Source organism: Trichechus manatus, unplaced genomic scaffold, assembly GCF_000243295.1.
Source record: "Trichechus manatus latirostris isolate Lorelei unplaced genomic scaffold, TriManLat1.0 scaffold00004, whole genome shotgun sequence".
Taxonomy (NCBI): Eukaryota; Metazoa; Chordata; class Mammalia; order Sirenia; family Trichechidae; genus Trichechus; species Trichechus manatus.
This window is the reverse complement of record NW_004443940.1, coordinates 24,112,426-24,184,514: the sequence shown is the minus strand read 5'-3', so window position 1 is coordinate 24,184,514 and position 72,089 is coordinate 24,112,426. Positions and strand designations below refer to the sequence as shown.

Genomic DNA, 72,089 nt, shown 5'->3' with positions numbered 1-72,089 from the left:
TTTAAGTGATAATATTCCACAAGCCTCAAGGCAATACGGATTTTACAGAAATTAAAAGGGGTTCTTTCCCAAAAAGTGAAGAATTCTTGCCTGGACCAAATATATTAAGGGATAAATTAGTCTTAAATGTAAGTGGTTTACAAACATTACCAAATAGTATTGGTGGGAATAGTACCTGCTGAGGGTTTTTCCCAGAATCTTGTTATAAAAATGATCAAAGACACTCATACGTTGGAAGAACCATAGAGTGGAAACATATATTCTCATTATCTATATTCTGTAATGTTCTTTTTGACGATCAATGTGGTGCCATTCCTCTTCAATTTGTCATTCCCTGCAGAGTAGACCGTATGATTGTCTGATTCAAAATGGCCAATACTAGTCCATTTTAGCTCACTAATGCATACAATATTGATCTTCAAGTGTTCCATTTCATTTTTGACAACTTCCAATCTTCCTGGATTCATACTTTGTACATTCCATGTTCTGATTAATGGATGTTTGCAACTGTTTCTTCTCATTTTGAGTCATGCCACATAAGCAAATGAAGGTCCTGAAAGCTTGATTCCTTCTACGTCATTAATTATGTAATTCATTCCCACTCCTGCCACCAGCCACAGAAGAACAACCCAACTGTTCATAAACTGGTGAATGAATAAAGACTATGTGATATAACTACATAATGAAATACTACTCAGCAATATACGGCAACAAACTACTGATACTACAACATGGATTAACTTCAAAAATGATTATTATCGGTGAAAGCAGACAGACTCAAGAGACCACATATTGTGTCATTTCATACAACACCAAATCTAAATGTATAGAAAATATTTCAAATACAACATAAAATATAACGCAGATTCATTTTCTATATTTCAAGTATCACCAGTGACGATTTAAGAAATGGTTGACAGTGCTAAAGAGTTTAGAGCAGTAAAGTCAGTAAGAGATTATAGATACCAAGAACAGAGAGAGGAAGCAAACTCTAAGGTAAAATTTAAAAAAAAAAAAAAAACTTACAAATTACTATTATTCCAATGGTGGCAATCACGTTTTTATAAAATAAATTTTTATTTTAGAATAGTTTTAGATTTACAGAAAATCTATGGATAGGTAATACAGAGAGTTTGCATATATCCCATACCCATTTCCTCTAATTTTTAATATCTTACATTGGTATGGTACATTTTGTCAAAATCAATGAATACATTACTATCAGCTAAAATCCATACTTTATTTATGTGTCCTTGGTTTTAACCTAATTTACTTTTTCTGTATCAGGAGCTTATCCAGGAGACATTACATTTAGTTGTCATGTCTCCTTAGGCTCCTCTTGACTGTGACAGTTTCTCAGACTTACCTTGTTTTTTCAAAGACTTTGACAGTTTCAATGGTACTGGTCAGGTATATTGTAGACTTTCCTTCAGTTGGGATTTGTCTGATGTTTTTTTCATGACTAGATTGGAGTTATGCTTTGTTGGGAGGAAGACCACAGAGGTAAAATGTCAATCTCTTCACATTACATCAAGAATACATATTGTCAACAGGACTTAGAACTGTTGATGTTGACCTTGATCACCTGGCTGAGATAGTGTTTTCCAGGTTTCCCCACAATAAAGTTACTGTCTCACCACCCTTCCATACTGTACTCCTTGGAAGGATGGCACTACTTGTAGCCTACCCTTAAGGAGTGAGGAGTTATGCTCTTCCTTCTTGGAGGAGAGTATCACATAACTTATTTAAAATTTAGTCCTCTTATAATTACTGCTTATATTGTAGAACTTTTTCTACCATTTTACTTTCATCATATCTGTATCTTTGAATTTAAATTTTTTCTCTTGTAGACAGCAAACAGTGAGGTTTGTTTTTTTAATTCTTTAATTCTTTCACATCTAATGTTATTATCGATATGGTTGGCTACCGACTGCAACTTTGTATGTGTGTATATATCTATAAATATGCATATATATATAGATAGATGATAGATAAATTCTTTTCGATTCCTAGATTATTCCTTTACTGCCTTCTTTTGTATTTATCCGATATTATCAAATCTACCATTTAAATTCCTTTTTTGATTTTTTGAGGGTACAATTCATGGATTTTTTAGTATATTAATAAAGTTGTGCAAGCATCACTACCTAATTCCAAAGCATTTTCATCACCACACAATGAAACCCCATACTCATTATCAACCATTCTCCCATTTCCCCTCCCCCCAGCCCCTAGAAACCATCAGTCTACATTATGTTTCTACAGATTTGCCTATTTCAGATATTTCATATTAACAGAATGATGAAATAAGTGGTTTTTTGTGTCTGGTTTCTTTCACTTAGCATAATGTTCTCAGAGTCCATCAATTTTGTTGAATATATTGGTATTTAATTCCTTTTTTTCCCTATGTGTCTATCAGTTTGTCATATTGTGGTGGCTTGCATGTTGCTGTGATGCTGGAAGCTACACCACTGGTATTTCAAATACCAGCAGGGTCACCCTTGGTGGACAGGTTTCAGCAGAGCTTCCAGACTAAGACAGACTAGGTAGAAGGACCTGTTGGTCTACTTCCTAAAAAATTGGCAAGTGAAAACCTTATGAATAGCAGCAGAACATTGTCTGGTATAGTGCAGAAAGATGAGCCCCTCAGGTTGGTAGGCACTCAAAATACTACTCAAGAAGAGATGCCTCCTCAAACTAGAGTTGACCTTAATGATGTGGGTGGAGTCAAGCTTTCGGGACCTTCATCTTCTGACGTGGCATGACTCAAAATGAGAAGATACAGCTGCAAACATCCATTAATAATTGGAACAAGGAATATATGAAGTATGAATCTAGGAAAATTGGACATTGTCAAAAATGAAACGGAACACATAAAGATCAATACTGTAGGCATCAGTGAGTTGAAATGGACTAATATTGGCCATTTTGAGTCAGACAATTACATGGCATACTATTCTGGGAATGACAAATTGAAGAGAAATAGTGACACATTCATCATCAAAAAGAACATTTCAAGATCTATCCTAATTTAAACGCCAGAAAAAATTGTCTTTAGCTTTATAGAAATAGCATGACGTTCAGTTGTATTTATCTAAGAGGCAGAAGATGATTTCACTAGTCTACTTTACACCTTTAGACATACTAGTATGAATGTAGGCAATTTCCTTACTCTTTCTTGTTCTTGGCTCTATAAAGCAGTACTAATGCACACTTATAGAGTCATTGTAGTAGTGATGTAAAATATAAAATAGATATGAAAACTTAAAATGTTATTAACCTTGATAAAATGCAATTTATTTTCACTTTTAGATCAAACAAAGTAGGAATTATCAGGACTAACTAAAGAAAAAAAATAAAACCTTCAGCTATTACACAGTAATTACCTTTAGTATGAGAAAAAACATAAATGATGTTTCATTTTCACTTAAAATAACTTCATATTTACATTAAAGTTACATCATAAGGTTATTTCAATTTTTCAAAATAACATTTGTTTTATCATTTTTATAGTAAAAATATCTACAGAAAAATTAGTAAATTATACTTGTAGGCAAAATTTGAATTGCTTGCTATATAATTCCTTAAAAAATAAAAATGTATTCAAGTTTTTCAAACTTATTAAGAATAAAGATTATTTTTTAATTAAAAAGATCTATCCTAAGCTACAGCTCTGTCAGTGACAGGATAATATCCATACGTCTACAAGGAAGACCCGTTAATATGGCTATTTTTCAAATTTACACACCAACCACTAATGCCAAAGATGAGGAATTTGAAGATTTTTACCAACTTTGGCAGTCAGAAATTGATCAAACTTGCAATTAAGATGCATTGATAATTAATGGTGGTTGAAATGTGAAAATTGGAAACAAAGAAGGAAACAAGATGCATTGATAATTACTGGTAATTGAAATATGAAAGTTGGAAACAAAAAAGAAGGGTAAGTAGTTGGAAAATATGGCCTTGGTGATGGAAATGATGCAGGAAACCCCATGATAGAATTTTGCAAGACCAACCACTTCTTCATTACAAACATTTTTTTTTTCAACAACGTAAATGGTGACTATACACATGGACCTCACCAAATGGAACACACAGGAATCAAATCGACTATATTTGTGGTAAGAGATGATGGAGAAGCTCAGTATCATCTGTCAGAAGAAGACCAGGGGCCAAGTGCAGAACATACCATCAATTGCTCATATGCAAGTTCAAGTTGAAGCCGAAGAAAATTAAAACAAGTCCACAAGAGCCAAAATATTACCTTGAGTATATCCCACCTGAATTTAGAGGCCATCTCAAGAACATATTTAATGCATTGAACACTAATTACCAAAGACCCGACAAGTTGTGGAATGACATCAAGGACATCATACATGAAAAAAGCAAAAGGTCATTAAAAAGACAGGAAAGAAAGACCAAAATGGATGCCAGAAGAGACGCTGAAACTTGCTCCTGAACATCGAGTGGCTAAAGCGAATGAAAGAAATGATGAATTAAAAGAGCTGAAGAAAAGATTTCAAAGGATGGCTTGAGAAGACAAAGTATTATAAGGAAATGTGCAAAGACCTGGAGTTAGAAAACCAAAAAGAAAGAACACGCTCAGCATTTCTCTAGATGAAAGAACGGAAGAAAAAGTTCAAGCCTCGAGTTGCAATACTGAAGGATTCTATGGGGAAAATACTGCACTATGAAGGAAGCATCAAAAGAAGATGAAAGGAACACACAGAGTCACTGTACCAAAAAGAATTGGTTGATGTTCAACCATTTCAGGAGGGAGCATATGACCAAGAACGGGTGGTATTGAAGGAAGAAGTCCAAGCTACATGAAAGGGAATGACAAAAAACAAGGCTCCAGGAATTGACGAAATATCAATTGAGACGTTTCAACAAACAGATACAGCACTGGAGGTGCTCATTCATCTATGTCAAGAAATTTGGAAGACAGCTTACTGGCCAACTGGCTGGAAGAAATCCATATTTGTGCCCATTCCAAAGAAAGGGATCCAACAGAATGCAGAAATTATCCAACAATATCATTAATATCACATGCAAGAAAAATTTGCTGAAGATCATTCAAAAGCGATTACAGCAGTACATTGACAGAAAATGCCAGATGTTCAAGCTGGATTCAGAAGAGGACGTGGAATCAGGGATATCATTGCTGATGTCAAATGGATCTTGGCTGAAAGCAGAGAATACCAGAAATATGTTTACCTGTTTTCTATTCACTATGCAAAGGCATTCAGCAGTGTGGATTATAACTAATTATGGATAACATTGCAAAGAATGGGAAATCCAGAACACTTCATTGTCCTCATGAGGAACCTGTACATACACCAAGAGGCAGTCATTCAAACAGAACAAGGCGACACTGCATGGTTCAAAGTCAGGAAAGGTGTGTGCCAGGGTTGTACCTTTTCGCCATACTTACTCAATTTGTATGCTGAGCAAATAATCTGAGAAGCTGAACTATACGAAGAACAGAACGAGGCCGGAGGAAGAACTGGAGGAAGACTCATTAACAACCTGCGATATGCAGATGACACAGCCTTACTTGCTGAAAGTGAAGAGGACTTAAAACACTTATTGATGTAGATCAAAGACTACAGCTTTCAGTACGGATTACCCTTCAACACAAAGAAAACAAAAAATCCTCACAACTGGACCAAGAAGCAATAGCATGATAAACGGACAGAAGATTGAAGTTGTCAAGGATTTCATTTTACTTGGATCCAGAAGCAACACCCATGGAAACAGCAGTCAAGAAATCAAAGGAGGCATTGCATTGGGCAAATCTGCTGCAAAAGACCTCTTTAAAGTGTTAAAAAGCAAAGATGTCACTTTAAGAATGAAGATGAGCCTGACCCAAGCCATGGTGTTTTCAATTGCCTCATACGCATTCGAAAGCTGGACAATGAATAAGGAAGACCGAAGTAGAATTGATGCCTTTGAGTTGTGGTATTGGTGAAGAATACTGAATACACCATGGACTGCCAAAAGAACGAACAAATTTGTTGTGGAAGAAGTACAGCTAGAATGCTCCTTAGAAGCAAGGATGGCAAGACTTTGTCTAACATACTTTGGACATGTTCTCAGGAGGAATCGGCCTCTGGAGAAGGATATCTTGCTTGGTAAAGGAGAGGGTCAGCGAAAAAGAGGAAGACCATCAACGAGATGGACTGACACAGTGGCTTCAACAATGGGCTTAACGGTTACAATGATCACGAGGATGGCACAGGACCGGGCAGTGTTTCATTCTATTGTACATAGGGTCTCTATGAGTTGGAACCGACTGGATGGCACCTAACAACAACAACAGCACAGGGGTTCCTGGATTCCCTCTGATTTCATTAATTTATTCAGAAATCACTGAACCCAGAGAAAAGACAGGCACAGTTTCATGTGCATGAACTCATTTACATGTTTCTTGCATCATCTTTAAAAATATATATATTATCCCCCAAACTACAATACCATAGCAGTCGTGCAGAGCCAGTTAAAATCTGAGAAACAGAATCTCCACAAGGTGCTTTACCATAAAAAAGAGTTCTGTGATTTAAAAAGTTTGGAGAACTGTACATATTATTCCCTTTTTGGTGATGTGTATCAACGTTTGAAATGATCTGAGAATCTCCTGTATTCAAAAAAAAAAAAAAAAAAGGAATTCTTATTGAACTTAGCTTCCCTCAGTGTTTCCCCAAGTATTTGGACAAATATTTATTAGCATTACTTAGAACGAGTGTTCTATGGGATACACTATGAAAAATACTCCTCTAATGAGATGAAAACAGATTTTCTTGGCAATCGATTTTAGCATATAATAAGCTGTCTTAGATTGCTAAACTGCCTCAGTATATATTCTCATACACTGCTAAAAGTCCCAGTTGGAAACTTTACGAGGTCCCCTGGATGAGTGTCATATACGCTGCGCCCAGTCCGTGCTATGAGCCTCCCAGGGGAGCGACACTGTCAGGAACATGCAAGAGCAGAAACAAATTTCCCTTGTGTTACTGTAGGCTGCATATGAGACAGTCCACCTCCTTCTTGGTTTTGTTTGCCCCCACCTCCAACGTGCAAAGTGTATAACAAACATATGACCTTTTGTCTGCCCCATCTCCAACGTGCAGAATGTCTAACAAACAGATGACCTTTTATCTGCCCCATCTCCAACGTGCAAAATGTGTAACAAACATCTGACATTTTTCTACTGCGTCTATCTACCATAAAGCACCAAGTATGCAATCAGTATAATTTCCACGGCTACATAGTGGAAAAGATCACAAAAACTTCAAGAATCTATTTCGACATTATTATCATTGGAAGACTAATGAGGAGTGGCCAAAATCAAAGTGACATAAAAGATTGAAAATAATAATTACTGAGATTTAGGAATAACCTAACCTTTCAGTTTAATTAACAACCACTCTCTTGTGTGCTCATTTGTCATCTTTTTCTTTGAAAATATTGCTAATAATATTGCCAAAAATGAACTAAAATGAGGATTTGGGAGTAAATATTCATGTGTTGCTTGAAAATAAAATCACAGAACAGTCCCTTTACCGCTGTAAGGAAACCAATAGAAATGAAAAACGCCTCAATAGCATTCCCATACAACACCTATTTTCATGACTCAAATTAAATCTGAAATATTAGTGTTACATTATGACAACGTGAAAACAAAAGGTCTCTGTGAAGCATAACCCTATGTGACAAATGTTTTCTTTCTTTTCAGTTACAGTTTGTTAGCGTTTATCCTCCATAACAAAGCACAGGAACGTGTGGTATTTATGTTGGTATTTACGCTGAATAACGAAGCAAGAGAAATGTGTGATTTGGCTTACTTGTATTTTCCTGCTAAGCATTTTTCTTTTTGTTGATCAAGTTTCCTGTGTCTAATATCTCAGCCACTCACACCAAAAATTACAAACTTCTAAGATGTTAAAATTAGGCATTTTTGGGCAGTTCCTACATCATAAAGCCAGAACGGCCTATCTGAGCACTCTTGGATGGATGCACTAGGACCCTTTTTAGCTACCCAGAGGATGCTTTCCTCTATTTCTGTCTCTTCTCATCTTGCTCCTAAAATGGGGGCTTTATCTTCCTTTTTCAGTCTCACCTCTTGAACTTGGCATTAACACTTGATTTTCTTGAATAACATTTGAATTCCCTTAAGAGTTTTTGTCCAGATTTTATTACTGGCTACTTCCTCCCAAAGTAAGTCCAAGCTAAGACAACACAAACGTGGTTTAAGTCTGGACACCTTGACTTTTTAGTAAAGGTCAAAGCCTAGGGAGTTGAAATAGAACATGGGGAATATAGTAGAGATTTCCCCTGAGCAGGGATCCCCAAAATATACTGACAGTTAAGTCACAATGCTGGGGATTTTGCTCAGAATCAGGTTATGTTTATATTTTAACATTTTCAAGATCTATGTTGAGTTCTATGAATAGCAGGATCCAGAACTGCGCTATCTCTTCTTGCCTCCCTTTAAAAAAGAGAAGAGAAGGACATGTATATGGTGGCAAGAAGCATCAGTATGGTGGTCAAAACACTTCTGCTCAGGTTCCACCTTTGGTTTGGCCCAGTAAGCTCTGATCAGAAAATGGCTTGGCCTAGTAAACTGATCAGAAAACGGTTTGACTTAGCAAGCCAATTATAAATTCTGGACCAAAAACAAACAAACAAAAACCAACCTGAAGGTTCTGGAGAATGATCAAACCAGGCAGATAGCGGAGAAAGTTGATATTTGGAAGAAGGAAGTGGCACATGGCGAGTGTTCCATTTCTTATGCTTTGAGCTTGAGGGCAGGCAGGCTCTAATTTGCATTATGCAGAGTAGTTAAAACTAAAGGAGAAAACACACAGTCTTTGTGTGTGTGTGTGTGTGTGTGTGTGTGTGTGTGTGTGTGCTTTAGGTGAAAGATTACATAGCAAATTAGTTTTTCTTTAAATGATTAATACACAAATCGTTTTGTGGCATTGGCTGACAATCTCATGATGTGTCAACACTCTCCCCTTCTCCACCCCAGATTCCCCGTTTCTATTCGTCCAGGTTTCCTGTCCCTTCCTGCCTTTTCATCTTTACTTTTGGGAAGGTGTGCCCATTTAGTCTCATATACATGGTTGAACTACCAAGCACATTCCTCACATGAGTTATAGACCATCTAATCTTTGGCTGAAGGGTGAATTTCAGATGTGACTTCAGTTCTGAGTTAAAAGGGCTTCCGGGGGCCATACACGTGGGTTTTCTCCAGACTCTGTCAGGCCGGTAAGTCTTGTCTATTTTTGTGAAGTTGAGTTTTGTTCTACGTTTTTCTCCCACTCTGTCTGGGACTCTCTATTGTGATTCCTGTCAGAGTGGTCAGTGGAAAACAGAGTTGGGACAAACAAAACCTCTGAAAAGTCAGACAGGAAGTCCTGGAGAGGAGAAAAAGGAGGAGCTCCAAATTTTGTGTAAAAACTCTGTCAAGTTCTCTAGACCATCCCCGAACCATGTATGCATGGGGCAGACTCCAAGTAGCACAGAAAATGCCAAACGAACTGAACTAAGGTTAGATCTGCCACTCTTCTCAGGGTAGACAGAGTTTGCAGGTTGAGATCTGCCATGTTAATTGCCTGCTGTAAAAAAAATTAATTATTTAATAAAGCCAAAGTCTTTGGAAAAATATACCAGAATCTAAAAGCTATCGTCCACATTGTCCAGGACACAAACTAAATTACTCAATATATGAAGCAACAGAAAAATGTGACCCATTCCCAGGAGAAAAGCTAATTAACAGAAACCAAACCGTACATGATCCAGACGCCAGAATTCAGCAGACCTGAATATTAAAGCATCTATTTCACCTACACTTGAGGACATAAGAAAAATGACGTCCATACTGAATGAAAGGATACTGAATTCAAGAGAAAATGACTAAAAAGGAGCAAATGGAACTTCTAGTACCGCAGAATACAAATATGAAGTAAAAAAAGCACTGGATGGGAGTAACGGCAGAATGGAGATGACAGAATAAAAGTCTGTGAACTTAAAGATTCATCAATAGAAATTATCCAATCTGAAAGACAGCAAGAAAAAAAGAATGAAAAATAAATAGAATTGTACAGATTTGTGGGACCAAATCAAACAGTTTAATATGTATATACTTGGAGACACAGAAAAGAGAGAGAGAGATGGGGCAGGGGGTGGATAGTTGGGAAAAAAAAAGAAATGATGCAAAATTTTCTAATACCACATACAAAAATTAATTTGCAATAGATCGTCGCACTAAACATAAAAGCTAGAATTATAAATCTTTTATAAGAAAACATTGGAGAACATTTTTTATGATTTGGGCTTAAGTAAAGATTTCTTAGAGAGGACACTGAAAATAATCATGATTTTAAAAAATTGATAAATTAGTGTCCTGATTACCTCCTATTTACCCCACTGGTGAAGGAGGAATTCTTCACCCTAAATATTATTACAAGATGGCCAAGCACACAACACCCAGCACTGAACAGATGAACTTGAGACAGCAGTTTATCAGTCACATATACTCACAAACCGAAAGGAGGAGGGTCACATGCACTCAGGAGCAAAGTGAACCAGCAGGGGCTGTGGGAGGCAGGCTTTGTAGCAAGCAGAAAGTGAGGCGAACTCTGGTTCCCACAGGAGGGGATGACTGGCTTGCTGGAATAATTTCATTGGCTGGCAGGGTGGTGAAAACCATTAGGTTGAGGTCCAAGGGACGTGTAGCTGGTTTGACTAACGGGAACTAGCTAGATGGGGAGTCGTTCCCACTGGGTAGGGGAACATATCTGCCAAGAGCAGGTGAGCTCACAGTTACATCTTTTGAGGACCCTGAGAGGCTTAAAGATATCCAGGCAGCACCTGAAATTTTAGGTCTTACAATAAAATTGTGGAAACTGGTGGCGCAGTGGTTATAGCACTCAGCTGCGCACCAAAAGGTCAGCGGTTCGGGACACAGCAGCCGCTCCACAGGAGAAGATGTGGCAGTTTGCTTCTGTAAAGATTAAAGGCTTGTCGCTATGGGCAGTTCTACTCTGTCCTGTAGGGTCGCTATGAGTCGGAATCGACTCGACAGCAACGGGTATTCTGCTTCGTAACTTCTAAGATCCTAATTTCTCTCATACATACTGCTACTAATGGCCAGACATAAAACAGAATATACTTCCTATGCTGCTATTTCCTCCAGTCACCTTGGAGCTCACCTGTAGTTGTGTGCTCAGGTCGCTGTTTAGAAAACACAAGGACTGTTAAGATCAAAGAATAATGCAAACCCAGGCTAAACAATCCTGTGGTTTGCAAACACAGCTTTGGAAATTTAAATACTGATTTTAAACATGAATGGAGGGAAGAGTTGAAGTTTTAGGCTGCCACAAATGAGTTACCTATATTTTGCATCTAAGATGCTGAATATAATATCAGCCCTCGTGAAGGAACACTAGGCTGTGTCGCAAGCACAGCATCTCTCTCTGGTTAACTGTCTTATAAATGGTGTTTTCCATCTGTCTCTCAGGGAGAGAGATGTATCTGATGTCAACAAAGTCGATGCTTTCACAACTAATGTAAATTTAAACTATGTAAAAAAAGAAAAAAAAAAAAGGATTACAGCCTTAGGAAGCCTATGGGGCAGTTCTACTCTGTCCTATAGGATCGCTATGAGTCGGAATCGACTCAATGGCAATGGATTTGTTTTTTGGTTTGTTTTGTTTTGGGGGTTTACAATACAACTAGATTTATTCAAAACTGATCATCATTAAGAAAATGATTAGACAAGCTCTCAACTGGAAGAAAACTTTCACAAAACAAACAGCTGATAAAGACTGACATCAGAATATATGAAGAATGCCTACATCTCAATAATAAAGAGACTAGTAATCCATTAAAAATAAGCAAAAAACTTTGAATAGACACTTCACGAAAGAAGACATGCTATTAACAACTCAACACATGAAAAACTGTCCAACATTATTAGCCATCAGTAAAAGGCAAATTCAATCCATAATGAGATACCTCTACATAACCACCAGAAAGCTCAAAATTAAAAGAAAAAATATATTAAAAATTATTTTAAAACAAGACTGATAACACTAAATGCTGGCAAGGTTATGAACAATTAAAATCTCATACACTGGTGGGAGTATAACATGGTACAATCACTTTCAAAAAAGACCTGGCAGTTTCTTAAAAACTAAGCACATATTTATCCTATGATCCAGAAAAGTCACTCTCAAAGTATAATTGTGTCTACAAAAAGGTTTGTTCATGGCAGCTTTATTCATAATAGTGAAAAACTGGACACCCTTCAGGTGTCCATCAATGAGAACATAGATAGCCAACTGTGGTATACTCATACCACGGAATATGACAGCAAAAAAGGAACCAATTACTCATTTACTCAATAACATGAATGAACCTCAAGAATATTATGCTGAGTACAAGTACCTACTGTATGATACCATTGATACGAAGTTCCAGAATAGCAAAATTATTCTCTTGTGTAAGAAAAATCAGAGCATCGTTTGCCTGTTAGGGACAATGGCAAAGATTGACTCAGAAGGGACATAAGGGACTTTCTGTGGTGACAGTGATGTTTTAATCTTGATCAGAGTTTAGGTACACTGGTGTTTGCATTTATCAAAACTCAGCTAATATACATTCAAGATTTGCAAGTAAATTTTACCCCAATAGAAAAAAATCTGTAAATAATTATTGAACTCTACTTAGTGATACATTTGCTGAAGTATTTAGGGAAATCATACTTATGCTATTTACTTTGAAATGCATCAAATGAATTGATGAATAGATAGATGGACAGTTAGATATGAGATAAAGAAATGTTAGTGGTAGACTCTAGGTTATGAGTATACAGGTGTTAACTTTGATACGTTTCAACTTTAATATTTGAATATTTTCGTAATAAAATGTTGGGAAATAGCTTAAAAAAAAAATCTCCTGCTACCGCCAAGAACTATAGCAAGGGTTACACAGAATGACTTTGATACCAACAATGTAGGAAAACCATTGCCCCTAAAATCAATTATTTAAACTTTTTTTTAAGTCATGCTAAAGATACGTAGCTTTGTAATTCCTATAAAGCTGTTTTAAAAATGTGAAGGTTTAGTCATCATATGCCATTTATCATAAGGACACAAGAAAAAAACTTGGCATTTGCTGGGCAATTGCATTTGACTCGAATTGGTTTGTATCCAAGTGATTAATTCTGGAGTTATTGTTATAGTCAGAACACGGGACGTCTATTCCAACGTGCTTAGATATGGGTAATAGAAACTTTCCCCATGCCATTTCTTCTCCATCTTTCTTGCCTCTTTTTTTTCCCATGTACAACTTTGCTTTCTCTTTTCATTGATTACCTTAATTATGAAAATGAATGTAAACATGAAGCTTTTAAATGAAAACCACGTACAATTTTGAGGTGGAAAAAGATCAAATTGAATGTAGAAGCACAGGATACACAAGGTTAAATGTAATTCACTCGGGAGGCGGGAGGGCTATTGTTTTACGTCTGCCACTAACTGGTTGTGTCACCTTATGTAGGTCACTTTTGCCTCTACTGAATCTCAGTCTTTTACTTTAGTTTTTGCCTAAATGATTTCTCAGGTCTTTAATTGTTTTGAGTCTCAATTTTCCTTCTGTAAAATGATAAGGCAGTTCAGTTCGACTAAGTTTTTGATTACTAGTTTTCCAGGCATAGTGCTGTGTGTTGAGTATATAAAGATGAATGGGATGTGATCCCCACCTTCAGAGTTTACTGATTAATAGAGAGACAGACATACAATATGTAGTGTAAGTGCCACAGAAGAATAGCTCCAAAGAGGGACGTGTCCCTCAATCTAGGTGTAGACAGGCATCATGAAAAATTCTCTGAGATCCATATCTGAGCTAAGTCTAAAAGAATAAATAGGTGTTAGCATCATACAAGGTGGCAAAGGTGGAGAGAGTGTCCCTGAAAAGCTACTAGATAGTGAGGACCGAGTATCAGGCAGAGATAGAAGAGACCGAGGAATAAGAGACTAGAAGTCTCTATTCTTCCTTCCAGATGTTTCTCTATGAAGGTGGATTATTGCACTACTCCCAGCCCCACCTATAAATACATAAACTGGATTTAGTTAAAAATTGGTCAAGAAGTAGATTCTAGACCTTTATCTCTGATGTGGTTCATAGAATATATGCACCACTGAGGTTATTAGCAAAATATTTCTTTTTCTATTAGGTAAAGAAACAGGCAGGGACATTTATCCACCATGCCAGTGGTGTAATTGACTGCCACCAGAGACCAACAGGCTTCAACAATGAAGCAAAGCAACAATAACAGAAGCCTCTGCAGCAGAAATTGCTCACCATAGGTTGAGCACTGATAGAAAAATAAGCATTGTGCTAAGTGTTCAGAAATATACCATCTCAATTAATCCTCACACTCCTATGAGACAGACACCAACGCTTGCACATTTCTTATTGCCATTTTACAGATAAGAAAATTAAAGCTCAAAGAAGTCAAAAAAAAAATTGCTAAATATTCATTACTAGTAAGTATGAGCTAAAGTTTTTTTTTTTTTACTTCAAAGCCCATGCTCTTTCCTCTGAAACTCAATAGCAACTCCTCAAAAAAAGTTAATCATTAGGATCACCAGGGAAGATTTGAAAGAAAAAAAACAAGCAAATCAACAGATTCCAAAGCCTTTGCCTAATAGTTACCGACTCAGAATTCTTGTCTTTGGGGCCCTCAGATCTGCAATTTCTAAAGCATTCTATGATTCTGCTGATTACCCAGGTTTGGGAACAGATGGCCAATAGTCAAATTGCAATTGAAGCTGAATGTAATCAATTAAGAAATTAGAAATGCTCAAGTTAAAATTGTATCAGAAAACTATTATGAAGGATTGATGCCTTTGAATTATGGTGTTGGCAAAGAATATTGAATATACCATGGACTTCTAGAAGAACAAACAGGTCTGTCTTGAAGAAGTACAGCCAGAGCGCTCCTTAGAAGCAAGGATGACTTCATCTCACGTACTTTGGACATGTTATCAGAGGGACGAGTCCCTGGAGAAGGGTATCATCCTTGGTAAAGTAGAGGGTCAGCAAAAGAGAGGAAGGCCCTCAGTGAGATGGATCAACACGATGGCTGAACGATGGGCTCAAGCATAGCAACGATTGTGAGGATAACACAGGACCAGGCAGCATTTTGTTCTGTTGTACATAGGGTCGCCGAGTCGGAACCGACTCAACGGCACCTGACAATAACAGCAACGGTGTGGGAGATGAGGCAGGGGGCTGGGCAAGTGCTACCTTTCCCCCCAGCAACCTTCTATACATCCTTTACAACTAAGTCCAGATCCCTCAACCAGTACTTCTCAATCTTTAACATAAACGTGAATCTTCTGGAGACCTTGTTAAATTTCAAATTCTGAATCATTAGGTCTGGGGTGGGACCCAATATTCTGCATTTCCAACAAACGCCCAGGTGATGTTGATGCTGGTGTTCAATAGATCATACTAGCAATGTCCTAGACATAGAGGTCCTGGCTTGCTGAGAACAGGGGCACTTTTACTTCATTCACTTGCACGTATACCTTGCCATGAGCAATTTCCAACACACAGTAGGTACCCACCATGTGATTGTTGACTAAATAAATCTCCAAGAAGACTGCTCCAGTTTGATTAAGGCCTTTCGTTTGTGCTTTCCCTAAAATCTGCGTCTTACAGATATGATACATCTTTCTCAGCGTTTATAATTGTGTGCTGAACTAGAGGTTAGGTTTGTTTATTCCTTCCCTCCTTTTACCGATGATAAATTGCTTGAAAGAAGGGGCCAGTTCTCTCTTTACCTCTAGTCGTGGTACTTAGGACAGTGTTCGGTACATAAAAGGCATGTAGGGAATGCATGTTTAATAAACACATGATTTAGAAATGCAAAATCTGCTTTTATTTCCCCCCAAAGCTGAAATGGATCACCTACTGATATGTAGGCCAATTTCTCTAACTCCAAGTATGATTACATATTCCCAGGAGAGTAGAGTAAGAAGTGCATATTGAAGACAAACGAGAAATGAGTGTCTGGGTGGGTATAGCCTGGAACAGAAATTCACATGCAGTGTCATCCTTAAATCAGACGCAAGAGCTCCACAGACTCAGCGAATGAGGAAATGTCTCCACAGAAGTAGACTCAATACATCAGCAGTTGTCATTTTCAACTGGTGCTTTTTGTCATGAAGGGCAGTTGTTCTGCCAAGCTAGAGCCTTTTTTGGTCACTTTCAAGGTCATTGTCCCTACCAAGATCTGGCACTAAGTTTAGATTCTGGCAAGTCTGGCTTCTTAAAGTGGATTAGATGAGCCCACAGAGAGCTGCACTCTGTGTGGCTGCACTCCCGATTCTCTTACTTTAAAAGCCCTGGTGATGCTTCCCGGAGCACATCTACCTCATTAGTCCCTCTCTGGATTCCAGTCAAGTTTCCTGAACTTAGCCCCATACGCCATTTCATACACTGACATTGTCCATGCTTGCCTTGTGACAGCCGTAAGCTTTTTGTTACACTGCCTTAAATATATTTTCGTAGGGAAGATGTAAATTAACCTGTGATCAAAGTCTAGAATCAGAAATTCAGTTACAGCTGTCAAAAACAAAAACTATGAATGAATGAGTCAATCAATCAAACTCTTTTAAAAAACATTTGAGTGGTTGTTTGAAATTCCAATTTGGCTTTTCCTCTGTCAGGTCTTTAAAAAAAAAACAAAAACCAAACCGGTTGCCCTCCAGTCGATTCCGATTTACAGCGACCCTATATATTCCTTAAATTCATAATCCTTTCGCTTAAAAAACAGGGTTATATTGAAAGGCTATCTAAGAGTCGTCCAGAAAAACAGTGGACTAATCCCGTAAGCCACACAAGACATGCAAGTCCTTAGTCCCTGTCTTAATTTCTGTTCGAACTCCATAGGTTTCTCACCTCAAACAACATGACTGTCTGCAGTTATTGTTTATGCAGAGGACAAAGAAAAGGATAAATTTGAAAGTCCGTTTCCAATTCCAGGGTGAGAAAACGGAAGACATTCTGAAACTTTACCTAGAGAGCGGTGGACAGTAGTTGAGAAGTAATCTTACTATATTAGTGTTAGTTACTAAATTTTCACTGTTTTAATAGATCAGTATGGTGAAATATGGAAATGATGGACGATGTGAAGTGTCCAGAGGGTTTCTGACTATATTGTCTCCTCTCTTTCTCTCTCATATATGATTTATACAGTCATACACCATTGTCCATTTGGGCAACGTCCATCCGTGGTCCCATAAGGTTATAATACAGTTCAGAAATCCTGGTAGAAGAACGGGACTTAACAGATACAACCGGAAGTAGCGAACACAACAGCTTCCGACACAAAACAAACGTATCTCATGTGTCTTCTATACAAAGCGATTGTGCTGCCAGGCATATAATGGTACAGTACATATATATAACTTATAATACATATATCTTGATAGTCATAATAAATGCCTGTTACTGGCTTATGTATGTACTGTACTGTACTTTCTATAGTTACTTTATCGTGAACTTTCCCTACTTACAAATAAAAATTTACTGTAATAAAGTGTATGCTTCAGACTCATAGGCAGCAGCATCCTTGAGTGTTGTCACATGTCTCTTGAGTGTTGTAGCATTATCTCTCTGTTTAATTTTCTTCTGCAAATATCACCTTGAAGTGTATCATGACTCCCAAACACAGCAAAACCAGTGCTAGTGAGAGCAGCAGCAAGAGGAAAAGGAGAAGGATCGATCTGGAAGTGAAACGAAAGGTATTAAACAACACAAATGTAAAAAATCAGTGAATGCTATTGCTCTCAGTTTAGGCATGTTGGCACAACTTCCAAATCACGGAACGTCGCATGTCACAGAACGTATCGTGGCTGTTGATCGACACAGGACAATATGTACATATTACACACACACACATAGATATATACAGAGCTATCCATATCAATTTATATTTATTTATATAGATACAGATCTCTAGATATTGGACAGATATGGTGGTGAAAACGGTTAATGCGCTTGGCTGATAAATGTAAAGTTGAAGGTTCGAGTCCACCCAGAGACACCTTGGAAGAAAGGCTTGGTGACCTACTTCCAAAAAACCAGCCACTGAGACCTTGCGGAGCATGGTTCTGCTCTGACACACACGGGGTCGCCATGAATTGGAATCCACTCTGTGGGCAACTGGTGGTTATCTGTTTATGTAGATATAGAGAAATGTACATAGATAGCTAAGTATAGACATAAATACTGATAGGTATAAGGACATATTTTAAACAAATGGAGCAATTTTTTTGTATGCCACACTTAATACTCATTTTGGTAGACAAGCAATCTAGTTGGCTTTACAAAGAAAGCTACCTTATATTATTATCCCTTTGTTGCTTTGGACTACTATTAAAGTCTTTCGTTTCAACTCTGTTTTTAAGTGGAATGGGTGAGAATTTAAAAATGACTTTCAAAGCCTTCCTGAATTGTCGTCTTCAGAAAATCCATCCCCAGGGGTAGCGGGAATCAGCCTCCACCCTGAGGCCCACAGAAGGCAGTGGGAGGCGACCTCTCCGCTGTCTGCGAGACAGACACTTAAAGAAACAATTCTGGACTACAGAGCAGGAAGACAACAGCCCAGGATCCCTCCTCTCTACTGGACTTTTAGCTGTTCCACCTGCAAATACATTTCTCTGAGACCCTCCTAGTCACCCCATTTCCTGCTTCCAACCAGAGTCCTGGGAAGTTAGAATTGGAGAATAGCTCAGGATTCACGCCCTCTTTTTCCTTAGGAGAGACGTGGAGGAGAAGGGAGTGCCCGGCATCTCTCAGGGCAACAGTGGCAGCACTGGACCAGAGTCCGGTCGCCAGTCTCCTGGTCCCTCTTTGCCTCCCCCCCGCCTCCTTTAATGGACTACCCGCGGCGGCAGAGCCCCAGCTCCTCAGGCTCCCCGTTTTCTTGGCGCCCACCACCCCCTCACACACACACACACACACACACACACACACACACCCACACCCACCACACCCTCTTCGCCCAGGGCACCGTCCCCATCACACGCTCCGGCACCACTTTGCTCTGACGTCCGCCTCTCAAGCTCTGACGATCGCCCCCGCCTGCCTCCCTTATAAAGGGGACTTTTCCTGATACTCGGATCGCCGCCTCGCTCCGCGCCCAGCGCCCTGCCCGCGGTGCCGCGCAGCCGACACCCACACCTGTCAACTCCGCCGAGCTCAGAAATTCTTGGAGACGGTGGGCAAGGATCCGCCCGAAACCTGCGGGCGCAGCGGCCGCCGGGACGGACCCCGGCCCCGGCCCCTGCCCCTGCCCCCATGCACCTCTGATCCCCCACCGCCCCGCACCCCTGCACACCCCCGCCAGGCGGTCTCCCGGGCGCCGCGGCCCCGCGAGGACCGGAGCTTCCAGAGCGCTTCCCCGCGCGCCCATCACTCCAGGTAGGAGCGGACTGAGGATCCCGAGCCCCTCGGGAACCCGCGCTCTTGGGGACACTGTGGGAACCGATCCCGGGCGTTTTTAGAGGAAAGGGATGCTTCTCTTTAGCCTCTCGGTGGGGATGCACTGGCGGGTCTGCTGCCCTGCACTCCGCTTCCTCGGGGAGTGAGCTGGAGCAGCCAGGAGGGGGAAGAAAGCCGCGGGAAAGTCTGGGCGCAGGAGATGGAGCAAAGCGGTTGAGGACTGACAGCAGGGGGCCGGGGAAGAAGCCCGACGGCGACCTGAGAATGTCTGGGTCATCAAGTAGACTGTTCACAATCCAGGGCCCACCCAGAGCCGCATGGGGTTCATTGGCTTCCCCCTGAATCCCTGGGAAGCTGGTTCTTTCACTGTACCTACCTTTCTTCCTTACCTACCTGCCTGCACAAACATCTGAGTGTTACCCGGAAATTTGTGTTGGTGAACTGGGGTGCATGAAGTAGCCATGGTCTCAAGGGGAAAATAATAACAAGAACAAAAATTCCAGAAGGTGAAGGCATTAGAACTTGACATCTGTCTCTTAAAGGTCTTGTTTTTAACGCCCTTGACTCTCTGTTATTAGGCAATTCTGTATTTTTAAATCATTTTTTTCTTCAATATATGGTAAACAGAGGGTGGAGGGAAATGAAAGGAAAGAAGGACAATGGGGAAAAAGAGTTAACCAAGAGAACAACAAAAACATCTTCAGTCATTAGAGTAACTTGAACAAGAACTTGTTGAAAAGGTGAAGGTAAGGTGTCTTTGAAGTTAATTTTCCTGAAGTTGTTTGTTTTTTTCCCCAGATGTTTGCATATCAGATTACTTTTGAAACCATTTCCTGAAACTGTTTGAAAGGATGCATAGATGAATGAATGAATGAACAAATATGTTAGATACCTCAGAGGAGTCCTTTATGATACACTTAAGACATTACTGAATAATTCTAGGCCAAATAATAACTTAGTTTCAATAAGCAAATACAGCCATACTTTTTGTGATTTCTCGGCAGGGTTACTGAGTTAAGATAATTCAAGATACGATTAATTTTAAATTAAAAGGATTTATTAAACACAAAATGATTAAGCTTATATTTATTTATTAAATAGCATTTCCAAAATTTTACTATTCTTTAAAACTAAACCATGTTAAACTGTTAACTAGAATTAGAATAATGTAGTGGACACTTGTTGGTGACTATTACTTTAACATGTCAACATGCTCTTTCTTTAAATAGTACAGGCTTTCTCCTGAGCCAGCTGGTTTTTTCCTGGCTGCCTAAGTCTGCGTAGCTCTTGGCTGACTTATAATGTATTACTTTGATTTCTTTAGAAGTCTTAATGAAGTAGCCAGCTGCAGAAGAATCGGGACCCCTAGATAAAAATGGCTTTCCATGTGGAAGGACTGATAGCTATCATTGTGTTCTACCTTCTAATATTGATGGTTGGAATATGGGCTTCCTGGAGGACCAAAAACAGCGGTAGCACAGAAGAACGCAGTGAAGCCATAATAGTTGGTGGCCGAGATATTGGTTTGCTGGTGGGTGTATTTACCATGACAGGTAAGTTTAGGTGTCTTCTATCCATGGTGCCCACTCCTTGGCTTTGCTGAATGTACAGCATGTGGCTTCAGAGTGACAAAGCAAATGTGCTCTTTGTTCTTTGTGGGTTCTTTGTGCTCACTCATTATATATTTTAAAAATAAATTTGCATTTATTTGCAATTTAGAAATGAAAATGGTTTCAATTCAGTAGTACTTGCACAAAATAATTTTATAATAAATCAGTGGACAAAATGTCAATGAAACAAATCTTGGCTATCTGGTCTGTTTAGTGGGTGGAAACAAGGAAAAACAAAGAGATGGATGACAAGACAACAGTGTCCTTGTCTTACAAGTTGTGTCACCGTTAATTGATAAAATAAAGTCAATAGTCATCATGTTCATTAACACATGCATGAAGTTATGGCTTTTAGTTGCCTCCGGTTATAATTGTCAGTGATTACTAATTAGTGATGGTTTTTAACCTGAGTAAACCATTTTGAGGTCAAAACAATTCCAAAGTAATTGATGCCCTGTTTTGAGAACTAGTTCTCCCCTCTGATTATCTTTCCTCACAGGAAGATAATCACATGTAATGAATCCATGACACTGAAAAAAAAAAAAAAAAGATTTCCAGGAACCAGGAACCTTAGTATAAAAGGGAAAAAGCTAGGGCGTGTCCCAGCATGAATTCCCCAGCCACCATTTGTAGCTCTCGCTTATCCAAGCCTTCTTTGTGCTAGAAGGGCGGATATTCTTTCCTCCTCTGCTCTGGAGGTGGTGGCTCTGTTTCATCGGTGACATGGTGATGTGGTCCCCTTCTACGTTCTCCTTGGTCATTGAAAACACTTCTGAAAAGCGACAATCTAAAATCATATCTTTAATCTTATTTGATACACAGTTACTAACAACATACATTTTATTACAGTCTTAATAGGTTTTTAAACATTAGCAACACAATCTACACTAACAAGAACTCGGAGTACCCATTGGAAAAATAGCCCATTAGAAATCATATTGAAATGATAACCCATTTCAGTCCTGAAAAGCTATTGAAAAATGACTCACCTTGTATCTCTATTACCAAACAAGTCTGTGAAGACCAAATACATGTTTTGAATGCCTTGATTTAGGCCATCTGAAACTCAGAAGGTTCTAGAAAAATTTATAGGTATAGATTTTGTCTGTCATTTATTCACATTTTATGTTTATTTAACTCTTCACCCACTATCATGGTTTCATATGATCTTTATAAGCACCATTGAAAGGGCTCTGGGGCTAAATGAGGACTTCAGTGTTACATGGTTACCCAGGACCAGACTCAGGACCAGCCCAGGTCTCCTGGCAGCCAAGCCCAGGGCGCTCTGTGATGCACCACACACAGCCCTCTAACTGGGTTCACTTTAGTTGCTTATAAAGGTGCATTGTCTGTGAAGAGTCTTTTTGCTACCCTCTGTTTCTCATTTTCTCTATATAAAACGTATCTGGAACAAATTGTACTGTGCAAAATATTTTCTAATTACATTTATCTTTCTCTAATAGTAGACATTAAATGGAATGGTATAGAAAATTAGAAAAGCACAAAAAGTATATATAATAAAATGACAATCACTGATCTACCACCTGCAGATAAGTTTATTGAAATGCTGATATAGTTCTTCCTCTGCTTTTGCTTTTATTACCCACCTATCGACCAACAGTATGCACAACTCTGTATCTTCAGTTCTCATTTTTCATTGTAGCACGAGCATTTTTTCTTGCCCTTAAAGATCCAGATGTGATTCAGATCTTTGGGAAGTGGAATTAAATCATTGTGATTATACTCCCTTCAGGTTTGTTCTATTACCAAAAAAATGAGAAAAATAGAATAAAACAACAAAATACAAAGAAAATAAAATCAACAAAAGCTGTTGATTTCACTCAAAAAAGCATTGAAAGAAATAAATGACCTGTTATAAGTGAAAGCATTTTGTTCGGTGTAAATTACTATAATATTCTGTTACCCAAGCTTAATGTTATATTTAATGTATCCCTATAGATAATATTCCAGAATTTATTTTTATCACTTAGAGTGATTTTTTTAAGCTAATAGACCACTGAAGTCTATAGAAAATATTTGAATTATGGTAACAATTCTTTTAAGATATCATGGTCTATCTCAGTTTTTAAAGCTTTTTTTTAAATTTCTCAGAGCTCAAAAAGAACCTCAGTCAGTATCATAATTATTTAAAATCTGAATCAGATGATCTAAACCTTGTCAAATCAATTGACTTTTATATATTTGATAAAAGATAGAGGTTGAAAATGTTGACTCTTAACAAATGCATATAGTTTAAAAGATTTCTTACTCCCACTCATAAATCTGACACAAAATATACAAGCAAGGAGCAAATTCTCACATAGAAGGAAGTGGATTGATATAAACTGAGGTACTTTGTTTACTCATAAGTAACCAAGTCTTCGCTTTTAAATTATAATAGTTGCAATCATTCAGGCACCAATTTTCTTTTTGGACAAGAGACAGGAGACCTACACAATGAAAAATGAACACTAATAAGCTTTGTGTTTGTATGACCATCAGACCATTACTTTGTGCAGTGAAACGTCGTTGGTGTGCTAGCAGTTTGAGTTGCCTTGCCAAGAAGATAAAGTCTCAATACTGTGCCTAAAAGAATTCATTTCCTCAGGCCCTAGTTTCACACCCACTCAAAAACCCCCTTTTTAAAGAAGGAAATGTACAGGACTTTTCAAACTCAGGATATGTATGGGATTTCAGCAGGGCTTAGAATGAGAAAAACAAGTAATAGCAATTGTTATTTGTTAACAACCTACGTAGAAGCTACTGTGAAGATGGAAGTGACATATTGCTAAATATGTATTTGTCGTCCCTTCAGAATTTTGTATATATACCTTCCATTTAAATGTACCTGAATTCCCTTGCAACAAGGTTTTTTCATGGTAATCTTTAAAAAATAGTATTTATCCCAAAACACTCTCTTTTTTTTTTTTTTGCTTGTACTGGATTGAAAGACATAAGCAGAAGTGCTTGTCTTAGGTTTTTATATGTATTATTTCTTTCACTGATTTACAGTCTAATTGTAAGATTTAAGAAAATTCTTTAGAATCAAATTTTATTCAGTCTCATGTCTAATAATTAAGCTTCTGACCAGTCAATATTCCTCATAATTTTACACAAATTTTATATAGGGATCATTTTGATTATTTTGAATATAGTTTTAAAAGGATATAAACTGCAAAGACTTAACCTTCACTTTTCAGCAAGGTTCAAATATTGTATTATCAACTCAAAGAAAATGATAAGAGCTTGTAGATTACTCTTGGCCCAATCTTGTTTAGCCAAAACGTATTTTCTTTGGTTTCTTTGTTCCTTGAGCTTCCTCTTTTCTTGCTGTTATGCTTCAGAAATTTTATATATGAAAATCTGAGGAACACATATTTTCTTATTATTCTCTATGCACTACCAAATATCCTACCAAAAGATCCATATTAGAATCAAGAATTGCAAGTGAGTACACAGTCAGCATTTTCAATGATCATGAGTGCTAGTCTAGGCCCTAAGGGTATATTGGGTAGTTGGGAAGAGAAAGGAAAAGCTAATGTAACACAGAGGGACGCCTAGGGGTCGAATTGTTATCGCTCCCCTTCCTTTCCCCTTCCAACAATTTAAGGTAGTAAGTGCAAGTTCACTGAGATGCAGACCAGATTTTCCAGAATCGTATATCTTCAAAGTTTAAGAAAAGACTCCATTGATGAAAAGCACACATACACACATATACACCCCCCACACTACTCCTGGAGGACAATAGTTATGATCAGTGTGAAGAGATCAATACAATTAAAACAAAAGGGCATTGAAATAAAGACACTTGACCGTTATGCAGGCTGGGGTAAAGATGTAGAGTTACTGGTGATGGAAGTAATCATATAATACATTGTATGATCTCAGACTTTATGATATACTATAATAATAGCATTAAAAAGGGTTGATAACTAAATGTATTTACAAAACATCTAGAGTAGCACTGTATAGTAGAATTATGTTAGCCACAGATATAACGTCAAATTTTCAACAAGCCACTTTTAAAAATGTAAAAAAAAAGGTGAGTTAATGTTAATAATATATTTTATTTAACTCAATATATTCCATTTCAACATGGAAGCAATACAAAAAAATTACTGAGATATTTTATATTAAGTTTTCCATACTAAGTCTTTAGAATATGATGTGAATGTTACACTTACAAAAAAAATCTCAATTTGGACAAGTTGTATTTCATGTGCTCAGAGCTACGTGAGGCTAGTGGCTCCTACATTGAATAGAGTGGGTCTAGGGCGTGACAGGTAACATAGTGTCACTCCCTTACTTTTTTTTTTTTTAATTGTACTTTAGGTGAAGGTTAACAGAACAAATAATTTCTCATTAGTCAGTACACATATTGTCTTATGACATTGGTTAACAACCCCACAACATGTCAACACTCTCCCTTTTCAACCTTTTTTTTTTTTTTTTTTTGGTGAAAATATACCTAGCCAAAGATAGACCATTTCAGAAATTTCTACATGCACAATTCAGTGACATCGACTACGTTCTTCCCGTTGTGCTGCTATTCTCACTTTAGATGAAAGTTTACAGATCAAAATAGTTTCTCATTAAACAGTTACTACAAATGTTGCCCTGTGACAATGGTTAAGAACCCCACTACATCTCGACACTGTCCTTACTCAACCTTGGGTTCCCTATCACTAGCTTTCCTGTCCCCTTCTACCTTCTAGTCCTTGTCCCTGGACTGCTGTGCCTCATTAGTCCCGTTTTGTTTTATGGGGCTGTCCAATCCCTGGCTGAACGGTGATCCTCAGAAGTGACTTCACCACTGAGCTAAAACGGTGTCTGGGGGCCGTACTCTCGGGGTTTCTCCAGTCTCTTTCAGGCCAGTAAATCTGGTCTTTTTTGTCTGTGTGTTAGAATTTTGTTCTACATCCTTCTCCAGCTCTGTCCAGAACCCTCTGTTGTGATCTTGGTCAGAGCAGTCAGTGGTGGTAGCCAGGCACCATCTAGCTATACTGGACTCAGTCTGGTGGAGGCCTTGGTAGCTGTGGTCCATCAGTCCTTTGGACTAATCTTTCCTTGTCTCCTGTTCTCTTCATTCTCCCTTGCTCCCGAAGGGGTGAGACCAGTGGAGTATCTTAGATGGCTGCTCACAGGCTTTTAAGACCCCAGACACTACTCACCAAGGTAGAATGTAGAATATTGCCTTTATAAACTGTGTTATGCCAGTTGAGCTAGACATTCCTCGAGACCATGGTCCCCACAGCCCTCCGCCCAGCAATTCAGTCCCTCAGGGAGTTTGGGTGTGTCTATGGAGCTTCTATGACCTTTCCTTGTACAAGTTGTGCTGGTTTCCCCTGTACTGTGTACCGTCTCACCCTTCACCCAAGATACCACTTACCTATTGCCTATTTAGTATTTCCCCCCCCCCCTCCCATCCCTGGTAACCAACAAAGATTGTTACATTTTGTATGTGAACTTTTTCATAGGTTTTTACAATAGAGGTCTCATATAATATTTGTCCTTTTGTGATTGACTTATTTCACTCAGCATAATGTCCTCCAGTTTCATCCATGTTATGAGATGCTTCACAGAGTCATCATTGTTTTTAATCATTGTGTAGTACTCCATTGTGTGTATGTACCATAGCTTGTTTATCCATTCATCTGTTGATGGGCATCTAGGTTGTTTCCATCTTTTTGCTATTGTGAACAGTGCTGCCATGAACATGGGCGTACATATGTCTATTGGTGTGACGGCTCTTATTTCTCTAGGATATATTCCTAGGAGCAGGATTGCTGGATCGTATGGTATTTCTATTTCTAGCTTTCTAAGGAAGCTCCATATCATTTTCCAAAATGGTTGTATCATTTTGCATTCCTGCCAGCAGTGCATAAGAGTTCCGATCTTCCCACAGCCTCTCCAACATTTGTTATTTCCAGTGTTTTTGATTCTTGCCAGTAATGCCGAGGTGAGGTGGTATCTCATTGTGGTTTTAATTTGCATTTCTCTAATGGCTAGTGAACATGAGCATTTCCTCATGTGTTTGTTGGCCACTTGAATGTCTTCTTTGGTGAAGTGTCTCACTCCCTTACTTTTTATTTATTTCAGCCACCTGGGTTGGAGGAGGTTATATAAATGGGACCGCTGAAGCAGTATACGTACCAGATTATGGCCTCGTTTGGGCTCAGGCACCAATTGGATATTCTCTTAGTCTGATTTTAGGTAAGTGAAAGTTTAAATCTCAGTGACTCATTCAGTAAAGCATAAAGAATAGGAGTATAAATAACAAGTGAAATAACCAGTCAAACAATGTGAATAACTATTGTGGAAAAAAATGTTCCCAGAAATCTCTAAGTAGCTGTTGTCAGAAATTAGTAAGTAACAGGATGTTAATGCTTGGTTTATTCAGTCTTTTGATTAAGAAATACGTAAAAAAAAAAAATATTTTTTTTACCCTGTAGCTAATAGAACACTGAATTTTTTAACATAATGATGTTTTATTTCTTTCAAAAATAGTATGGATGTATCATTAAAAATGAATCAATGTGACTTGTACCTGAAGTTCTTTTTCTAAATCAAGTTAATAAAAGGTCAAAAATATTATATATATTTTTGCACTCAAGCTATTTTTATTAGATTCTGTGCTTATTCTAAATATTATGCTGGGAGATACAAATGTATCAAAGCATTTTAGTGAACATCTTACTGGTCAACATTTTTCAATTTATACGCTTCAGATATGCCATCCAGTTGTCCTTTGGATGCATACAGTGTTCAGTGTACTAAGAAATTTATAGTTGATTGCAAATATCTCATATTTCAGACTGGTTCCTCAACACATATAAAAAAACCAAGCCCTTTGATGTCGAGTTGATTCCAACTCATGGCAACCCTATAGGACAGAGTAGAACTGTTTCAAGGAGTGGCTGGTGTGGTTGAACTGCTGACATTTTGGTTAGCAGCCAAGTTCTTAACTACTGCACCACCAGGACTCCAAACACATATAGGTGTTTCAAAGAAAATCATTTCTTTTAAGAAACTATGGATAGTAAAAGGTTGGTGATGACTATTATATTATGAATTTTTTATGTTCTCATAAACACTTGTTTGATTTACTTTAGGTGGTCTATTCTTTGCAAAACCTATGCGTTCGAAGGGATATGTGACAATGCTAGACCCATTTCAGCAGATCTATGGAAAACGCATGGGTGGGCTCATATTTATCCCAGCCCTAATGGGAGAAATGTTCTGGGCTGCATCGATTTTCTCTGCTTTAGGTAAGGACCAATGAACCAATGTTAACAATGTTCTAGCGGTGCCTCTTCGGTTGACTGAACATCAGATACACAACTTTACTTTATTCAGCTTTGGCTTCTTAGATTTTTTTTTTAATTAAAACCATATTCTGAGCCATTTTTGTATCCATAAAAGCTTAACAGAAATTCTACATTCACCTGCAATATGGCTACAGAGGTTAAATACAATTTCAATTGCATTTGTTTTTGACCTGAATTGCATCATTAGGGTGATAACTATGGGTTGTCTTACAATGATCAAAAGTTGCTTTTGGAAGTCATATGTGATTTTGAACAGAGCATTAATTAAGCATAATTAAAAAGTGTGGTTTATTTAAAATATTTTCAAAACAAGGGTCCATGAGCCAGAAGGAAAGGGGATATTAATACATATTCTTTGCATTGAAAAAAAAATGTAAATCAATGTTTTATAGCCTACATTTTTACAATAGTCTCCTTTCTTTGGACTCATAACTTTTAGCTCCCACTGCTTTTCCCTCTAATAGCTGTTGTGTTAATTAATATGAGAACATATGCAAACCAATCTGAACTCCTCTAAAAAAAGTATTGCATGCATTTTAAAAAAAATTTAATATATTTCTGGAGATACTGGCTTTTTAATAAAGTATCTAGTTAAAAACCAACATAAAACCAAGGGTCGATCCCAACCATAAATAACGTTCCCAGAGAAATGAAGTATCCACAGTCCTCTGCTGAAGGAATGGGTAATAATATAAACCACACGGCAAAACTCTACACATGAAATATTTCAATACGTTGATATTTTAAAAATACAGTTCTGTGGTTTATAATTGGGAAAATGAAGTATAGTAGAAGATAACAAGGATTTCTCCTCATATAAAAAGATATTCCCCCTTCCCCGAGCTTCTCCTCACCTCCGACCTAATATTAGAGGTAAAGATTTGTTGTCGTTAGTGCCGTTGAATCGCCTTTGACTCGTGGCAACCATATGCATAACTGAATGAACCGTTGTCCTGTCCTGTGCCATCTTCATGTTCGTTTTCTTGAGGTGCACTGTTTGTGGCTAGTTGAGAATATTTGAACAGACTGAGACTATTGAGGCAGATAGGAGATGTAGAGCCCACTGTGAGGGTCTGCACTGCCTCATGCACGCCCCCCCATAGCCCCATCCTCCATCCTACCTCCCAGCCCCTACCCACCTACATCCTGTCAGTTACTCAGTTAAGCTCTGGGATCCATCCTTGGCCACTTGCACTCCCAACAGGCTTCTTCAACATTCTTCTTGGATCCCTCCCTGCCTCTGTCTTGCTTCTACTCTATCACAGCCTGGGACGCCCTCAGTCTCCCTCTATTTGATTATTACAACATTCTCCCTGCTCACAGTACTCTCCCCCTCCAGTACTCTCCACATGATAGCCAGAATCATCTTTCTAAAGTGCAAATCTAATCATGTCCCTTCTCTGCTTAAAGCCAAATATTTTAACAAGGCTCATAAGATCTTTTATGACCCAGCCCTGATTAGTCCCTCTTTTTAATATCCCGTCCCCCACCTGTCCCACTCTGTCTTTCTGAGTTGTAGTCCTGCTGCTTTACCTCTGACACTTTGCAGGCCCAAGTGTCCTCTGCTTTGCATTCATTTCTCTTTCTTCTGTCACCATCTGCCTGGCTAACAACTAAATGTTCGTCAGATCTTCTCACAGATACCGCTTCCTTGCAATTGTCATCCCTGAACTTGTTGGCTGCTTTTCCAATAGGATTTCTTAGGTACCTGGTGTTTTTCTTTATAGGACTTATCACTTCGTATGGTTAGTTGCCTGTTTAATCTATTTCATGCCCAATTTGCAACAGAGCAAAATGGATTATAAACTCCTTGAAGGCATGACTCATGTCTTAACAGTTATAACACTACCACAAAAGCGTGAATGAATGAATGAATGGATCTGTTACAGCTATACTTCCTTCCAAAAAGAAGAAGAAAAGCGATACCAAAGTTGCTCCTTTCTCCTCAATGTAATCTTATTACATTGTAAAGTATTGGGTTGTGGACATTTTTAGGGATCTAGAAGATGAACTTAGACTCTTTAGGGTCTAACTCACTACAAAGATAAATTAATGCTAAGGAGAATTTGTCTTGGCCCTTGGATTCTTAGCCTATTTTTAAGATTTAGAAAACAAGAGATTTCAGTGGGATGATGGGAGATCCTCAGGCTCAATACCCTACCTTTTGATCAAGGGGAAATCCAAACCATCCTGACTGTTGAGTTCCTTCGAGATGATCAAGAGAGTTGGAAGTTCCACAACCTTCCCCAGTGAACTATGTCAATGTTTTGGCATCCAGGTACTTAATGTATATATTATTCCCCATGTCTTCTTACAAATGGAAATAAAAGGCTTAAGTCTACAACCAGACTTAAAGTGGTCAGAACGAAAGTAAGGTAAAATAATCTACCTCTATGTTACATGTTGTGGAGTACAAACGTGACTTCTGCTCCAGAATTGCTGTCAGAGAAGGCCTCTGTACTGTCAGATATTATGTTACAATAACTTCCTCTCCTTTCCCTCCCCAAACTCCCAAATAATCTTCTCTTACTTTCCTGGTCCCAAACTGTACAACAAGAAAGCGACTTGGGTGTGGGTAAGAAGAGAAATTGCTAGTTATGAAATACTGTAATAACTCTGTGCAAAATGTCACTCTTTCCTGGTGCTATACAATAATACTCAGCAGCTACTACTGCTCTTATATTCTAATAAAATTATATGTAAAATTACATCTCCCTTCTCACGTTGCTCTCATTAGCTAAGAAGCAATGGGAGTTTATTTGCCATTGGTTTCAACACCAGAAAATTTTGGTTTTAAGAGTAAACGACCTGCTGAGGTGTCAAGAAAAGAGTAGGCTGAATGACTAACAGAAAATACAAAATGTTCACTCTCACTGAATAAATATTAACTTATATAAAAGAGCCCTGAAGGGAGAATAGAATTAATAAGCTAACGCTTCAAAACTATTCTGTAAATATAAAACATAATAGCTAAACTCTGAACTCTGTTGCAGTTGGTTATGTTTCTGTGTTCTATGTGTCTGTATGTGTATTTCAAAACATGTAAAACCTGTTAATATCTATGCACACATGCACATGCACACATACACATACTCACACAGATCGAAGAACAGATATGAAATCTGTCCTCTGGTAAGAAAAGTGTGAGTATATTTTGAAACTAACATCTATGCTTTCTTCAAAATTGATAACTGGGCATAATTCACTTATTACTTATTAGAAATAACCTCAGACACTTAAGAATTGAGGAGTATAAGATTCACTACCATCTTACTGTGAATGTGCATAGTTCACTACTGAAATGTAGAAGAGTCTTAAATTATCTGCTTAATATAAATAAGTAGTATCTGTAACTTTTTAAAGAAATTTACATTTACAGGTCTAACAGTGCAAATTTAGTGAATTTTTCACATCTTACAACCGTATTTACAATAAATTTCTTTTTATGCCTGGGTAGATAGACTAATATTTCACAGAAGATTTGGGAGTATAACTGATTTTACTCACTATGATTGATTGAGTTACTCATGCAACATTTTAGAGAAATATGGTACATTTTCCATAACATGCTAGAGTTTTTAGAGCACTTGCTATTATCTCATTATTCTCACAACATCCCTATGACAGGTGAGAAAATAGAGAGGTTGTGAATTCTCTAAAAGCAGAGTTACAACCAAGTGGTAGAGTCTACTAGGACCCCAAATACTTAGGATCCCAGTCCTGTGATCTTTCTTCTATACCATAAATGCTCCCTACTCTTTGGAAGTCCAGGATTATAGACTTTTCAGTCATGTGTAGAGAATTAAATAGTATTCAAACAGGGTAGGGCAATAATTGAAGTTTCTATAATTCATGGAGTATGGCTTGGAATTGTTATTAAAGTGGAGAATTATACCAAGAGAAGAATGGCAGTGAGTTGAAACTAAAGTTTCAGTGTGAAGTAAAGGATTTCAGGGGGGGAATAAAAAAAACGAGAAACAACCTGTTAAATACTCATACAGCAATAACTCAGTCAATTATCCCAAGTCACTCACAAATCTTCATCCTCCAACTCCTTACCAGGTTTTTCTTTTTAATTGGTCTTTACTCAAGAAAGAAATTTAATTTTATTACTAAAGCAAAAACAATACAAAATTGTAAAAAAATTCAGGTTTCTATCTTAGATCAAAATATCTGATATTGTCATCTAAGATAACAGATTTTCATCTCTTGTGGGTTGCATACATTATTAGTATGCCAGTTGAGAAGTGGTAGTGAAGGGTAAGACAGCTGACTGCAAATGATGGTACAAGAAAAATCACAGAATTGCTAGCATGTATATTAGCATGTCCATCATTTCTGCATTTAATAATATGAAATACAACCTATATAGCTTTTGAAAATGATGGAAAAAGGATTTGTAGAAGCAACAGGTGAATTCTGAATTGATAGTCCAAGAATCACAGTGGTGGAAACTGTTGATAGCGTAATATTCTCGTTGGAAATATAAAACCAAAAAAAACCCCATTGCCGTCAAGTTGATTCTGATTCAGAGTGACTCTAGAAGACAGAGAAGAACTGCCCCAGAGGCTTTCTGAGGAGCATCTGGTGAATTTGAACTGCCGACCCTTTGGTTAGCAGCTGAGCTCTTAACCACTGCACCACCAGGGCTTCACTGGAAATATAGAAACCAACAAATATGAGAAACAAATTTATAAAGTAAAAGAAAAATAAATTTGTTTCTAGGACAGGTTTAAAATTTTGATGAAAATTACATAAAAATATGGCACTCAAAACTAGAGCCCTTCAGGATACTGGTGTCCTGTGAGTGGAACTGACATGTTCCATGTCGTGTTTGGGGAGTCTGGAGGGTGCAGAGAATCCTCAGGGGTGACAGAGTCCCCAGGATTCAGGATCTCCAGAGATGAGTCTAGAGGCGCAGTTGTTGATGCTGGAGCAGTTTATCAGTGTTCTTACAACACAGGACAGCAATGGTACACATGGCAGGGCACCCTACAGCCCGGGGGTCGAGCACCTGGCTGACCAGGAGGCTGTCCATCCAAGGATGGGTCTCAGCTGGGTGGTTTCTAAAGCTACATTTTATAATCCAATGGAGCCCAGGTGCTAGTTTCAACTACATAGCTTCATTATAAGTCCCCGGGTTATGAAGGAGATTTGTTCCTGAGTGTGTCTTTAAGCATTTGTAGGAAGTCAGAGCAAGCGCATACGGTTCTTATTTAGCTTTACTTTAGTGCAAGAGGAGCCCTGGCGGCACAGTGGTTAAGAGCTCAGGCTGTTAACCAAAGGCCAGCAGTTCAAATCCACCAGCCACTCCTTGGAAACCCTATGGGGCAGTTCTACTCTGTCCTGTAAGGTCGCTATGAGTCAGAATTTAACCAAATGCCAGTGGGTTTGGCTTTTGGTCTAGCGCAAGAAAAGGCTCGAAGCCTTTTCAGTGATTTTAAAGCTGCACATGCAGCAAGTGAAAGTAATTGTGTGAAGAATTTGTTGCGAGTAAGGATTGGTTCAGGAGCCCTGGTGGCACAATGGTTAAGGGACTAGGCTGCTAACCAAAAGGTTGGCAGTTTGAACCCCCCAGCCACTCAGGAGCAGAAAGATGTGGCAGTCTGCTTCTGTAAAGATGTACAGCCTTAGAAACCCTCTGTGGCAGTTCTGCTTTGTCCTATGGGGTCGCTATGAGTCAGAATCGACTCAACAGTGGTGTATTTGGTTTTTTGGGGCGCTGGTTCCATCGTTTCAAAGTGAGGGCAAATTCACATAACATTAAAGGGCAAGTACGAGCTGTCGGTATATGGGACATTGGCAACCTGGGGAGTGCCTGTATTCTACTTGGTGCTAATCTTGTAAGAGTAAGCATTACTTTAATCCCCTATGAAGTTACGTCTGCTGTGTTCCTGGAAAGTCCCTTTGCTGTTCCATAGGCATCTGTTCTTAAATTACCTCCGCTGGAAAGCCCCTTTGTCTGTCACCAGATCCAACTGTTATTTTCTGAGCAGCTTGCAGTTTTGATGTTCTCCCTGCCTTGTGCATCCAGGAACACATAGTATCGTGGCCCTGTGAAATGTTTAATGGCATGTAACTGCCCCTTGTTAGCAGCCACTTTGTGTCCTTAAGGATACTGCATTCTACCAACTAAATAAGACAGCAGTGACCTTTTATGAATTTTAAAGAGAAAATATTGATAGATACAATTTACCAATTTTATGATTTTTCTCCTATAACTTTGTCCCAAGCCTTTGGTGTCATTTGTCAGTTATCAAAGATTAGCAGGAGGCAGAGTGAATGCAAAATAGCAGATGAATATTAATTGTAAAATATGGAAATGGGTCATCTGCTGACCATAAAGGCTTGTTTTTCTCATGGGTGTGAGTTTATATATTGCACATATTTAATTAAGTCAGAGTCTCAAATAGTTGGTAAAATTATTGCAAGTTTTTATGGTAGAATTAAATTTATCAGTATTTAATGAATCCCTGTTATGGTTGCAGGAACCCCGGTGGCTCAGTGGCTAAGCATTTGGCTGCTAACCAAAAAGATCGCCAGTTCAAATTCACCAGCCACTCCTTGGAAACCCTATGGGGCTCTGTAGTATAGGGTCACTATGAGTCAGAATCGATTTGACAGCAACAAATTTGGTATTTTGGGGTTTTTGTCATGAATTCCGGAGCCCTTGTGGCACAGTGGTTAAGAGCTCAGCTGCTTACCAAAACGTCGGAAATTCGAATCCACCAGCCACTCCTTGGAAACCCCGTGGGGCAGTTCTACTCTGTCCTACAGGATCGCTATGAGTCGAAATCGACTAGACGCCAAGGGGTGTGGGTTTTTTTTTTCCTTTTTAATCATGAATTCCAGGTGTCTGCCACATAAATAAGTTAGCAAAGCGCTAATTTCAGAAAGCAATATATGTATATGTGTATGTATATGTATACACATACACATATGCATATTTAATTTATTGTTGCTGTTGCGTGCCGTCAAGTAGATTTTGATTCACAGCGACCCCATAGGACAGAGCAGAACCACCGCATAGGGTTTCCGAGGCTGTAATCTTTACGGCAGCAGACCGCCCGGTCTTTTGTACCATGGAGCCCCTGGTAGATTCGAACAGCTGACCTTTGGTTAGCAGCGGAGTGCTTAACCAGTGCGCTACCAGGGCTCCTCTATTTAATTTACTGTGATATAAAAATGTTTAAATTTCAAAACTCAAGTTCACTTCAGCTGCTTTCATCCATCTAATACACTTCACATGACACAGAAAACTATCTTGCAGTCACTGAACTTTCCATGTATTATGCAACAGGAAGTGGAATCCATCTGAACACCTGGACGACAGCATTCTCCTGTTTTGCTTTTTTCAGGGGCTACCATCAGCGTGATCATTGACGTGGACGTGCATGCTTCTGTCATTGTCTCAGCGGTCATTGCCATTCTGTACACCCTCGTGGGGGGACTCTACTCGGTGGCCTACACAGATGTCGTTCAACTCTTTTGCATTTTTGTAGGACTGGTGAGTGTGGTCATCCACAGATTTTTTTTTTCTTTTTTTCCTCTTTCTCTTTGTTTTTCCTTCTTGTCCCCTCCTCCCTTCTCGTCCTTGCCCCTGGGCTGGTGTGCCCATTAATCTCGTTTTGTTTTATGGGCCTGTCTACTCTTTGGCTGAAGGGTGAACCTTAGGACACAGATTTTTTTTTTTTTTTAAGATAATAAAACATTTTGTAGTAACTCAAGAAAAATTAGTACAAATTTTATTTCCTATCATGACTAATACATAATAAGTCACATACTGTATGCAATTTTATATTTCTCTATGAATTAATTAGATGAAAAACTCTGATTTGTTAGATTTTGAAAGTGTGCCCCTAGTTTGATTCTTAGAAAGATCCAAGTCTTCCTTTCCTTCATGCCTATTTTTAATGGAAACGTACGTGTGATCATCTCTGAGTTTTGATGTCAACACACTCCCCTCGGAGTTTAAAAACTAGTGCTAACCTGTACAAATCTCTTAACTTCCCCTTATATTAGTTTTGGCTAATCGATTATACTGCTTGTAGGAGTTAGAAATTATTTCATATGAGGCCTTTGGAAAAAAAGTGGATTTCAAATATTAATCATCACCATTTGGCATCTAAAAACAAAGAAAAAGTTTAATTATATAAGACACTAGAAAGATTTATTATCTATTTTCTTGTAAGTCCTAGATTAAATAATACATGTGTAAGTATCTTATTAAGTAAAAGGTACTGTATAACTACAAGACATGAGTATTATTAGTATTTAAGAAAAGTACCTTTGTGTTTATCATGGACATGTTTTAGTCATTGTTTATTCTTTGTGAACTCACATCTTAAAACATGAAGATTATAATTATACATGAAATGAAATGCAACATCTAAAACATATCAAGGGAAGGGTAAAGAAATTTCTTATTTATAGTGTGTCTACTCTGTGCTGGGGTCTTTCACATACATTATCTCATTTGTGCATCCTGTAGGGGCAATGTCCTTGTGTGAAGACCACAAGACTCAGCCTGCTAAGATGGAAGATTCGTGACTCATTTTCCCAAAAATGGTCCAGGCCCCCTTAATTCTCCTCCTTTTCCTTTATCTTTCTCATACTGAAAGGCTTTTCACTCTATTATAGTGTTTACACTGGACGCTTAAGAAGGAAAAATGAAGAAATGAACCTCATACTCATTTTCCTATTTTCTAACATCTCTAATAATATCCAAGGGGAAAGATTAAAAGAACTGACAAAGATTAGATTGAAAATGTAATTGTAAATTTACATACACTAGCAAAGATTATAATGTTTCCTCTTTTTCTCCTATATGTTTTATTTGCATTTCATGGAATTTCATTCATCCTTGTTTTAACTGAATTTGAGAATATCTGATTTATTCAAGGACTTCCATTTTTTATTTTTTAAATTGCCGAGATCAAGAAGACAGTGCTGGAATTCTGAATTTTTCTTAGTATCACCATAAACTTCCAAAAATAAAACAAAGAACACAGAAATAAATCTTTGTGGAGAACATCACAGGTGAAGTTCATTTGGCCATGGCAGGTCTCATAACTGAAAGCACTTGGTATTCTAAGAAACACAATCCCAAGGGATGAATCTATTTATTGATGATATATGTGATTTCCTACTGCTTTGCATGAGACTAGAACTTAAAACACACAGGTACATAAATCAAATGTGCTAGTATAACGATGGTAGGGCAAATATATATATGATATCAGGATATATGCTAGAATGTTTTTCTGCTGCAAAATTCAATTACAACACATTCTGTTGGTAACTAATGAAGGACGTATTCAACAGGCTGTATAAAAGACCAAGAATGATCTGTTTTCCGATCTTCAGATTGGTTTACATGCATATTAATTAATCAATTTACATCTTAAACCATCCCCTCTTCCCAATTTCTCTAATTCTGTTGATTTTATCATCATCTTTCTATATCCCAAACTGTAAGCTTCAGGTCCATATGTTAGCCTTCCCTCTTCCTGGCTGCTCTCTTCCTGTTAGAATCATTGGGCTGTTGACACTCTCTTCATAATCCTTTTTAGTACCAATATCTTTCCATTTCCAGTGTCACAATTCTGCTTTAGGTCTTTATTGGGTTATTTCAGTACCACTTTATTGCTCTTCCTGATCTTCAACTATATATTTAACTCAGAAGAAATTTCACTAGCTTGCAGTTGACTAAAGAATGAAATACAAATCCCTCAGCTTGCAATTCAAGATTCTCTTCACACGTCTCTTTATCTTTCCATTCCCCTATGTCACCCCATGCCAGCAAACCCAGTCACCTAACACACACACACACACACACACACACACCATATAATCTTCTACTCTTTGCCTTGCTTAACGAGACCATTTCTTTCTTTAATGCCTTCTTCTTCTACCTCTTAGTACAGGGTCTACTCTTGAAGATTTGATTCATCTACCAGTTTCTCAACCACATCTTTTATAGTCACTTTAATGAATGGAAATCTTCCGCTAATTCAAATAAAACATAACAAAAATTAATATACATAATATTCTGAAATTTAATGTTTTCTTCCATAAAGGTATTTGGTGACTACTCCTATAGTTCATTTGATAACCCATTGCCATCAAGTCGATTCCAACTCATGGTAACTCTGTTGGACAAAGTAGAACTGCCCCATAGGGTTTCCAAGGAGTGGCTGGTGGATTTGAACTGCCAACCTTTTGGTTAGCAGCCAAGCTCTTAACCACTGTGCCACCAGGGCTCCAGTTCATATGATACAGTATAATTAATCACAGAAGTAGACATTGTCTTACTTTAATTTTTCTAAATCAGTATTCCATAATATCACACAGAGAACACGGTTTCAGGTCCTTCTCTGCCATAACAAGAGGAACTATTGGGTTATGTGATCAGTGAGAAAAAAGAGCATAAATCTTGCATGTACTAAAGGATGAAAAATCATAGCCTAACACTCTAACGTCACTCTTTGCAGTGGATCGGTGTACCATTTGCACTGTCACATCCTGCAGTTACTGACATTGGGTTCACTGCTGTGCATGCTAAATACCAGGAGCCTTGGCTGGGAACCATTGAATCATATGAAGTCTACGCGTGGCTTGATAGTTTTCTCCTGTTGGTAAGTGATGCCCTTATCTGAGGAACGCAGTTTAATGAGTCTTAAAATCAAATGCATTTTTAAATTTTTCATATTTACAAGTAAAATTTGCCTACTGGAAAATCAAGGCCATTCTAAAATGATTACCCCATATTGGAAGGGTGGAGTCACTGACTGTGGCAGCTGACGAATATCAAAGCTGGAAAGCAAACAAGGCCTTCAAAGGATAGCATCCATGGCGGTATGTGTGGTATATAGGCAGCATTTCAGTTGTGATTTAGGTTAAGGAACACCATGGCCTACCCCAAATACCTCCCCCAATCTGAGAACCAAGTCATCTAAAAGTCTTTAATTTGTCTTTTGGATTAAATCAATAAAAGTCAATTTCTTCTGAAATAAGTAACTCACTCAGTCTCGAATTACAGAGTAAGCAAATTAGTGGTATCATAAGGCCCTAAGTGCATGAGATAAATTACTTTGAGTTTGGATGAGAAGTGTCACTCAGGAATGAAGCCAAGAGAGAAGCCCTGGGAAGCGAGAGGCAGCTTGAGAACATGCAGAACCTTGGAGCAAAGTCATTGACCTTAGGGGATGGATACAAAAACATAATCCAACCGAATCCAACCTACTACTTTTACTTTTTTTGCTAATTAGAGGGGTACTGTATTAAAATAGCACACCATATTTGATGGCAAAGTAAGATATGTTACTTTTTATATTAAAATTTAAGGAGAAATTGGTTATTTTCATTTCTTCTTTGGAAGAGTCACGATATTTTGTGATTTTACTTTTATTTATGGCAACTTGCTGGATCTTAGCATTACTTCAACACTAAAGTGAATGTGTCTGCCCCAGTAAAAAATGTGCATAGTATTTAATGCCTTTATTCATTCAATTCAAACTTGTAAACATTCAAGAAAAGTGAGAGTCAAGGTATTTCTTAATCATTAAGGAAAGAAGCCTTCCAATCCACCACTGGTAACATGTTTGTTTTCATATTTTCCTGCTTGCTCACCAGGAAATATCTTTACTGGCGCAGGCAGTAAAAGTGTAAAATCTGCTTGGCATGTATTTATATGAAAGAGATGAGGAAGATTCAGAAAATGTATGCAATTTGTTGATAATCACACCATTATCTAAGCTAGGGATTGAAACAGAGGGTCACAGACCTCAAAGTCCTTTCCCTGCACCACACTGATTCCTTTTAACATTGTTTTAAAACTTTTGAACATATATGGCTTTTATAATAAAGAAATTGTTTTGAAATCAATATGTGATAAACATAAACAAGACAGACAACCTAGGACTTATAGTATAGGGGGAGCAAGAGGCAATTAAAGAAACAATTTCAATACATTGTGACACATGACACTCACTCATTTCTTCATTCATTTATATAACAAGCATTTCTTTAATTGCTACTCTATGCCCGATAGAGGATAGTGGCAATAATCCACGAAAAAGTATTTTTCCAGCCTCTTCCCTAAGCACTCCCACACACCCTGACCTCTAATCACACCAACACATAGCAGTTTGACAGCTGCGTAGATATTTGGTTTTGTTTTCCCCCTTCATATTAGTTACTCTTCCAGGTACTGTCATCTCGTTCCATCTTCACCCTTTCAGTGCTCAAAGACCAGTACACCTCTGTAGGTTTTCCTGATTCCCTTGCAGCTTATCCTACTCGTATGTTTGCCCCAGTTAATCATTGTTTCTCATTTTTGTTCCCATACATACCTTTTGGTATCACCAATAAAAATTTTAAGCACACCTCTGATACAGATATGGAGCCCTGGTGGCACAGTGGTTAGGAGCTCAAGCTGCTAACCAAAAGGTCAGCAGTTTGAATCCACCAGCTGTTCCTTGGAAACCCTGTGGGGCAGTTCTCCTCCGTCCTATGGGTTTGCTATGAGTTGAAATCAACTCGACAGCAATGGGTTTGTTTTATGTACTGTACTAACATGTTATATAAACAGTTTAATAAAAACAACTATATAATATTTAAGGATAAACTAAAAATGAGTATAAATAGAACTTCTAATATTATCTTCACTTGCTGAAAGTGAAGAGGACTTGAAGCACTTACTGATAAAAATCAAAGACTATAGCCTTCAGTATGGATTATACCGTAACATAAAGAAAATGAAAATTCTCACAACTGGACCAATATCATGATAAACAAAGAAAATATTGAAGTTGTCAAGGATTTAATTTTACTGGGATCTGCAATCAACGTCCATGGAAGCAACAGTCAAGAAATCAAACAACATATTGCACAGGGCAAATCTACTGCAAAAGACCTCTTTAAACTGTTAAAAAGCAAAGAGATCACTTAGACAACTAAGGTGCTCCTGACCCAGGCCATGGTATTTTCAATTGCCCCATATGCATGTGAAAGCTGGACAATGAATAAGGAAGAGCAAAGAAAAATTGATGCATTTGAATTACTGTATTGATGAAGAATATTGAATATACCATGGACTGCCAGAAGAATGAACAAATTTGTTTTAGAAGAAGTACAGCCAGAATGCTCCTTTGAAGTGAGGATGGTGAGACTTCGTCTCAAGTACTTTGGACACATTAGCAGGAGGAACCAGTCCCTGGAGAAGGACATCATGCTTGGTAAAGTAGAGAGTCAGCGAAAGAGGAAGACTCTTACAAAGATGAACTGACACAGCGTCTGCAACAACGGGCTCAAACATAGCAACAATGATTGTGAGCATGGCACAGGCCCAGGCAATGTTTTGTTCTGTTGTGCATGGGGTCGCTATGAGTCGGAACCAACTTGACGGCACCTAACAACAGCTACAATATTTTCTTCAGATGCCCCAGTATATTGTCTTGAACACTATGCACACTCCATTGTGGAAAGAGCATTTACTCTCCCACTAGGCAATGAGCTCCAGGGCAAGAAGTATGATGTATTCATCATTGTACCCTGATAACCATTACATTAGCTAGCACATGACTCAAGTCCATAAATATTTATTAAGTTGTATTGATTTAAATTAAAAACCTTACTTTCATACTCTTACCTTTTCACAATATTTTATGATAGTTTCAGCCTCCAGATGAGAACAAATTGAAGGCTTCTGGGTAGTTATAATGCAGCTTGAAATAAGTAAAGGAAAAGAAAAGATGATTCTATATAATTAAAAGGAAAAGAACTTGAGAAAATTCTGCACAATTGGAAGTATAAATATGACAATAACATAATTATATGACTCTTAATTCATATATTCAGATGTGTGGCATGTGGGAACGATTTTCTATACTTTAGAGCCATATTTATTAGTATGATAAATGTGATTATAATAAGCCTTAATTTAAAAAAATTATGATAGATGTTATCTGCCTCAGATTCAGAAGTGAGTCCATGTGATTTCCATGCAGATACTGGGTGGAATCCCGTGGCAAGCCTATTTCCAGAGGGTTCTGTCTTCATCCTCAGCCACTTATGCTCAAGTGCTGTCCTTCCTGGCAGCTTTCGGGTGCCTGCTGATGGCTCTACCAGCCATACTCATTGGGGCCATTGGAGCATCAACAGGTAAATCTCTTGGAGCTTCACTAATTGACCCATTCAGGCTTCACCACAATTCCAACGAACTTGCCAATTACCACCAGCTGCCCCACCTCCCCACTTCACTCATGTAAGTTCCCATATACACCTTTGATAGAGCGCTCAACAATTTGTCTTATAATTCAATGGTCTCCAAAGTGTTGGGGACTGCTACTCCATCAGTAAAACATTTGTGAGCACACACCCCAAACGTAGGCATATTTATTTATTAACTACATGTGCTCCTGTCAGTAATGGTTCTCGACCAAGGTTGTGTATTAAAATCACCTAGGGAAAGGGGAGGAGATATTTTTTAAAAATACCTATTTCTTGCCTACCCCCAGGGATTTTATTTAAACAGTCTGAGATAGAGCCAGATATCAGGTTTTTTTTTTAAGAAACTCCGTTGGTGAGTCCAACTGCAGCCAGGATTGACAGCCACTTGTCTAGAAGTTTACCTGTCTTCATCATGAAACAGGTATCATGACCACTGAAGAACTGCTCGAACTTGAAATTCCTGCTTTATATTTCAATGGTTTGTTAATTAAGAGTTTTCTTTCTTGGAAAAAATAAACCAATAAGTACATAAGAGAAAGATAAAGCACGGCACTACATAACTTACAGCATCCGTATCACCCAGTTAGCCTCCACGGAGAACATTTTTTAAAAACTCACTCTTAATTTGATCGAACTTATTTATAATTACTCCTGACCTTTATGTTCCCATGCTATACAAGTTTCATGAGCATTTACTGGAAGTATACCACATTAATCCAAATTTGAAGGAGTCTTCTAGGTAGTGTTAATTAAAATAGATTAAAGAAAGTTCACCTTTTACCCTGTTGTGTTTCGTAAAGATGATTCTGCGTAATGTTCACATGGCTATTTTGACTTCAATTAATAGTGCTATTTCTTGGATTATTTAATTTTTAAAAGGCCAATCATGGTTTATAGTATACACTGTCCATTCCAGCTGCTCATCCACGATATAAACACTTAAAAAGATGGCTGGTATAGATAGTATCCAGTGCTTGCCTGTGAATAAAAGACATCATCTATTTCACAAGCAGAAAACAGATCTGGCCATTTGTATGTACGTGTGTGTGTGTGCGTGTGTGTGTGTGTGTTTCAGTTTGTTGTTTTGTAGGACAACAGACTCATAAAAACAGCATAAAACCTGTGTATCTCTTGGATTAAGCATACAATCTTGGTTGTCATTTCTGGTACCATAACATCTCAGTTACTGGTACAAAAATTGGCTTTATCTAAGCATGGCTTTAAACAACTGTAATGGAAGATAGGAGAAGAAAAACTGGTACAACCCAAGGGCAAGCACTCTTACTTGGTGTTGTAATTATGACATTAAAGAAGTCCAGCAAATCAAAAAGAAGCTATACTCATGTGCTGCTTCAGAGTCTATTGTATTCTTCAGCTTGTGCTATAATTAAAAAGTAAAGAAGCTATATTCAAAAATAAACTTTGGTTCAAGGCTTATTATACCAGAAGTTCAAAATCTTCCCAAAATTTGAGCCTTACGCCTGCCTGCACTTTTTATTCAATAAAAACATGCTGCCCTTAATGTAGCACACTTCCCACTTCTAGGAGGTGGAATCTTATGCAAGGAGGCTTTAGATAGAGGAAAAAATAATGCCACAGTAGCTATAAAACCAAGTTTACATACAGGAAGAAGATGGGTAAGAATAGCCGGACTAATGTCTGTATACATTTACACATGAATAATTGAGCAACAAGGAATGAAAAATTAGTGTCCTCTCACATTTCCAAAAGGTTAAAGAAAAATATAAGTGAGTTTAAGAGCATTTGTTTTCTATGATTTTATACTATGTAATGCCACCAAAACACTATGTTATTGCAGGAAAGTAATACATATTTCACCATCATATTCTGTGTAGGTATTGTGAATAAAGACTAACTGTAACTAATGCCCATTGGAAGCTAGGATATATAAAGACAATTCAGTTTGACCAGTATGTGTACTTCCCACCCAATTAGACTAACATGTGTGATTCTGAATTTATTTCAAAGGCAATCTAGTAAATAGAATGATCCCCAGATGGACAAGGAATATATAGCATTTTTGGTTGTTGGTTGTTATTGTTTCTATTCAACAGACTGGAACCAGACTGCATATGGGCTTCCAGATCCCAAGACTAGGGAAGAAGCAGACATGATTTTACCAATCGTTCTGCAGTACCTCTGCCCTGTGTACATCTCTTTCTTTGGTCTTGGTGCAGTGTCTGCTGCTGTTATGTCATCAGCAGATTCTTCCATCTTATCAGCAAGTTCAATGTTTGCCCGGAACATCTACCAACTTTCATTCAGACAAAATGTAAGAAGAGTCTTTTAAAACTTATAATTTATTAGTATTGTTGCTGCTGCTGTAGTATTTACTGTGTATATACAACTATATGGAGCCCTAGTGGCAAAGTGGTTAAGAGCTCAGACTGCTAACCGAAAGGTCAGCAATTCAAATCCATGAGCTCCTTGAAACACTATGGGGCAGTTCTACTCTGTCCTACAGCATTGCTATGAGTCAGAATCAACTCGACAGCAACGGGTTATACAATTATATACTCATTAACTTCTGTGTAAGGTTAGAGCCTACTCTGATTAAGCATACAAGATTAAATAATGATGAATATTAATACCGAAAATGAGTATTATCAATGCATGTAATTATACAAGTTAGTAGTGAACGGGGCAAATCAATATAACTATTTTCAAGAGGTACAGTCGTATTGCTATAGTTTAAATTTTTGTCTTTCTCATGAAAAAGTAATGAAATCAGAAAAAAGTTTTTAAAAAAGTTCAATTAAATACTATAGGAAACTTGAGAACTCTGAGAGAAGAACATGGTAAGCAAGTTGTTTCACCTGGTATTTTTGTAATATTTGTACTGCTCTTCACTTGAACTCCCAAGTCTACCTTTTTCAGAAAATATTCTCTCAGTTTGGTTTTCCTTATTGAATTGAGTGAGTGCATAACAGCATGTCCTTGTGGTCATTTAGGAGTCAAGAGTTCCTCTTCACCTTCTTCATTGACTAAAGCTTTGCTTCCCTCTGGTTTTCTAGGTCATGGTTAACAAAATGGTCTCAGCCATTTCTCAGAAAGGAAACTCCTTGGACAAGCCCTCTGTAAGGGGATCAGACAGTGGTTAGCCTTAAACATTGTAGTGCTCCTACAGAGAGAGGAAGCAAGAATGTGTCCATGCTCTCTCACTGTCACAGAAGAACTATTTTCTAATATGTAAAATAAGAGAATTCTTCCCTTGCTTTATTATTCCTCCATGACACCAGGTTAGCTCATTTGTCTTCTCCCCCGTGCATTCGGGGAATGACTCAGGTGTTCTATGTTTCATCCATATGGTACACATAAACTCCTTCCGAAGGCCCACCTAGGAGGCCACCTGGATTGTCTGATTTGGATGCTGTAGTTTAGGTTGATTGTGCCCATTAGAGGGGATTCTTTAGACCAGTTTTAAAGCACAGAATCGTATCTTAATTCTTTGCCTACATGAGCCAACATGTTGCGTGAAAAGCTGACACTGTGGCGATCTCTTACAGGCTTCAGACAAGGAAATTGTTTGGGTCATGAGAATCACTGTGTGTGTGTTCGGAGCTTCTGCAACAGCCATGGCCTTGCTAACGAAGACTGTGTATGGGCTCTGGTACCTCAGTTCAGACCTCATTTACATCATCATCTTCCCGCAACTGCTCTGTGTGCTCTTCATCAAGGGAACCAACACGTATGGGGCCGTGGCAGGTTATGTTTCTGGCCTTTTCCTGAGAATAACCGGAGGGGAGCCGTATCTATACCTGCAGCCCTTGATATTTTACCCTGGCTATTATCCTGATAAGAATGGTATATATAATCAGAGATTCCCATTTAAAACGATTGCTATGGTTAGCTCATTCTTAGCCAACACTTGTATCTCTTATCTAGCCAAATACCTATTCGAAAGTGGAACCTTGCCACCAAAATTAGATGTATTTGATGCTGTTGTTGCAAGGCACAGTGAAGAAAACATGGATAAGACAATTCTGGTCAAAAATGAGAATATTAAATTAGATGAACTTGCACCTGTGAAGCCTCGACAGAGCGTAACTCTCAGCTCAACTTTCACCAATAAAGAGGCCCTCCTTGATGTTAATTCCAGTCCAGAAGGGTCTGGGACTGAAGATAATTTGCAATGACCCCAAATAAAATAGTGTTTTTCAAACAGCACACTATAATAGGGTAGCCCTGGAAAGATGGTTTGCAGCATCTAGAAAAGTACATTAAAAAGAAATATAAACGAGGTTCAAGAGGACAAGAATCCACATAAAGTGCAATTGCACAAATATAAGCCAAGCTGGAAGGAAATACCTATGAAAGCAACCACTTCCTTTCTCATCCATAGTAGTTTTGATTTTGATGCTATTCAAAAATGAATAGAGCTTCCCCTCAAAGAACCAGGGGCCACATAGGACATTTCTATTTATAACGTAAAAGGGAAGTAGATGTTTAAGGGCATAAGAAAAATGAAATTGTGTAGTCTTGATCAAAACTTTTGTTTGTTGATGTGTCTATGAATGGTGCCATAAATTTACCAGCTGATTTTTCTTAACATGATGATTACCATACTGTTTACACAAATAATGCGCGTCTTCTGTTTGCCACCCATGCCCTCTCCCCTCATGAGGTTTCCCATAAGCATGCTAAGCTAATTTTTACAGCAATATGTAAAAAAAAAAATTGGTATAGCGTCACTTATGAACATACCTCGCAGGGGGAGGGTCGGTTGGCAAATAAAGATAGAAGGAGTGCATTATTTGTGTAAAAATACGGTAACCCCTTCTTTCATGTTCCAAAGGAGCCCTGGTGGTGCAGTGGTTAAACACTCAGCTGCTAACCAAAAATTCAGCAGTTGCAACTCAGCAGCCACTCGGAGGAAGAAAGATGTGGCAGTCTGCTTCCGTAAAGATTACAGCCTTGGAAACCCTATGGGGTAGTTCTACTCTGTTCTATAGGGTTGCTATGAGTCGGAATCAACTTGACAGCAAGGAGTTTGCTTTCATGTTCCAAACTATTACATTTGCTGAATATGCAATTTGTGATTCTTTGTAGTGACATGTATTATTCTGAGCATAGGCAACACAACTTCACACAAAAAATTAGTGTACAGTGGCATTTCTTCATGGGCAAGGAGATAGGAAAATAGAAGCCATTTTTGTAGAGGAACCCTAGGTGTCTTTGAGTGTATCTATAACTACTATATGCACAGAGGAGTGTACCTGGAGCATTGAAAGATCATTAGGCAACTTTAAAGCAATAAATCAGGATGGTCATTAAGCAAAAAGTCATAGGTAGAACAGTAGATTTTTATCTTTGTTTGAAGTGTATAAAGTTTTGCACCATGATTAAAAAAAAGTAATGCCTTGGCTTACTATCTTAATTACTATTGGAAGTGAAATTGAGCCATACGTAGGGCTATATAGCATCACTTAAGGTTAATGAGAGACAAGTTGATAAAGTACAATGTTTTTCATTGACTATTGATTACTAGCAGTTCCCATAATATTCTGATAATAAAATTAGAAAAGCAAAACCCACTCATATTTGGATATTCATTAATAGGGATGATTGAGTATTAAGGAATCTACTCTGTGGCACTTACTCTGTGCACTTTTTACTTAAGCTTGTCTTAGGAGTTGGACAAATCACCGCTATAGAAAGAATATACTGAATTTTAAAATGCTAAAAGAAAGCAGAAAGTGGAATTAATCCTACAGGAAAGAAGCCATCAATTTTACGTTTGGTGTCTATATAACTTCATGAGGTTGGTCATTAAGTATTAGTTTGCTCCTTTTCTGGAGTTTAAAAAATTTATGTATATATGAAAACATATATATATATATGTAATGTAATGGCTTATATCCATTTTAGAATTTTAAATGCTTTCCCACCAGTCACATTATGCAAATAACTACAGATGTGACTACAAAAGCAAAGTGAACCGATGAGCTGAAACATTATCTAAGAATTTGATCCAATAAAGAAATCCAGGCTGAATTATTCAAGCTAATGCACTTTTTCCAAAAACATTTTTTGGTGTGACTTACAGGCAACGTTATCTCAGTGTTCTTCATGATTATAAAATGTTATGTTGTTGAAGCAAGAATTCTTTTTTAGGTTTTAATTGAAATTATCTCAAAATATCAAAAAATATATCTCCTTTCTTACTAAATATGAATTAAATTTGCTGGATAATTTTTTTTAATGTGAAATTTAAAAAATTTTACATGTTGTAATGTCCCATTATATATACCTAAACGAAAAGAGAATTCGTTCCATTCATCTATTTGCTCAGAATCTGCTCTGTGTGCAGTACCCTATGCAGTACTTGGAAGGAGCGCATTTCTGGACCCAGTAAGTGTGGGAGTCCTGAGATTCTCAGAATGGATTGGAAGAAGAGCCAGGGTCTGGAAAAACATCTGAGAAAACTACAGAGATTAAAGGCATTTGATACATAAAAGTAATTATTTGGTGGGGATTACATTTCCTGGCAAACACTATATTTCAGATACGCCATAATTTCTAGCACACTAGCTGAATAATGATTTTTATCCCCTGCATCGCCATAAGTTTTCATTTCAACCCATTGAGGCACATGCATCCATAGAAACACACCACTCATATTATAATAGAGTACAACAGAGAAACATATTCTCTTTACAGACATTATACTTTACAAATTTGTTGGGCAACAATTTTCCAGAAAATATATATCATATATATATATGAAAAGAATAAATATTAATAATGAAAACTTCTTCCATTCCATTCATTTTGTATAATAGAAAGACATAGAAAAAGTTTACCCTATCTAAAATATTAAAAACTGGGTAATTTAAATAATTTATAGTAATAAATAAAGCTCTATTTTTATCTAAACTATTACTTCTCATCCACTCTCAAACTAGATATATAAAAACCTAGTATAAGTCCAGTAGTACATGTGCTAAATATTAGCAAGATGATTTTTTAAAAGTACAAAAAAAGGTAAAGATCCAAAAGAATGAAACAATGAACGCAAGGTCTTTATGTATGTATATATTTATTTATTTGTGCACACAATTCTCCCCAATTTCCAAGGAAAGAATGAAGTTGTGAAATATGGGAGATGATAGTTTACACGCATTAACCAAAACAAGTTGCTCTTGAGTTGTTTCTAACTCATGGCAACCCATTACTCTGCTCTATTCTGACATCATGGTTAATGCAGATACCTTTTTAATCCTCCAGTTTAGTTCAGTGGAACCGGTTTTCCAAATTTTTTTCAGTCAAAATAAAACAGCCACATTTTAGACACTGACTAGGTTGCCCTCTGGAGGTAATACTTGTAGATAAAGCATTGGAATAAAACATATATTTTATTTTCATACTTTGAGAATGATTGCAACATGTGTCTTGGGTAATTTTAATTTTTTTGCCACATAGGATTTAAAAAGTCAAACTTGTAGCTGGACTGAAATATCAACAATAAGCTTTCAAACACTTGGTGTCCAAATCCAACTTCATTGCTATTCTTATAAGTAATGAATTTTATGTGAAAATCAAATGAATGTAAACTTGAAATAAGTGAATCTAATATAATGTATATTGGCTTTTTCTTTACATATCAAAATAATGAATTAGCATTGTAGTTCAAACACAAGCTGTGACTTTTTCTTTCTAGCAGTCAAGAAAATTTACTCTGGTATAATGTATAATTTATTGCAAGTTTGCTACTGAACACAGATACATATAACGTTTCTAAAACATATTGTTGTCTGTCAAAATATTATATCAAATTATGCTTAAAATATACCATGGACTGCCAGAAGAATGAACAGATCTATCTTGGAAGAAGTACAGCCAGAATGCTCCTTAGAAGCAAGGATGACAAGACTTCATCTCACATACTTTGGACATGGTATCAGAAGGGACCAGTCCCTGGAGAAGGACATCATGCTTGGTAAAGTAGAGGGTCAGCAAAAGAGAGGAAGACCCTCAACAAGATGGATTAACACAATGGCTGCAACAATGAGCTCAAATATAGCAACAGTAGTGAGGATTGCACAGGACAGGGCAGCCTTTTGTTCTGTTGTACCTAGGCTCACTATGAGTCAGAACTAACTCAATGGCACCTAACAACAACATGCTTAAAATAAGTAGATTTACAACTATATATGTAAATGTTTAAATGTAATTGTATTGAATTAAATTGTGCTGGTGCAACTCAGGATATCTTTGTCTAGGTTTGGCTTTTGGGGGCCCAATCATGAAACAAATACAAGTGGTGCTTCAAGATAATTATGCAATAAAATTGAAACAAAGCATCTTATTACCCAAGCATAAGCAAATGCCAAGTAGAAATGCTGTACCTCTCATAAATCTTAGCGCAACATATGACTACATATCTCAAAACAAACTGTAAATTATTTTTCTTGGAAAAGAAATTTCATCTGTGTACATAGGCTTTTCTTTGAGTCAAAGAAATGAAATGACATAAAATTAATTTCATTAACATCAAGAAGATTTTCATCTTAAAAGTCAAATAGCTGTCTGACAGATGTTGGTTTAGGATGTACAACCAGTGCTTCGAACCAGTTCATTTTGGTTCCACTCCCTGCCCCCCACTGCTGTGAATTTGCCTTTCTACCCGAGTTACACTGAATCAGAGGATTCTTATGGATCCCTAGGTGATCCTTATGTATTCTTATGTGTACATAAGAATCACCTATGGATCTTGTTTAAATGTAGATTCTGATTCAGTATATCTGGAGTGGAATGCAAATTATCAGCAGAGGGTTGAACTGAAACAAACCAGTTAGAAGCTCTGTATACAACTAGTCACTAAGTCATGAACTGGTTCTCATTATGCCTTAAGTATGTATTCCATATCTCTTATCTAACTCTCTCAGGAGTCTTTAAAAGTATACATATATACTTTCAGAAGAACTTTGGCCTCTTACACCTTAATCATGGGCGTTAGTGCCTTCAGATGGATATGGGGAATACAGCCCTAGAATGAGCTTAAGGATGAATGAAAGAAAGCACGTACAGTTATGGCAGTGAAATATCACACCAATTTGTCTTCCATTATGGACACACTTCTGGAGAGCATGCAATTTTGCTTTATCCCAAATCTATACTAGAGGGGAAAATACTAGGAGCCTAGAAAAGGTTAACCATCTTCATTTTAGCCATCACGGATGATTATCTTCATTTTAACTATCAAGTTGAGAGAATTTAAGTTTGACCCTTAACATTCTTCTAAGAAAGATCCTCTGAGAGAGATCCAGGGAGTTACAGGATAGTGAAAAGTATTTCTACATTTCTTATACAATCCCTTAAAGAAGAATTCCAAACTCCAAAACAGTGAGAGAGAAAAAAAAGCCATAAGTTCTCTAAAATCAGACTGTATGGTAATTTTTGCTTTATTTGGCATATGTGTTTATCATATATATTTCTGATCACTCCATTGAAAAGCATCACATTATTCAAATGATTCTTTAAAAGGTAATAAAAATAATAGGATATAGAAAAAGTAAATTTTGTTATTTGGAAAACACCCGAAGTTGGACTTCAAAACTCATAAATGTGTATGTTGGGGGTAGCAGTGGGAAGTGAGTGTTGATAGATACTAATAAACAATTAAGACCAAACTGAAAAACATCAAGGTCAATAAAGTATTACAAACCACACTATTCTTTGTGGGTTAAAATGTCCCAAGAACAGATGGTCATGAGCATAAAATGTAAGCTATAACTTAAGTGCAAGAAGCGATCTAAACTGAATCCATGCAAAACAATTGCAGTCCCAAAGACATTTGTTGTGTTCACAGAGCTTGAATATACACAATGGATGCTGTGTGCTCTATTTTCTGTTAATCAACATTAAGTAGAAATTTAGCCTTCAGGAAAAGAATCTAACCTACATAGGGTTCCATTTAGAATTATTTATAACAACTTCCTTTTCATTTTATTTTCCTACATTAAAATTTTTATTAAACAACATCATATTTAGTAAATATTTTCCACATTTTATTTCTCAGAGAGAACAACAGAGTTCCAAAAAACAAGTACATTTGAGAGATTTAAAAACATAATATGAAATAAACACACTTGTATACATTTGGTTCAGGCTTCTCCTTGAACTTGTCATCTACAAAACAATTCTGAGATCATTGTTATTTAGAAAGATGGCTTAAAAATTAATTTCAGTGCAATCTATCTTTAATTTAAGAAAAAAATTGGAGGCTTTCAAAACAATGAAGTCCGAAATAAAAGGAAGTTTTCAACATTAATGTTGCTGGCCCATTAAGATATTCTACTTCTTTACCTTCATAAACTCCTAAACCTAAGAATTTCATAGTAGGCATCGGCTCCACAGCACACAACAACAAAGAACCTAAGAGTTAGCAGATATTACCTCCAGTCCTTTTTTTGCTCCTAATTACTTGATCTTGGGTGAATCAATTGATATCTCTGGGTCTCAGATCATTTTCTATAATTGGTGTTAATTTCTTTCAGTGATTATTTGTAAGATATTTCTCTGGCTTATAATTTAACAACTACTTTGGTCTACACCTCCCGTCCATATTAGCCGAGACACACTGCACTACCCATTCTGGAACCATTCAAATTAGTTCAAGATTTTAAATTTAGTGTTTGTCGTGAACTAAGGCATTCCTATCCTCACCTCTGTTGCCATTCCCAGAAAATAAAAATCTTCACAACTGGACCAGTAAGGAACATCATGAGAAATGGGAATAATATTGAAGTTGTCGAGGATTTCATTTTACTTGGATCCACAATCAGTGTCCATGAAAGCAGCAGTTGAGAAATCAAGTGATGCATTGCATTGGGCAAATCTGCTACAAAACATCTCTTTCAAGTATTAAAAACCAAAGATGTCACTTCAAGGACTAAGGTGCGCCTGACGCAAGCCATAGTATTTTCAATCACCTCATATGCATGCAAAATCTAGACAATGAATAAAGAAGAGCAAAGAATTGATGCACTTGAATAACGGTGTTGGAGAAGAATATTGATTATACCATAGACTGCCAGAAGAATGAACAAAGCTGTCTTGGAAGAAGTACAGCCCGAATGCTTCTTAGAAGTGAGGATGGCAAAATTTCGTCTTACACACTTTGGACATGTTATCAGGAGGGACCAGTCCCTGGAGGACATCAGGGTTGGTAAAGAGGAGGGTCAGCAAAAAAGAGGAAGACCCTCGATGAGATGGATTGACACAGTGGCTGCAACAATGGGTCTCAAACATAGAAGTGATTGTGAGGATGGCACAGAACCGGGCAGTGCTTTGTTCTGTTGTACGTAGGGTTGCTATGAGTCAGAACCGACTCGACAGCACCTACAGCAAAGCATTCCAACCCTCACCTCCATTGCCATTCCCAGATGTTTACCAACACCATTTTATTTAGGCAACTTTCAATTTCCCTTTCCTAAAATATCAAATAAAAAGAAATGTTTTATTTTTCTATGAGGTAAACAACACCTACCCACCACCACCACACTCACCTCTACCAAATCTCACTTTGTTCTAACCAAAGATGACTCCTCCCCCCATTTTCACAGAAATTGTCACATATTCAAATTCTGTTTATGTAATCAGGTTATGAAGACAACATATAATTAAGGCTATGGGTCAGGATCAACTCGACAGCAACGGGTTTGGTTTGGTTTTTGTTTAAGGAGCCCTACTAGCACAATGGTTAAGCACTGGGCTGCTAATCAAAAGTTCTGAAGATTCAAACTCACTAGGGGCTCTAAGGGAGAAAAGACCTGGCAATTTGCTCCCACAAAGATTACAGCCAAGAAAACCCTATGGGGAAGTTCTGCTCTGTCATATAGGATCACTCTGAGTGGTGATCAACTCGACAGCACACAAAAACCACCACCACATAAATATACATATGCTTTGCATTAAACAGTTAGTTGGCAAAAACTTAAGGTACTGAACAACTCCCAAGTTACCAACAGGTGCCCCCTTGGAATCACTGGCCTATTCTAGTAGTTTCTAGAACATTTGCCTCCTGGCTTAAATTGAGTCATTGAACTCCATAGGCACCTGAAAACTTGGATTATTTTCTTTATGAGTTTTATCCACTTGTTTATTAATTATTCAACAAAATTTTACTGAACATCTATCATGTGCTGTTCTAGATGCAGACTGGGAAGAAAGAAAGAAAACTGTCTTTGTTCACAGAAGATGATTGTCCTAGAAAATCCCAAATAATGAAAAAATAAAAACCTTCAGGAACTAATAAGAGATTATTGCTTGAATGCGGGATACAAGGTTGATAAACAGAAGTCTACTGCTTTCCTATATAGCAGCAATGAACAATTTTGGAATTACTTAATTCAAATTGTAATTTGAAATTAAAAACATAACACAAATAGCACCAAAAAAGAAAAAGAAATAGGTATTTTAAAAAAACCCATTGCCATCAAGTTGATTCTGGCTCATAGTGACCCTATAGGACAGAGTAGAACTGCCCCACAGGGGTTCCAAGGAGCGGCAGTTCCAAGTCGAACTGTTGACGTTTTGATCAGCAGCCAAATGCTTAACCACTGCGGCACCAGCACAGTCAAGAAATCAAAAGACACATTGCACTGGACAAATCTGCTGCAAAAGACCTCTTTAAACTGTTCAAAAGCAAAGATGTCACTTTAAGGGTTAAGGTGAGCCTGACCCAAGTCATACTGTTTTCAATCGCCTCATATGCATGTGAAAGCTGGACGATGAATAAGGAAGAATTGACACCTTTGAATTGTGGTGTTGACGAAGAACATTGAATATACCCATGGATTGCCAAAAGAAGGAACAAATCTGTCTTGGCAGAAGTACTATCAGAATCTTCGTCTCACATACTTTGGACATGTTATCAGGAGGGATCAGTCCCTAGAGAAGGACATCATGCTTGGTAAAGTAGAGGGTCAGTGAAAAAGAGGAAGACCCTCAATGAGATGGATTGACACAGTGGTTGCAACAATGGGCTCAGGCATAACAACTATTGTGAAGATGTTGCAGAACTGGGCAGTGTGTGTCGTTCTGTTGTACAGAGGGTCACTATGAGTTGGAACGAACTTGACAGCACCTAACAACAACAACAACATATGGGATCAAATTGACAACAGCAACTCAAAAGATTAGATAGGAACTTCAGGGGGGGCGGTGGGTTTATGTTAATGGAGGAGGAACAACTCTGAAAAGGAGGGTGAGAATGGTTGCACAACTGGAAGACTGTAATCAATGTCACTGAATTGTACATGTAGAAACTTGAATTGGTGTATGTTTTTGTTGTCTATATTTGCAACAACAACAAAATAAAAATAAATATTTTTTAAATTTTAGCATGTACTTCCCATGCAACTGAGAAATTGTACTCTTCTGCATTTATTCCAGAGAAATGAAAATCTATTCATAGCAACTTCATTCATAGCCAAACCTGGAAATAAGCCAAATGTCCATCAGTGGATATATGGTTTAAAAAAAATGTGGTACGTTTCTGTAAAACAATATAAAGGAATGATCTTTTGAGATCACACAACAATTTGATGAATCTTAAAGCAATGGTGCTGAATTTTTTTTAATGCCAATGTAAAGGTTTACATACTGCATGTTTCTATTTATATAACATTCTTTAAATAACACAATTATAGAGGTGGGGAACAGATTAGTGGTTGCCAGGGGATAGGCAGGGTAGAAAAGGTAGATGTGGCTAAAAACTAGTAATTCAAGAGAATCTTATGGTGATGAATTTCTTCTGTATCTTGATTGTGGTAGTATCTACACATGTGACAAAATTGCACGGCTCTAGGGGGAAATAAAACTTCCCTGGATATCTTAGTGTTCCTGTAAAGGCCTTTGCTTTCTAAGAACCTTTACATATCATGAGAATTAGATCCGTAGCCATTTGCCTAGTTAATTGCTCTGGTCCAAAAGGTCGATAGATCTTCTCTTATGTCCCTGAGAAGGCCAAATGATTACAGCCCAGTCTAGGTATCTAGGTTACATCTCAGGGTGCCAGGGAAACTTGAGCATTATCTTCTGTGGAAGGGGTCAGCCCAAGTGCAGCCTGCCGCCTTTCGCTGTGACCCATGAATGAACTTTGTGCTTAGGACCAGATGTGTCCTCCTGCCTTCTTAGACGGGATGAAGTATGGACTGACTTCCTTTTTCTGGGTGTCTTGACCCAAAACACTTCCTATAGCACCTAGTGTCCTATCAGCACATCCCCACCCCCACCCCCGCCCTGCCCTGAGCACATGTCAACGTTTCCAGGAACTCCTTAGCTAAATGTGTGCATTATATGGCACCTGGCCAACCCCACTGCTATATCTGTTCCTGTTAGGGAGGGAATGGTGTCCTTCTCCTGCAGCACTGGCACCTGAAAACTGTGGAGTAGGTTACTATCTTCCATATGATGGCATACCTCCCTTAGAGGTGGTAACAGGTGTCACTTGTTCAACATCTTCCTATGTATTTATATTTCAGAAGAAAAGAAGCTCCAGAACTTGGAGATATCTCTAGGTCATAAAAGTCAACTCAGACAGCTCTCTGAATTTTGGGAGGATTTTGTTTAAATAACAGAGGGTTGGAGTTAGAACTCACACCCATTATTTTTTCCAGACATTCTTTCAGGAGAGGATGGGTGCACTATTTCCTTCCCCTTTATAAGCAAATAAAAAATATTTTTTTCTCACCTCTTGCCTATGGAATGTCCAGCTAGTCCTTTAGGACAGTTGATCTGGCTCTCATCAGATCTCCTTAGAGAAAGGACTAGGAGGACAAGAGGGGGACTGATACATTTACTATCAAAGAATCTCTCTCTAACTCAGAACACTTTGTGTGTGTATTCAGGATAAATTAAAAAATATTAATATTAAAAATTCAACAAGATCTGCATACACACACATACATGAATAAGTGTATGTAAAACTGGTGATTTCTGAATAAGCTCTGTATATCATACCAATGTCAATTTCCTGGTTGTGATACTGTACTACAGTTAGGCAAGATATCACCATTGGGTGAAACTGGGTGAAATATACACAGGACCTCCACATATAGATATATTTTTTGCAACTTCCTGTGAATCTCTAATTATTTCAAAATAAAAATTTTAAAAGAAGATTAATGAGATAATAAAACTGAGAGTAGTTGTCCCTCTGAAAGAAATCCCAACATAAAATACCAGCAATCTAAACCATAAGATCATAGATAATTCTCCAAGCTCATTTAACCATTCTCTTTCACAAGCATCTAATTTTCTGTTTTGATTTCCATGTAGTCTTTTCCATCTGAATGTTAAAAGATGGCTCTGAAAAGAAGGAAACTTTTCAGTAATTAGCCTCTAGATAATAGAAGAAGTTATATTGCCAAAATTTGATATTTGGAAGACGTGTGGGTATGGTAGGTCCCTAGGTGGTACAAACAGTGTGTACTCGACTACTAACCACCCAGCGAAACCAGGGAAGAAAAACTTGGTGACTTGTTTCCATAAAAATTACAGCCAAGAAAACCCTATGGAGCAGTTCTACTCTGTAACACATGGGATAACCATGAGCTGGAATCAACTCTATGACAATGGGCTTGGTTGGTTTGTGTGCTTTATTTTTGTTTTTGGTTATGGTGGGCATTGTAATGAGTTGCCTAAATGCCTACACACCCTTTCAGTAAATGACTTCTTGCACCAGCTGCTGGAAGTGCTTTCAGCAAACAGTCTGTACTCTCGGCCACTTTTTAACCACCGTGCGACCTATCTCAGAGACAGGCTCATTCTGTTAAATGAAATGGAAGCAGAGATGTGATCCAAAGTTATTGGGGTATCCTCACTCTAAGGGAGAGCTTTCTCTCCTCAACTCAGTTGAATGAAAGAAGGTTGCTTGGTTTACACAGCAGTGAGGCCTCATGGAATTTCCTTCTCCTGTATCTTCACGTCCTTCAGGGCTAATGTCTTCCCTGGATGCTGTGGTCACTTCCACCCTCTGCTTTTGACAGAGTCTTTCTTTGAGTGTGTTAAGAAGATTTCCTTTGCTATAGTCAAGTTGCTTGTTAAAAACCTCTTCATGGGGACATTAAATCCCCACCATTTCCATGTTATTTTAATTAGTTTAACTCTCAGAGATCAGCTTTTCCCTCACTTGTATCAGAATTGAGGGTGGGGGTGGCAGGAAAGACACCTTATTGCTGCTTTATTTAGAGGAAATGATGAATTCTGCTGAGAAATCATTGACTACCTTGAGTACAAAACTGCTAACAGCTGAAACCCCAAAGTGATTTAAAGGGGGAAATATAATACATTCATAGCCATTGTCCATGTGAAAAAAGAAAGCAGGGAGACATGAAGGGGGAGCGAAAAGAGAGAGGATGGAGTAGATGGGGAGAGATGGTGATTAAGAAATGCATAGATAGCTCAAGGAAATGTACAGTCTATAAGCATATGGACAAAGAGCTTGTACTATAAGATTAGACAGAAGTGTGTACTCACAACTTCCAAATATGTCCTGTAACTGGGGATAACATACTTACCTTGTGGTGTTATTTTAGATTAAATAAAGTATGCACACAAAGGACTCAGTATAGTGTCTGACACATATTAAGTCTTCAAGAAATTGTTCCTCTAAAACAATCCCTTAGAAAAGAAAAGGAAGAGCTACCTGTCATGGATTGAGTTATGTCCCCTCCAAAAAATGTATGTATCAATTTGGCTGGGCCATGATTCCCAGTATTGTGTGATTGTCCTCCAATTTGTGATTGTATTTTTATGTTAAAGAGGATTAGGGTGGGATGTAACACCCTTACTAAAGTCACATTCCTGATCCAATGTAAACAGAGCTGCCCTGGGGTGCAGCCTGCACCACCTTTTATCTTATAGGAGATAAAAGGAAAGGGAAGCAAGCAGAGAGTGGGGGACCTCATACCACCAAGAAAGCAGTGCTGGGAGCAGAGCCCGTCCTTTGGACCCGGGGTCCCTGCGTGGAGAAGCTCCTAGTCCAGGGGGCGATTGATGAGAAGGCCAACAGAAAGTGAAAGCCTTTCCTTGGAGCTGACACCCTGCATTTGGACTTTAAGCCAACTTTCTTTGAAGAAATAAATTTCTCTTTGTTAAAGCCATCCACTTGTGGTATTTCTGTTACAGCAGCACCAGATGACTAAGACACTACCTAAAGAAGTCAATAGCACAAGAAAGATCATAGCAGCATTGTGTGCAATTGAAAAAAAAAAAATCCAAATGTCCTCCAACAGAAAAGATAGATACACTGTGATATTTTCAGACAACAGACTAAAGCAAGGCAATAAAAAAAACTGAACTACTCCAGCTTCAAACATTAAAATGGAATAGGAAGACAAACATAATACTGAGTGCAAATCTCATATTATAGAAGAATTCATTTAGGAGTGTGTGTGTGTGTGTGTGTGTGTGTGGTATAAAGGGAATATTAAATACAAAATTGAGGAGAGTTGTTACATCTGGTGGGAAAAGTAGGAGAATGTTATTGAAGAGGGGCATACAGTGAGCTTCAAAGTATTGATAAACTTTATTTCTTCTTTTTTAACAGCTTTATTGAGGTATAATTTACATAGTTTATAGTTCACTCATTTTAGTGTACAATTCAATAGTTTTTAGAATATTTAGAGAATTTTGTGACCATCATCATCATTTAATTTTAGAACATTTCCAACACCCCAAAAAGAAACCTTATGCCTATTTGCAGTCGCTCTCCACTCCCACCCCAGAATCCGGTAAACCAATAATCTGCTTTCTGAAGTACATTTGCCTTTTCTGCACATTTCGTATCAATGGAACCATGCAATGTTTTATTTCTTAATGTGGGTAATGGATTATTATTTACTGTTTAGATATACTACATATAGTTCCTAGTTCTTAGTAAATGAATGAATAAAAATTTGAAAAATAAAGAAAATTGAAGTATCTATATAGGGAGTTTTCTTACAAATTCTGAATTTTATTTTTTTAAATAAAATTTAAAATACTTTTGTTCCAAATTTGCTTCAAAAAATACCTATTGGTAACTGAATGTTCTATGCACAAAGCAACTTTTGGCTTCTCAGTTTACTCTCTGTAAAATGGAATTCCATAAAGATCAAGTAAGATAGTGTTAAGCTCAAGGGCTTCCTAACTATAAAGAACCACACATGACAAGGCTCTTTTATTGCTTCTCCATTTTCCAATTCAAGAAAAATGATTCTCAAACTGGAAAGTTGTAACTATGATTAAGAGCAAATTAGAACCCAAGAACCGATAACAGAAAAATATCTATCTGTTTTAAAGGAATTGTAAAGGTTAAGCTCTATCCTACAAACTACTATTGATCAGCAGTTTGAATGAAGGGACACAGGAAGCATAATATTCTTCTAATAATATACTTTCTAGTAATGCTTCTAGTAACATACTTCCCCATTTGTCAGCATCTATAGGTATGTCTGATGGGAGCATGCGCCTTATGCACAAAACTGATGCTTTGCACTTTATCCTTTATTTTCCATTTGCTTTCTGATCTATTTCTTCTCATTATGGTTTTTTAAGTGCACTAAAGGAAGATAACTTTCAGAAACTCTTAGTGCCAAACTTAATAGCTGCCTTCCAAAATTACATGTAACTTATTCTCGCACATCTAAGATTAAGGCTCAGTTTATTCATTTTTTTAAATGATTGCTTCTTCTATGTGCACAGAGGATAATGGTTAGGATCATGGATGCTATTCCAATCCTGACTCTAAAACCTGCTCGTCGTTAGCAAGTGACTTAGGCAAGTTACTTCACCTCTCTGTGCCACAGTTTCTGCGTTTAGCAAATGTGAAACTACCTCAGAGTGTTTTTGTAGAAATTAAATTTGTTTATGTAAAGTATTTAAAACACTGCCTGGTACCTTGTAAGCCCTATCTAAGTATTTGGTTTCTAATTTGCATTATACTTCTGTTTATGTATAAGGGGATATTCTTGGAATGGGTAAAACAAAACAGTGGTATTTGTCATGAAGAGCATCTTAAGTCTGCTGCTTTGACCTACTGTGTCTTATCAGTAGACCTATGGCTAGTGTCTTAACTCCCACAGCTATTTTGAAAAGGTGGCCAATGTTCATGCCCATCGTTGCCTGGCCCAAAGTTATAAGGAAATGAGGTTAGCAGGGAACAGTGATATCTGCATCTATTTGATTATTAAAACGACACTAAATTTGCTTATATCCATCCTTTGATTGTACGAACAGGAGAAAGGTCCAAGACCAGAATGGATAACAATTTTAGGTTAAGCCAGACTTGGTGTCTCCTTTTAAGGTGAGAATTTTCCTTATCTGAAAAACAGAAATCTAAAGTTTATCACTTCCGCATTACCAAATGTACAATTCCAGCATTTTTAAGGTATCTCTAGACCCGTTATCACTGTTGGGGCTGGAGGCTGACTTCTGAGTTAAGTGAGAAGGGCTTCAATAGCCAGTCGCCACACAGTGGGAGCCTGGGACTTGTGTAGAGGACGGGAAGTGGCTTTGCAGAGGCTCACTGGTGATTGCTCACAGTTACTGCAATCCTTAACAAGTGTCCTTCAAGGTGGAAGTGCTTTGAAAGCACCCCCTGGGGAGCCAGACATTTTTAACATAAAACTCTCTAAATTCAGCTACTGGAAGTACATAGACTTAATTAATGTCATTGAAGAAATACCCCTAAGATTTAAATATATATATATATTTTAAGTGATTCAAGATGGTATCATGTTAGAGTCTTAGCCTGTTTCCTCCTCTGCCCCTAGCTTCATATTTCTGGCTCCACCCCACCTGGAATTCTTGAGTTTTCCCAAACAAGCCTATCAGGACTTGCTAACCTTAAAGTAATGCTTAACAAGGCTAGTCAAGACTAGATAGGCTTGCATCTCATGATTCAGTTTAAAAAAAAAAGAAACATAAAAAATGCTTGACTCTTTAGTTCAGTCTTTAGAAAATACTCTAGCTGCCTACAGGCCACCTCTTCCAATTTGATAATCTTCTCTATTAAAATAGAACCCTGAACTGGATCCTACCATTGTGGACTTACAAACACCACCTAGTTCAGATGTTATTTCTTCTTAAAACATTTTTTGTTTTATTTACAGACAGGGTAAGTTTGCATGGCCAATTACCATTTGACAACCTTTTTTTAATTCCTCCAGTCCTCTATTTCTTCCTTATTAAAATCTCATGCTGTTATTAAATAGAATTTGCAATTTAAAAAAAAATTATACACAAAAGCCTTTACTACTGTGATCTCAACCAGAAACTGTAGAAAAATACTTTGGATAAATGTAAATATTTAATATATATATTTTTTAACCTGTTATATTTTTTATCAGTAATACAAAAAGACAAAGCTACAGAGATAGACCTATAATAATGTATGTATCTTAGACTGTCATCTTACTGGCAGAAAATCAAAATGGTGGTTGTGGCAATACGTTTTCTTCCACAAGAGGAATCTCCTAAAAAAGTGAAACATTAGTCTAAAAGAGAAAATATTAGGGATCTATATGCACATGTGGCCAATTTTGCCATTACGTTAATACTGCACTTTATTTGTTGGCACTTAGCGCGTTTTTAAAAAGTTTGAAGAAACAACCCTATTCAAACTCGTATCGTGTGACTTTCTGAGGTTCTAATAAGAATTTTCCTACTGGAACTCCTGGAAATTTGCCATAGCATTCCACAGTATGCTTTGAAGAAGCAGGAGATATTCACACAAAATTAAAATCCATAAATAGCCCCAAAGTAGAGTAATGTCTTCAACCTCCAAGTATTTGCTGAATTACTTTACTTTGCAATTTATTGTATTTGATTTTTTTCTGCTCACCCTGAAAAAAAATCAGCCAGTGTAAGGAAGAAGGAAGAATTACAAGGACTGGAGTGAATTATGAACTGGATCAAAAGTCCCAATTTCTAAAACCCCACTTATTAAAGGGTAGCTTCACCAACCAGACCTGGTGTGTAGGCCAAAGAAAGGTACACAGCTGAACCCATCCAGATGCTTGGCTAAATAGAGATCTCCTTCAGCACAGAATAGCAGAGAAACAGAAAAATGTTCCAAAGGACTTTGAAGGAGCAGAACCCTTAATGAGTTCATTGTTACAGAGGCTGAACAGCTGCCTAAGGACATACAGAAAATGGAAGGGCTATCTTGTAGACACATTTCTCTTCCTGTGTAGCTTCACAGCATTGAGGCCAAAATCACTCTGTGATTTCTACCCATGAGGCAGTGGGCAGCAGAGCAGGACTGAGTGAGACAAAGTTTGCATTAGCCCAAAGCAACATCTTATATTAAGGGAGTCTAGAATAGGGAAGGCAAACTCCTCAGGGAAGAAGCCAGCCTTCTTTATTGGAGTACATTTTGAACCCTGTCTCTCCAGGGCAATGAAAAGAATGGTTCCTCTACAGATGTGATTTCTTCTGTAGGATGTATTTTTATAAGACAGTCGCACACACATAAACACACACACACACACACACACACACACACACACACACACACACACACACGCTCCAAAAGAAATCTTCTGATAGGCATAAAGATCTATGCTATGGAAACGTGCTTTAAGTTGCTTTCAAAATTTGCAAGTATAGAGTATAGCCTTTCAGAATGTACGTTAATTATTTTTGATATTTGCTTTTCCCAAATGCAATAGGCAGCATGAGAAGAAACAGATTTGTCTGGGTTTTTATTTTGTACTCTACAGACTATAGAATTAGTGTGTAAAATTATAATACATAAATGTTGGCAGCAGGCCTTAGAAGTGAGTTTCTTGGGAAGCTAGCTATAAAAACAAGCTTATTTGGTTGATGAAAAAGTAGTATTTATGTCTTCAAATATAATGTGGAAATTGATTATTTGAGAGATGTCATTTCAGTTTATTTAAGCTTGCACAATGTTTGCAACCCCGGAGAAGAATAATAGTTTCCAAATCAATGGTAGGAAAGTTGACCCTTGGAAGAACACTTTGGCCATGCACTGCACCCATATAAAAACCTAGGCTAAAAAGTTGTGTCAAAGGTCTGGGTCATTATAGTTCCATATAATGGGCCTTAGAAGCTGAAACTGAGTGAAGTAAAAGCTAAGATGAAAGTGAAAATTGGAGCATTAGAGAAGGATTGAGAGCCTGTTACTAAAGTCCTCAATGAATGAGGGGGAGTTACAAAAAATGGTGTCAATTATGGCTATAAGAAGAGGGGATGATAGACAAATGTTTTGATCCTCACAGGAAGGGAATGTGTTGAAGATGAAGAATAATGATCTCAAAGTGGCAATGGAAATTAGGATAATGTTGATGGGTCCTGTAGGCCCCATAGCATGAAGTGTGTAAATTAACAGGAAGGCTCCAATCTGGAAAACTAAAAGGAATGTAAGGTCTTTAGGGGAGAATCAGGGTTCAGAATATAAGTAGAGGGAGCATTTTAAGAAGAAGATTATAACAGAAAAAATAGCAACTTTAAAAGGCATAAAAGTACTAGAAGGCTCTTAGCAGAAGAAGCACAAAGACCCATGGGAATGATACTTCAGGTATCAGGAGCCTAAAGCTTTGGGGTTTATGGCCAGTGTCACCCTTGATCAGAATTTTAAGAGGAGTGCTCTTCAACCATATATATATAGAGAGAGAGAGAGGGGCTGGCTCACATGATTGTGGGGGATGGCAAGTCCAAAATCTATAGATCAGATGGCAGGCTGGAGACTTCTGCAGACTTTTGTCCCAAGATCCCTAAGTCAGGCAATGAGAAGAGTACAGTCAAGAGAGAGAGTTCTACCAAGATATCTATTTATAAACAGACTGCACTCTAAGTAACTCCCCTTATAACTGATTGATGGATCTTATTAAATTAGATTGCATTATGGAACAGCAATTACCATATTTTTACATAAATATCGCATGCCTTCTATGTTCGTTTGCCAGTTAAGCCCTCCCCCCACAAGGTATTTTCGTAAGCGCACTGTTCTAGGTTTTTTCTTTCTTTTTTTTTGTACAGCAACATGGGGGAAAAACACTGGCATAGCAGTGCTTGTGAAACTACCTGGCCGGGGGAGGGCACAGCTGGTAAACAAATGTAGAAGCTGTGCATTATTTGCATAAAAACACAGTAGTCTAGTATTTGCCAAAACCACAGGGAACCATAGCCTAACTGAGCTGACACATAAAATTAACCATCACACCCTGGAAAAGAGAAGTGGGAGACATTCTGTGTCAGTAATGAGAGCAAGGTTCCCAACTCTTTCTCGGAAAGTCTAGGAAGAGGTGTGTGCTCATAGGAATGCCAGAAGACATAACATTCAGAATTTTATGTTATTAAGGAAGGATTTACATAGGAAGAGGCAGAAAGATTAACAAATGCAAAGGCAATATTCAAAAGATTTGGGGCAGCTACAGATGACAGATGCCCACTAGCTCTTCATTACCCACTTCTTCACACAATGCCTGGCACAAAGTAGATGCTCTATAACTGTTGAATTGAATATTAATAAGCATAACATAAATAGAAATAGATCTTTAGACATATATTTCAACAAAAGTCAGCCACTCAGGGACCTTGACCCATCATCTGCACAGCTGTGTGCATCACAGCTGGGAGTGGCCAGGGCACAAGTAAATCTGGTCTGTATCATAAACCCAGATTAAAATGGGTTACATATTTTTTTAAGAATAAATTCAATTCTTCTCTGAGTTTTTAGCAAGATATCTCTCATAGCTGCACATTATTACAGTCTGGACTTGTAATTTTTAATGAAAAATGTGCATTATAGCCACATTTTTCTCAGCAAATAGAAAAAATAGTTTTACCTACATAAGAAAATTCTATAATGACCTTCATGACTATAGTGTTCAAGAATAAAAGGATGGGGAATTGTGAGGAAAAATGAAGCTGATTTTCTACCACAAAAATAAGACATTCCAGATCTTGTCCTTTCATTGGCTTCTCAAGAATAATCTTAACTCTCTGGGCGGTGTTCCTGAGGACTAGAAAGACCTGACATCTGAGCTGGAGATCAGATGATGACAGTATGTGGGAGCAAGGCATTACATGGATTCAGGGAGTGGGGATCAAAGGAGCTAGAACTATATCAGGAGAAGCTAGGTCCTGGTGACCAATCACTCTTACCTACTGAAGTACCAGGTACCAAAGGAGAAATCCTTTAAGGAAGATAAAACACAGCACCCTGATAAGAAATAAAACCCAAAAACCAAACCCATTGCCATCGATTCTGACTCATAGCGATCCTATAGCACAGAGTAGAACAGCCCCATAGGGTTTCCAAGGTTGCAAATCTTTATGGAACCTGACTGTCACATCTTTAGCCCACAGAGCAGCTGGTGTGTTCGATCCACCAACCGTTCAATTAGCAGTCGAGCACTTAACTACTGCACCACCAGGGCTCCCTTGAAAGGAAATAAAGTGGGAGATAATCCGTAACTGTCTAGGAGACTTTTGTTTTACAAAGTATGGTCCTCAGACCAGCAGCATCATCATGACCTGGGAGCTTGTAAGAAATGCGGAATCTTGGGCCCCATCCAGACCTACTGAAGCAGAATCTACACTTTAACAAGATTCTCAGGTCATTCTTACGTACATAACATTTTAAGAAGACCACTCTAGCCTAGTGGTTCTCAAACTTGGTTGCACATTAGAATCATCCAAAGAGCTTCAAAAATTACTAATCCTGAAACCCATCCCCAGAGATTCTAATTTAATTGGTTTGGGATACTGAGTGAGCATTGGGATTTTCGAAAGCTCCCCAGTTGATTCTAACATGCAACCAATATTTAGAGCCACCACTCTGGACTGATGACCCTTTCTACAAGGAGAGCAAGCAAGAAAGAGCAGGTGGCCCGAGTTTAGGCAATTTTTGGAGGCTCAAGGTAACAGACAAGCAGGGGACAGGAATCACAGATCCCAGAAGTAAGTATTAGGGTGCCAGTAACAGAACAGAGGTTCAGGAACATACAGCAGGTTCACAACAGGTACTGGGTTGATTATCCCAAGAGTCATAGAGTACATAAAAAATGCATAAGGTGGAGGAGTGGTTGAGGAGCAAGGCAGAAACTTAGTAACCAGAATGGTTGCATGGGTCAGAGAAGAATGACAGTTCTGCTATACTCTTATTTTGAAAACATGAATTTTTTCTAACATGATTGCTATAGTAGGGAAGAACTTAAGCATAACGCAAATGTTGTGTTTGCTTATGTGCAATTTCAGCCACTAGAAACAGTGGGTGAACAGAGGAAACTGGACCCAGTTGAAGGAAGCCATGTCGGAACACAAAACAAAACACACATGCACACGACTCTAACCTCCATCTGCTGGCTCAGCTCACTGCGTATGTTCTGAGCCACACCCATCACTAAGGCTATTACGACCTTCCTTCTGATTTCAGGTATCCCCTCCCACAACAGCTCACAAGTTCCACCCTTTCGGTGCCCACTTCCACAAGCCAACATCAGACTTTTTCGAGGTAAAGTGTCATATATGTTGCAGTATTTGTGTATTTCTTAGTCATGTAACATGTACAAAACTGGCACCATTTTTATAGATTCTTAATTTTTTATGTGTCACTGACAACATTTTTGAGTGTTGTTTCCTAGCACCATTTTTCCCATAAGCACTGGGGTATTTATTCTGCAATTTTGCAAAAACAATAGTGATTCTGAGAAATGCATGTGTTTCTTTATAGCAGAATTGACTGTAAAATAAGTGGATTTGATGTAAAATCATTCCACTTCTCAATGAATGCCCCTGAAACTCCCTTTAAAGACAGGATTAAATAAGCACTGTACATTAAGCCACTGTCAGCTCTGGAGAGAGAAAAGAGAAAGTGGTGTGGGACAGTAGAGGGAATGACACAATCCAGGTTCAGAGGGAAGAAGGCACAGGCCTGATCCGAGCATGTTAAGAAGGCCTTGTTCACTGCTTGTTGATGCCTTCAAGTGTTTACAGAGGGGATAAGGAAAAAGAAGTCTGGAAAGGTAGGATGTAGCCAAGGTGAATTAAAGCTAAAGAATTTCGTTGGCTTTCTCCAAGCAATGAATTTTTGTGAAGGCTTTGGAGCAGGAGAATAACAATAAAATGGTACTTTAGAAAGAATAATATAATGATGTCGTACAGGCTGGGTTGGGTGGGGAGACTGGAGGCAGTGAAGCCAGTTAAGAAATTAGTACAATGGCCTCTGTTGGGGGGTGTCAGTAGGAATGGGAGACCTGCTCCCTCCTTGCCTCTCACTGAAGCCTCTCAAAAGAGTAACATATCTTTGTCTCTGCTTCTTTACCTTTCATGCCTGAGTCTGCTAAAATCCCAATTTGTCCCTGCCATGCCATGCAAATACCTCCCAGCAAGGTCACCAAATGGTCTCCTTTCAACAAAATCTGGTCACACTTTTTAGCCTCTGTCTTCCTCGGCCATTCTACAGGATTTCATTTTTGTTGCCCACCCACTTCTCATAACTTCCCTCTCCTTTGCATTCTATGGCATCAATCTCCGAGTTCTTGTCCTAGTTTTCTGCCCATCCCATATGCTATGTTCTGGAGCCTCCTTTACTAGATCCCTGTCCTCTCACAAGCTTTTCAAATACGATATTCCACAGGATTCCATCCTTGGCCTTTTTTCTTGCAAATGCCCTAATTGGATAGTTCTATCCACCTATTTTGTTTTGACAGCCACCTACGCTACCCAAACCCATTGCTGCTGAGTTGATTCTAACTCATAGCTACCCTATACGACAGAGTAGAACCGCCCCCATAGGGTTTCCGAGGCTGTAAATCTTTATGGAAGCAGACTGCCACATCTTTCTCCCATGGAGTGGGCTGGTGGGTTCATACTGCCGACCTTTTGGTTAGCAGCCAAGGGATTAACCACTGGGCCACCAGGGCTCCTTACCTACACTACAATAAACCTCCAATTCTTATTGTTAACACAAATTTCTCTTTGGTAGTTCCAGCGCCACTAAATATTTCCACTTGGAAGTTCCATGGATGTCTCAAATACTACCAGTTCCACACATAACTCATTATATTCCTTCTCCTACTCAATCATACTCCTCTTCCTAGATATTTTTTTCATAATTGGTGGCACCACCATCCACTCAGGCACCACATCAGTGCCTTGGGGTCATCATCTCACACATTCAAACAGTCATCAAGCCTTCCAGCATTTCTGTCCCCTCTTCCTCATTTTTCTTCTCCATTTCCACCACCATTGACTTAATTCCACTTCTCATCAACACACACCTGGGCCATTTTCTCCAGTCTCAAGTTTCTCAGATGTATACATTAGGCTGTTACCAGAGTGAGCCTTCTAAAATTCAAATCTGATTATATCATTTATCTGCTTCAAAGTGTCCAAAGCTCCAAATTTCCAGAAAATAAGCACCCAACTCTTTTACACATCCCAGAAAGTCTACTATTTTCTGTCCCCCAAACAAAACTCCTCCTCATCACTTTTATCCTTAAACATTACCAGGCAGTAATCCTAAAGTATAGGTAGATCCCCAAAAATACCATGCCTCTGTGCCTTGCATACACTATTCCCTTTTTTAGGAAAAGTTTTTTCCTTTTTTTCTTTTCCAGCAAATTTATTCATACTTTAAACTTTGCTAAGATTTTACCCTGAATCTCTCAGACAGAATTAATTGCTCACTTATATGTACTTTTTTTTTTTAATATAATTTTACTTTTGTGTGAATCACAATTTACCTGTTTACCTGTCTGTATCCTATACTGGTCTGTATGTTTCTAATGAACTAGCACAACATCTGTGTAACACCTCGGCCTACGTCCCATAGATCCATCCATCAGCTTCCCCTGCTCCGCTCTATATAATAGGGGGCCAGAACACTTCCAGCTGTTTCCCAGGTCCCCATATCAGCCGACTCCGGCTGTATTCAGCCAACGGGAGGCACTGGAGGGAGATGAGAGGGTTGTAGGGGTACTTCACTCTTTCTTCCTTTAGAAGCATTTCCAGAACCACCCGTTTCCTCCAGAACTTCAAACTGGTTCATTCTGGTTCGAACCCCTGCTGAGAATTTGAATTTCTAACAAGTTCCCTGCTGAGAATTTGCATTTCTAATAAGTTTCCAGGACGTTATACATAGGAATCACCTGGGGTTCTTGTTAAAATGTAGATTCTGATTCAGTATATCTGGGGTAGAAATGGAGCCCTGGTAGCACAGTGGTTAAGAGCTGGACTGCCAACCAGAATGTCAGCAGTTCAAATCCACCAGCCACTCCTTGCAAAATCCTATGGGGCAGTTCTACTCTGTCCTATTGGGTCTCTAAGAGTGGGAATCCACTGGATGGTAATGGTTTTACAGGGCAGAAATGCACATTCTAAGCAGCAGGGAACTTGTTAGAAATGCAAATTCTCAGCAGGGGTTCGAACCGGAACAAACTAGTTTGAAGCCCCGATTTCCTCCTAGGCTTCAGTTCAGCCTGACATGGTGGTTCCTGGTTCCTTCAGGTGACCCCAGCCCCAGGGATCTGATAACATCAGCTCCTCCCGTTGTTCCTTCTGCCTATATAGGCTACAGTGACTTCATGCTCTTACTCAAACCAAAACCAAACCCATTGCCGTCAAGTTGATTTCGACTCATAGTGACCCTATAGGACAGAGAAGAACTGCCCCATAGAGTTTCCAAGGAGCACCTGGTGGATTCAAACTGCCGACCTTTTGGTTAGCAGCTGTAGCTCTTAATTGCTATGCCACGAGAGATTTTGTTCTTGCTAATCTCTGATTAATTCACTGTCTTCTGATTGAATTTTCAGTTGTTCAGTCATCTCTTTAACCAATTCCCTAAGTGTGATTCTGAATGCCCAGAGAGGTTTCTGTTTTCCTGTTTGGATCCTGACTTACGCATTGGCTTACTCAATTTTGTTGCTTTGACACCTAACCCAGCACCAGGCACATTGTTTACTGTACTTATGGAATGCATATAAAAATAAATTTAATCAAGAGTAGTTGTGAGAAAAGCACAGGCAGGCCTGAGGAAGGGACTGAATGAGAATGGGAGAAAGAAGAAGGCTCAGAAAGGGCAACATTTCAAGTCTCGTATGTGGAGAGGATGGTGATGACATTAGAGGAATAGGAGAGACTACAGGAAGACCTGGCTGGCAAAGAGAATTCATCACTTATTCTTTTTCGTTAAAAAAAAAGTTTCAAGATTTCATCGTCCCACTAAGTACTTGTCCCGTGCATTTTTATAATTAAATTTTTAAAATCATGCTTCATTGGAGCGCAGAAAAATTTTGTGGGCTCCCATGTGCAAAAGTGGATTCTTTTCTCAACACTACCAAAAACTGTCTCTCTCTCTTTTAAAATTGAAATATAATCCACATAACATAAAATTTACCCTTTTAAAGTA

At 38.1% G+C, this 72,089-nt stretch overlaps 1 protein-coding gene across 2 annotated transcripts; it reads left to right on the top strand.

Moving 5' to 3' along the window:
* The first annotated feature begins 15,439 nt into the window (after positions 1-15,439).
* SLC5A7 (solute carrier family 5 member 7) lies at positions 15,440-46,964 on the top strand. 2 transcript variants are annotated; one of them, XM_004369298.1, is made up of 9 exons: positions 15,440-15,451; positions 20,897-21,080; positions 27,237-27,350; positions 28,250-28,405; positions 35,824-35,972; positions 38,959-39,102; positions 42,475-42,628; positions 44,773-44,990; positions 46,225-46,964. In XM_004369298.1, the coding sequence occupies exons 2-9, from the start codon at positions 20,903-20,905 to the stop codon at positions 46,852-46,854; spliced, it is 1,743 nt and encodes a 580-aa protein (XP_004369355.1). In that variant the 5' UTR covers positions 15,440-15,451; positions 20,897-20,902; the 3' UTR covers positions 46,855-46,964. The 2 variants fall into 2 exon arrangements, with proteins under 2 accessions (XP_004369355.1, XP_012411647.1); XM_012556193.1 differs by lacking the exon at positions 15,440-15,451 and having other exon boundaries at positions 20,856-21,080.
* Positions 46,965-72,089: the final 25,125 nt, after the last annotated feature.

What these genes read in the sequence shown, in the direction of transcription:
- SLC5A7 (XM_004369298.1), top strand. Translation starts at nt 20,903, where the DNA reads ATGGCTTTCCATGTGGAAGGACTGATAGCTATCATTGTGTTCTACCTT. An exon ending in TTCTCTTAGTCTGATTTTAG is followed by an intron (nt 27,351 to 28,249) that starts GTAAGTGAAAGT and finishes GATTTACTTTAG; the next exon opens with GTGGTCTATTCTTTGCAAAA. An exon ending in TTTGCATTTTTGTAGGACTG is followed by an intron (nt 35,973 to 38,958) that starts GTGAGTGTGGTC and finishes CACTCTTTGCAG; the next exon opens with TGGATCGGTGTACCATTTGC.